This window comes from Oryctolagus cuniculus, chromosome 16, assembly GCF_964237555.1.
Source record: "Oryctolagus cuniculus chromosome 16, mOryCun1.1, whole genome shotgun sequence".
In the NCBI taxonomy this organism is placed as follows: domain Eukaryota; kingdom Metazoa; phylum Chordata; class Mammalia; order Lagomorpha; family Leporidae; genus Oryctolagus; species Oryctolagus cuniculus.
Genome location: NC_091447.1, coordinates 41,728,677 through 41,800,765, shown reverse-complemented (window position 1 = coordinate 41,800,765; position 72,089 = coordinate 41,728,677). Strand labels below are relative to the sequence as shown.

The following is a 72,089-nucleotide window of genomic DNA, read 5'->3' as shown; positions in this document are numbered from 1 at the left end:
CGATTCTTTTTAAATTCCTCTTTTTGGAGGTAAGCCTTTATAAAGGTGGTCAGAGTGCAGAAAGCAGAGACTTGGCTGAGAATGACTGTTTCATAAAAATGTCAGTGATTATTAATTTATAGATTTGTGAGGCAAGTGGGAAAACCTGATAAACCTCATTTCCTTGACCATATTCATTTTTACCCTGGAATATAAATTTTGCTAATTACTATTTAAAATTGCATTTGCTTTTACCCAGTCACAACAGTGTTCATTTTAATTAGTTCAATTTTGTGGAAAGTAAAAATGTGTTCCTATTCATCAAGATATTACTAGAATAATACTACCCAGAGTCCTAGGCATTCCTGAGAAAGAGGTGTCTTTTAACAGGTTAAAGCTGACTTCCCAAATACATATACCCTAAGAGTTCAAAAATATATATCCATGAGCCGGCAGTGTGGCAGAGCAGGTAAAGCCAACACCTGTGACGTAGGCATCTCATATTGGTGCAGTTCTTGTCCCAGCTGCTTCCAATCTAGCTCCCTGCTGATGGGCTGGGAAAAACAGTAGAAGATGGTCCAAGTGTTTGGGCCTCTGCCACCCACATGGGAGATTTGGATGAAACTGCTGGCTCCTGGCTTCTGCTTGCCCAGCCTGGGTCACTGAGACCATCTGAGTCCTGAACCAGCAAATGGAAGATAGCTCTCTCTCTCTGTATCTGTAACCCTGCCTTTCAAATAAATGAATAAATCTTTAAATATATACATTTATAAATACATATATACATCTCCAAGGGAAAGAAATTGTTTATGAACCAGTTATCACTAAAACTACATCCGTTGTGAGGGATGACTACATTAACCAACACTGCACTCTAGATTTGCTCAGCAAAGTCTCCAGGAAAAGCGAATGCTGTTTAACGTGGACTGTGTTGACCCCAAAGGCTGTTCGACAGCAAGCTATGCTTCTTTCCAGTTCCAGATTCTCACAACTTGCTTGAAAATGCTTGGAATACCCTCGGAGGCTCCCCTGTGCATCCAAAGGTCAAGTAACTGACATTTCAATATCAGTAACATAACTCTGGAAGCTAGCAGAACGATAAACACAGTGAGTTGTTTGTCCAGTCTTGACAAGTAATATGGTTCATGCCATCTGAGACATCCCAAGTGTAAACAACATATGTGAGTTCTGTTTTGGGAAAGACACCGTGGCAGTTCATAGCCAGAATTGGGAATGAACATCTTAAACTCCTTAAAAAAAAGAGCTATTAGGCTAAGAAAATCTAAATCCAGAAATTATATACAACCTCAGAACTCATACTGCAAACTATGAGAATGGACAGAATTAAATACCAGTTGTTTGAGACACCTTTTGAGCCACAGATTTTTTTTTTTTTTTGATTTTTTTTTTGACAGGCAGAGTGGACAGTGAGAGAGAGAGACAGAGAGAAAGGTCTTCCTTTGCCGTTGGTTCACCCTCCAATGGCCGCCGCGGCCAGCGCGCTGCGGCCCCGGTGGCAGGAACCAGGAGCCAGGTGCTTTTCCTGGTCTCCCATGGGGTGCAGGGCCCAAGCACCTGGGCCATCCTCCACTGCACTCCCTGGCCACAGCAGAGAGCTGGCCTGGAAGAGGGGCCACCGGGACAGAATCCGGCGCCCCAACCGGGACTAGAACCCGGTGTGCCGGCGCCGCTAGGTGGAGGATTAGCCTAGTGAGCCGCGGCGCCGGCTGCCACAGATTTTTTTTTAAAAAAGATTTATTTGAGAGGCAGAGGGGAGCTGGGCCAATCTGAAGCCAGGAGCCAGGAGCTTCCTCTGGGTCTCCCATGTGGGTACAGGGGCCCAGGTACTTGGGCCGTCTTATGCTGCTTTCCCAGGGAGCTGGATCAGAAGAGGAGCAGCCCGGACTTGAACCAGCAGCAATATGGGATGCCAATGCTACAGCTTTACCCACTACGCCAAAGAGCCTGCCTGAGAGCCACAGATATTTTTGTGCAGGTAAGTGTTGTGATTCAGTTTTTTTTTGTTTGTTTGTTTGTTTGTTTATTTATTTATTTATTTATTTTTTTACAGGCAGAGTGGACAGTGAGAGACAGAGAGAAAGGTCTTCCTTTGCCGTTGGTTCACCCTCCAATGGCCACTGCGGCTGGCGCACCACACTGATCTGATGGCAGGAGCCAGGTACTTATCCTGGTCTCCCATGGCGTGCAGGGCCCAAGCACTTGGGCCATCCTCCACTGCACTCCCGGGCCACAGCAGAGAGCTGGCCTGGAAGAGGGGCAACCGGGACAGAATCTGGCGCCCCGACCGGGACTAGAACCCGGTGTGCCAGCGCAGCAAGGTGGAAGATTAGCCTAGTGAGCCGTGGCGCCGGCTGTGATTCAGTTTTAAGTGGACTTTAACTAATAGTGTAGCAAAAGAATTTTTAATGAAGGATTTGAGAAAGTTTACAGTTAACTTTATTATGAAACTTTCCCCCACATCCTGCTGAACTGTTCATATATCTACCGGGGCAGGTATTTGGTGCAGTGGTTATGATGCTGTTTGGATGTCTGCATTCCATATGTGCCTGGTTTCAAGTCCCAGCTCTGCTTCTGATCCAGAATACCCCAGGGAAGAAGTAGATGCCGGATCACATACTTGGGTCCTGCCTCTCACAGGGGAGATGCAGATGGGTTTCTGGGCTACTGGTTTGATCCCGCCCAGCCCTAGCTCTTGGGGGGCATTTGGGTGTGAACCAGCAGATAGACCATCTCTCTCTCTTCTTTTATTTATTTTTTAATTTTTAAAATTTTTTATTTTTATTTTTTTTACTTATTTGATAGGTAGAGTTATAGACAGAGAGCAAGGTCTTCCTTCTGTTGGTTCACCCCCCAAATGGCTGCTATGGCCAGCGCTGTGCTGATCCAAAGCCAGGAGCCAGGTGCTTCCTCCTGGTCTCCCATGCGGGTTCAGGGCCTAAGCACTTGGGCCATCCTCCACTGCATTCCCAGGCCTCAGCAGAGAGCTGGACTGGAAGAGGAGCAACCGGGACTAGAACCCAGCGCCCTTATGGGATGCCGGCGCCACAGGCCCCAGAACATCTCTCTCGAATATCTATCTCTATTTCTGCCTTCCAAATAATATAATAGATAAATAAATAAAATGTAAAATACATATACTCATTCAAATATATATTTCTTTTTTATATTTTTTTTCAACTTTTATTTAATAAATATAAATTTCCAAAGTACAGCTTATGGATTACAGTGGCTCTCCCCCCCATAACTTCCCTCCCACCCGCAACCATCCTCTCTCCTGCTCCCTCTCCCATTCCATTCACATCGAGATTCACTTTCAATTCTCTTTATATACAGAAGATCAATTTAGTATATATTAAGTAAAGATTTCATCAGTTTGCACCCACACAGAAACATAAAGTGTAAAATACTGTTTGAGTACTAGTTATAGCATTAATTCACATTGTACAACACATTAAGGACAGAGATCCTACATGGGGAGTAAGTGCACAGTGACTCCTGTTGTTGACTTAACAATTTGACACTCTTGTTTATGGCATCAGTAATCTCCCTAGGCTCTAGTCATGAGTTGCCAAGGCTATGGAAGCCTTTTGAGTTTGCCGACTCCGATCTTATTTAGACAGGGCCATAATCAAAGTGGAAGTTCTCTCCTCCCTTCAGAGAAAGGTATCTCCTTTTTGATGGCCCGTTCTTTCCACTGGGATCTCACTGGCAGAGATCTTTCATTTAGGCGGTTTTTTTTTTTTTTTTTTACCAGAGTGTCTTGGCTTTCCATGCCTATAATACTCTCAGGGGCTCTTCAGTCAGATCCGAATGCCTTTGGATGCATTGCTTAGCCCACAAGCTATCAGTATGGATGTTTCCCTCAGAGTCCATGCCCACTTAGTTCCTCTATAATTGTGAAATGTGTATTAGTTTGTATTACAATTGCAGAGTAATGATCCTGTCTGATAGATCCAGCATAGAGCAAAGAAGGAATATAAGAAACAATGCCTTCTGAAACCTGAAATAAAACAGATTCTCAAGGAATCAGGACAGCCCAGTTAACTTGAGAGTTCAGTTTACTTCCATTAGTAGATGAAGCTCAGATTTATTCTCAGATCATGACAGCCATATCCAAACTTCCCTAAATGAGCCAGAAGTGTAATTTCCTTGTGGAATTCTTGCAAGTTTTTCAACACGATGTCACCGGAGACCCACGAAACTCAGCCTATTGCATTGTGAAAGTTCTGCATTGATACCAGTATCTCTCCTTTCTTAGCAATCAGAGGTGCCAATCTTTGTATTCCAAGAGTGAGTTCAAATTGATGTGTAAATGTATGTTTTACAATTTTGGATAACTGCGTGTAAATCTTTTTGGAGAATGAGTTTAGCATCACCAAGATGCTCACATTCTAACTATACTCTGGTGTGCCTTTCATCTACAGATCATAGCAAGGAGAACCAAGAATTGTATTATAAATAGTTTTCTTTTCCTGTAGACTTACTCAACTAAACTTTCTTTCTAGTAGGAAAGTGAACCAGTTTACCTCAAACTCAGAGGTTCTGACTAAAACGTTTGTGAAAGGGAATTAATGAGACAAAATAGATCATCACCTTTCCAGCAGGGTAAGGGCTGACAACCTATAAAGGGGAAAGCAACAAGAAACGCAAATGACAATCAGAAAGAAGGCGTGGCAGAGACATAAAATATGCATGAAAGTATGACCTTGCTAGAAGAAAACATGGGGAGCACTTCAAGGTACTGGAATGGACGATGAGAATTTGGATACAACCCCACAAGTGCAGACAACAAAGCAAAACTAGACAAACAGGAATATGTCAAACTCAGAAGCCTCTGTACAGCAAAGAAAACTATAAATAGAGTGAAGAGACATCCAAAAGAATGAGAGAGAATATTTGCAGGATAGTTATCTGACAATGTATTAACATCCAGAATATATCAGGAACTCAAAAAAAAAAAAAAAAAACAATCCAGTTAAGAAATGGGCCAAAAATCTGAATAGACAATTCTCAAAATAAGCAATACAATGGCCAACAGATACATGAAAAAAATGCTAATATCACTAGCCATCAAGGGAATGGAAATCAAAGCCACAATGAGATATCACCTCATCCCTCTCATATGCTATTATTAAAAGGACAGAAAGTAACAAATGATGGCAAGCATGTTGAGAAAGGGGAATTCTTACCCTCTGTTGATGAGAATGTAAATTAGTACAGCTAATATGGAAAACAGTATGGAGATTTCTTCAGAAACTAGACATAGAAGTGCCATATAATCCAGCAATCTCACTACTAGGTGTATATCCAAAAGACATGAAATCATTGTACCAGAGAGATACCTGCTCTACCATGTTTATTAAAGCACCATTCATAATATCTAAAATATGGAATCAACCATCATTAGATAAATGGATGAAGAAAATGTAGTTTATATACACAATGGAATACTCTTCTGCCATAAAAAAGAATGAAATCCTGTCATTTGCAGCAAAATGGCTGGAACTAGAGGACATAATTTAATCAGACACAAAAGACAACTACTTCATGTTCTCCCTCATAAGTGGGAGCTGGAAGAGATGCACCTCAATAGGAACCCAGACTGTTGACTATCAGAGCCTGGGAAGGAGAGAGGTTGAATTTTCAAAAATGAGGAAGTTAAGTGTAGTTGATGGATTGCAAAACTAAAGAGGGAAGGAAAATGATATAGGGATACAAATCAAAACTAACATGAGATGAACTAGAAACTACGTAGGAGTGACAGTAACGTACGTTTCTACATGGAAATTTTGCATCCTTTCTGCTAATGTAGAATAGATCCAGTCCTCACTACAAACTTTCTATAAAGCTCAAACTTGCTCATATGACTTCAAACATTCATTCAACAGTTTTTTGAACCACTGCTAGCCCCAGACACTGTTATAATTATCAATGATATATCAGTAAACTAAACAGTCTCTGCCCTCACATCATTTATATTTTAGAGAATGACAGACTCTAAACATCAGGCAACATATTAGAATGCATTAGTTGGGGCCAGCGCCGTGGCTCAGTAGGCTAATCCTCCACCTTGCGGTGCCGGCACACCAGGTTCTAGTCCAGGTCAGGGTGCTGGATTCTGTCCTGGTTGCCCCTCTTCCAGGCCAGCTCTCTACTGTGGCCTGGGAGTACAGTGGAGGATGGCCCAAGTGCTTGGGCCCTGCACCCACATGGGAGACCAGGAGAAGCACTTAGCTCCTGGCTTCAGATCAGCGCGGTGTGCTGGCCGTAGCGCACTGGCCGCGGCGGCCATTGGAGGGTGAACCAACGGCAAAAGAAGACCTTTCTCTCTCTCTGTCTCTCTCTCTCTCTCACTGTCCACGCTGCCTGTCAAAAAAAAAAAAAAAAAAAAAGAATGCATTATTTGGGCAACTACTAAGTGCTAGATATTTTAAGGTCATATTTTATGTAATCCTCAAAATAACCCTAAGAGGTACAGATATCATTGTCTCTATTTTATACTTGAACAAACCAAAGTTAAGAGATGGCCACATTGGTGCCAATGTTGTGGTGCAGTAGGTTAAAGCCCCTGCCTGAAGCGCTAGCATCCTATATAGTTCAAGTCCTGGCTGCTCCACTTCCAATCCAACTCCCTGCTGATGCTGCTGGGAAAGCAGTAGAAGATGGCCCAGGTCCTTGGGCCCCTGCACCCACATGGGAAACCCAGAAGAAGTTCCTGGCTCCTGGCTTCAGATCAGCTCAGCTCTGGCTGTTGTGGCCATTTGGGGAAAGAACCAGTGGATGGAAGATCTCTGCATCTACCTCTCTGTTACTCTATCCTTCAAATAAATAAAATAAATCTTAAAAAAAAGATGGGCACATAACTTCTTCAGGGTCACACAGCTAATAAGAATCAGACCTTGTATTTGATTTCATGTTTCCCTGATTTCTGAATAGCACAATTCAGAAGGGCTTTACACACCATAGTGAGAGAGGGAGGGAGAGCGAGAGAGAGAGAGTGAGAGCGAGAGAGAGAGGGAAGGGAGGGTAAGGAGGGAAGAAGGGAATATAATTATATTCTTAGAATTGTATCTATGAACTACATTGAATCTGTTAAAAGCTAAAAAAAAATTGAAAAACAGTCAAGAACATATTCCACTTCACAGATGTTCTGTGTTATAGTGAAGAGTTGGAACTGGGGGAGGTTTGATTCTCCAAATATTAAATAAATTTTCCATCATGAGCTCCATATGTAGAACTATTAGGATAGCAAATGTCAGGATACTTGTTTTCATATTAAACCCTTCACCTGGTAAACTAATGTACTGTATGCAGTCTCCTGCAGTAGCCTCAATTATCTATATGGAGAGCATTTTGCTGGCCTGAAAAACCAATTTTAAAACAGTCCTGAAAATATTCAAGTGGTAAGCATTCTACTGAACATAAAAGACTGCTCAGAGCTTTCTTCCTCTGAATTCTGTTTGGTCCTCACCTGTCAGCCTTCAGAGGCACAGGAACTTTGACCCAGAAAATTCCCTGGCTCTTGGTCCTTGAGGCTCACCCCAAGCGGGCAGCTGTGGACACCATCATTTCAGGAGACTCCAAAATGACTGCTGCTCTCCACACATGGACAAGGCTTTGCTGGCCCAGAAGCGTTAACGAGAATTTAACAAGAGGGTGGGGTAGAATGAGGAAGGGGGAGAGGAGTCCTGACTGCTTACAATTCCCAGAAGCCCTGTGGGGAAATGAAAGAGCAAGTCAGACAATAAGACCTGCGTGGACCTGCAGCCTACAGAGAGCTGTACTCAACACAAGGATTTTCTCTTCTAAAGGAAGAATGGAAGAACTTTTGAAATAGCCACATTCATCAACAAACCATACTCCTAATTAGGGCTTTGCAATCTCTGGAGGAATCTATAGTAACTGTAGCATTCTTTGTATGCTAAAGACTGTTTCTTTCAAGAAGCCATAGAACACAGTGGTTGGACAATATCCTCTGGAACCAGTCTGCCTGATGAGAGCCCTGACCCTGCAGTTTTCTAATCCTGTGTCCATGGCTGGGCTGTGTAACCTGCAATGCCATGGTTTCCTTACATATCAGATGGGAATACTGACAGTATTTCTCTCATAGCGCTGCTGTACTAAATGAGCTAATACATATAAAACGTTTAAAGCAGTGCTTGACCGATAGTAAGTGCCGCTTCCAACTGCCATTACGTTCTGTTTGTCTTAAAGACAGATCTGAAGACTCACCGAGTCATTCCCCATGCTAGTAGCCACAGTAATATTTTTTCACTTGTATTGAATATTTAATGTGAAAATGGGACATGTCCAATCTCTTCTAATTCTTATAACAAACTCACGAAACAGGCAAAATTTTATTTTTTGTAAAAAATCTTATTTATTCATTTTATCTGTTTGAAAAGCAGTCACAGATTGAGATAGAAAGACAAGATTTCCCATAAACCAGTTCACTCCTAAAATGCCCTTAACAGCCAAGAACTAGACTCTGATCCCCACGTGGGTGGCAGGGACCCACCTACAAGACCCACCATTTGCTGACTCCTAGGCTGCTCACTGGCAGAAGCCTGGAGGTGCGGGCAGAACAGGGTCCCAACCCCAGGTCCTCTGCTGTGGATGTGGGTACCCTAAGTAGCATCTTAATGGGTGTACCAAACACCTGCCCCAGACACAGTCTTAAACTTTATTTAAATATAAAGGAACCAAATCTTACAGGAGTTTAAATTACATCTCTGAGGCAACCAACCTGTCTGATTCTCATGGAATCTATTTCCTATTACCATCTCTTCTTTCTTGCCTTCAACCATGGAAGAATGTTGGGCAGGATGTTCTAGCATTTAGATGGGAAGTGAACTGAAAGGAAATTGGTAAAGGAGTAAAGGAAGCAACTCAACATATCTCTAAATTTGCTAATTGGAAGCAAGTGAAGTGCACGCATCAGCAGCAAAATTTTTTTTTTGCCTCTAAAGTTTTTCAAGTGTCTGAGGAACCACACACTGATGGTCCACTCAGATTGTCCTCTATCTTTACTAATATTTATGATGAGAGAAAGCAAGGTGAACTATGAAGTCAGTGGTTCCAAAGCCAGAGTAAGGGGAATTTTAGTCACATTTGGATAAGAAAAATATCAAGACTGAAAGAGTTGGGGCTGGTGCTGCGGCATAGCAGGTAAAGCCGCCGCCTGCAGTGCCGGCATCCCTTATGGGTGCCAGTTCGAGTCCCCGCTGCTCCAGTTCCCATCCAGCTCTTTGCTATGACCTGGGAAAGCAGTAGAAGATGGCCCAAGTCCTTGGGCCCCTGTACCTGTGTGGGAAACCTGGAAGAAGCTCCTGGCTTCAGATCAGCCCAGCTCCAGCCACTGAGGCCATTTGGTGAGTGAAGCAGCGGATGGAAGATCTCTCTCTCTCTCTCTCTCTCTCTCTCTCTCTCTAGCTCATGATCTTTCAAGTAAAAGTAAAAATAAGCACATGAAAATTTTTTTTTCAATACCAATAAGTCTTGATTTATTTATTGTCTTTTCCCGAGAAAATGAGAAGGGATGGGAAGAGTCAGAATATGTGTTACAAAGTGATTATAAAATGGTTAAAGGAAGTACCCAGTACAGCAAACATCAACTTTCAAACAAACACACCCCAGTGAAGGGGTCCCCCAGGCCCAAGGGGGCTTAGTCTCCTGCAGTTCAGGAATGAGGGGAAAGGATCCATGGAAGATCACCTGGCTCGGCCTCTCTTTCCCTGGCTCTCCTCTCTCAACTTCTCTGCACTACCTTTTCCTGTTTAGACTAGTTTTCAATATTCCAGGAGGAGGAGATCAAGTCATGGGGTAATCTAATTAACACCTTGTCACCATGAAATATTTTCAAGATGGAGGGGGTTTCTAGAGCACTCTATGGCAAAAAGATGCCAGCTCTGATTTGCAAAATGAAGTAGTTCAATAGGCTGTGCATTCCAAATAGTTGCTCTCCATGGGGTTAAAAACAACAAAAATATTCCTGCTGTGCACACCTGGAGCTGCTGCCCACTCATCCCTGAGATTGCTCATGCATTTGAGAGTGTAGTGCAGGAATGAGGGCCTCAGATTAAAATATACAAAGCTACAAAACCAGGATTTTACACCAAGAAAAAAAAGTTAAAATGCACAAGAGAATGCCTTTGGTACACAGTTGGTCAGTTGGCATCCTGGAGAAAGTGGGAGTCAAGGTGCGGTTATCCAAGGGAGCATATAAAATCACCTAGGCCCAGAATGGGCCGAGAATGAGCTTAGCCAGTCTGCGGCTGTTCCCCTCACCATTCTTTTTGCTGATCTTCACAACCCATTGCTGGGGACAGTCCCTGGCACCCTATCACAAGATCCAGTTATGAGTAAAGACTTGGAAACCCCTGCCTTACTCCTGAGAGAATCACAAAGAAATTTAAAAAAAAAATAAATCTGTTGATCTTGCTAAGAGGAAGGACAAGGCTCTGTGTTCTAGGACAGACACTCTGGGCTGAGTTAGAGAGCAAGGGGCTTTACAGAATTGGTGACTGTGGGGCTGTTGCTGTGGCCTAGCAGGTTAAGCCTCAGCCTGTGACATCAGCATCCCATGTAGATGCCTGTTAGAGTCCCAGCTGCTCCTGATCCAGCTCCCTGCTAATGCACTTGGGAGAGCAGCGGAAGATGGCCCAACTCCTTGGGCCCCTGCACCCATATGGGAACCCAGAAGAAGCTCCTGGCTCCTGGCTTTGGTCTGGCCCAACTCTAGCCACTGTGTTCATTTGAAAGATCTCTTTGTCCCCCCGCCCCCGCCCCGCCCCGGCTGCAACTCTGCCTTTCAAATAAAATAAATAACTCTTAAAAAATAATGGGTGACTGCATCCTCCATGGTCAGCCCAGACAGGCTAGCCTGGAAATATCTCGTTGTTAAAGGGCTGGAGAGCTGCTCCAAGAGTCACCAAGATAAATGCGGAAGTTTTATTCAAGCCTTTGGGGCAGACTAAAAAAAATGTTTATTAAAATTTCCTATGTACATGCTATGAAAACTTCTACAAGGATGCACAGATGGGCTTCAATTTGGACAATTCTGTTGCTGCATATTAAATGCCTTTGATTTTAATATCCAGTAATGAATAAAACTACTGGTGGGTGTCCTCTTGAGTCATAATGTAATCAGAGGAGAATGACTGAGTCTGGCTCTCATTTCTTTTCACTATTGAATATTTGCTCTCAGCCAGATGTACCTAAGCTGAGAACACAACAATGAATCATTGTGTATGTAGTGAGGGAGACCAGGGGGATTTTTGTCTGAGAGAAGCAAGAACTTATTAGAGTCAAATAAAAATGTTGCTCTGAAATTATTGAATTTTCCAGAAGATATTAGCTCCAGGCATTTATTTTCCTCCAAGTACACCAAAACTTTTCTGTGGTACAACAGTTTATTGAAAACTACCGTCTTCCATCTCTTCCTGCAGGCCTACCCCCACCCTGGAAAGGCAGGGCTTAGCACTGCCCACTTTCCCAGAAGCCTCCTTGCTGACTGTGAATTGCCTGTGCCAACTCCTGAGTTAAATCTTCTCTTTGGGATCCCAAAGACATTGCTGCCTGAAGGGTAGAAGGTGTTTCCATGTGCTTTTCCTCCTGTAACTCTCCCACTTGGCAGACTGCATTGTCTTAGTAGGATTGCTTTGAAGTCAAATTCAGACTCCCGTAAGTTCCTTCCTATCCCCACATAAAGCCACTGTGCAGCTTCAATTCTCCACCCCTTCTTCTGCCCACATTCTCTCGGGTGATTTTGCAGCTCCTCTCTCCAAGCAGTAGAGGCCGTCTCTACACTTTGACTTGACTTTTCTTTTGGCTTGTTTTCATCAATAGCCTGTGAAACAAAATCCAGGTCCATGGCTGGTTCCAAGAGGCATGGACACTTTGGGTTTCTACTTTAATCATGAAAACGAGAGTGAACTATTGCACGGGAATGTGAGAGACCACGTGGAGCAGAGACAGGTGAGCACTGTCTGTCGTACCATTCAAGGCCCCAGGGGGGCTAACACAAATCAGCTAAGCCACCTGGCTGATGTGAAGACACATGATAAGGAACACCTGACCAGCAGATCTACCCAGCCATCCTGATCATTCCTGTAGGGATGAGGGAGTGCAAATGATCATTCCTGCAGGCACTAGATTTTGTGATAGTTTGCAACATGGCAATGTCTAATAGACATAACTACCAGAGTTTATTTCCAGTTCTGAGTTCTGATATGGATCCTGCTGTAATCGCTACCTGAATGTGAACTGAAATCTTGAGCTCCCGACACAGTGACACTCCGCACATCTCCCAACAAAAGCACTTAATGAATGGAATCATTGAATTCACGTAAGTGGACGTTTAGATTGTTTTCTAATTTGAAATCGGGCCAAAGTTTGTCTTTCTTTTTAATCAGCATTCTCTTTTCTAAACTGTGTCTCTTTTGTATTCTTAATTTGATGTTTGCTTCTTTTTCACTTTCATTTAAAAAGGAATGAATAACAAATTTGAGTGTTGAATAACTTTGCTACATTTCTTTGGTAGAAGATTTTGGAAAGTAGGAAGGAACATATGAAAAGAAGGACAAATAATTCCAAATAAAATAAGAATGGAGGGGCTGTGTTGTTGCGTTAGTTGGTAAAGCTACTGCTGCCGGATGTCAGTTTGTGTCCTGGATGCTCCACTTCCAATCCAGATCCCTGCTAATAGCCTGGGAAATGCAGCAGAGGATGGTCCAAGTGCTTGGGCCCCTGCTACCTACGTGGGAGACCTGGAGGAAGCTCCTAGATCCTGCCTTCAGCCCAGCCCAGCCCAGCACTGGCCATTGTGGCCATCTGTGGAGTGAACCAGCGGATGGAAGATTTCTCAGTGTGTGTCTCTCCCTCTCTCTGTAACTCTTTCAAATAAATAATTTTTTTTAAAAGAAAAAGAATGGAAATTGATCATATGCTTCTGTTGATAAAAATCTGAATCACAGAGCAATTCTTAGAGGTGTTATTGCATAACAATAAGGCTTTATACTTCTATGTGGTTTTAAATTGTCAGCACCTGTCCTACATCTTTTTTTTTTTTTTTTTTGGCAGAGTGACTTTTTATTTTTTTTATTTTTTTTAAAACTTTTATTTAATGAATATAAATTTCCAAAGTACAGCTTATGGATTACAATCGCTTCCCCACCATAACTTCCCTCCCACCCGCAACCCTCCCCTTTCCCACACCCTCTCCCCTTCCATTCACATCAAGATTCATTTTCGATTCTCTTTATATACAGAAGATCAGTTTAGCATACATTAAGTAAAGATTTCAACAGTTTGCTCCCACACAGAAACATAAAGTGAAAAATACTGTTTGAGTACTAGTTATAGCATTAAATCTCAATGTACAGCACACTAAGGACAAAGATCCTACATGAGGAGTAAGTGCACAGTGACTCCTGTTGTTGACTTAACAAATTGACACTCTTGTTTATGGCATCAGTAATCACCCTAGGCTCTTGTCATGAGCTGCCAAGGCTATGGAAGCCCCCTGAGTTCACTGACTCTGATCATATTTAGACAAGGCCATGGTCAAAGTGGAAGTTCTCTCCTCCCTTCAGAGAAAGGTACCTCCTTCTTAGATGACCCATTCTTTCCACTGGGATCTCACTCGCGGAGATCTTTCATTTACTTTTTTTTTTTTTTCCCCAGAGTGTCTTGGCTTTCCATGCCTGAAATAGTCTCATGGGCTTTTCAGCCAGATCCGCATGCCTTAAGGGCTGATTCTGAGGCCAGAGTCCTCATCTTATACATTATCTGACCTTTGGATTTTCCTTGAATCTTCACTCCGAAGCTCAGGCAGTAAAAGTAACTGTAAATCTTTTTGATTTGGTGACTCAGTCCTTGTGTTTAGAATTCAGAATATGTTAATGGATTTCAAAAAGTTCATGGAAAATGGACTTAAAAGATAAATTTATTTTGGTGCAAAAATCTGAAATCCATGCACATAAGGTGTCTGCAAAACTTTCATTAAAAATGTGTATTATGAGAAAACTATATGTGGATTTCAAACATTTTTGCATCAAAATAAACTTATCTTTTAGTCTATTTTCCACAAACTTTGTTAGGTACTCCTACAGCTAAGTTTTATCCTCTGTTCTAACACTTCTAGACCTTCAGCTGAAGAAACCACCTTTTTATGATTATCATATGCATCATTCCACAAAATGTACATAAGCACTACAATTTGATATATGAAGTCTTGATATTGAGAGCACTCTACAAAGAAGAGGAATTTAGGACCAGACATATGTCATTATTGTTTTTCAATATTTCTCCTTTGGGAAAAAAATCATCAAATTTTAATTCACCAGTATTAGCCCTATGTGGCAAAACAATGAGTTCTTTTAGATTATGTGCCCTTCTGTAATCTAAAGCAGAGAGCTGTTGTGTTCTATGGGATACTGGAGATGTTGTTCTCTTTGCTTTAGGGATTGGCTGCTTCTTTTCCCTCCCTACAGAGACGGTGAGCGCATCGGCACAATGGGAATGTTCAGGAGAGCACAGTAAAAAAGCAATCGTCTATGCTGCACTCCTAATTACCACACTAGACAACAGCTATTTAAGGACTGGTGCTTGGTTGTGTTCCCTGACTCTGGTGGTGTGGGAACATTTCCCATCATGGCCTGAGTATTGATGCAAAGACACTGTCAAAGCCTTGTTCTTGTCTCATTCTATTTCTGCCTCATTAACTGGTTGATTATTACATCTTCATAAAGTCGAACATTTCAACGATCCATTCTGAAATTAATCATTTCAAAACAAGGAAGGAAGGGTTGGTTATCACACAACATGACTCATCTATTTCAACATTTCAATGACTCCTTTTCACTATTTTGAAGTGTGTAGGGCCCATGAACCCCTGCGTATTTTCCATCTAGCACTACAACTAAATTTTCATTCATCTCTATTTTCAACACACATTCATTTATTGAGCTCTTTCAATATCAAAGGCTCTGGAGAGGGGCTTTGAGCAAAAGAAAGAGAAGCTTGATCTCTTCTTTAAAAGGGCATATGTTGGCTGGCGCCATGGCTCACTAGGCTAATCTTCTGCCTGCGGTGCCAGCACACAGGGTTCTAGTCCTGGTTGGGGTGCTGGATTCTGTCCCAGTTGCTCCTCTTCCAGTCCAGCTCTCTGCTGTGGCCCGGGAGGGCAGTGGAGGATGGCCCAAGTGTTTGGACCCTGCACCCGCATGGGAGATTAGGAGAAGCACCTGGCTCCTGGCTTCGGATCGGCGCAGCGTGCCAGCCGCAACACACTGGCCATAGTGGCCACTTGGGGGGTGAACCAATGGAAAAAGGAAGACCTTTCTCTTGGTCTCTCTCTCTCTCTCTCACTGTCTAACCTGGCCTGTCAAATAAATAAATAAATAAGGGCATATGTCTCCTTCTTTAGAAAAGACAAACTTTTAAAAAATCCCATTAAAGTAATACACAAAAGGAAAAAAAGAGGCTCAAATAGAAGTTTGGAAGATAAGGAGAAAACAAAGGAAATAAAAATATTTTAGGGAAATTCACCAATGCTTGTCTTCAATAACTTGTTAATTCCATATTTATATTTTGTATACTTTGCCATACATTTATTATGCTTCCAATCAAAATATCAATAAAGTAAAAGTATATTGGTAATGTTGCAAAAGGAGAGAGATGAGAGATAATTAACAAAAAATGATTGGATGTTCTCAGGAAGCTAAGGATAGTTAATTTTTAAGAAGATGATTAAATTGATACCTCATTTCAGTGTAAATTAGACCCATGGGGAGAGTAGAAAACACTCAGATATGAATTTATTCTTCCCAGAGAACAAAAATCTGGCCTTCCTATGCATCATAAATTAGCTTTCTTTTATGCTATGGTATAAATACTCTATCCAAATTAACTTTTTTATATCATACAAGTTGACAAACATTAAATATTTGATCAATTAAAATATGTTAGTTTCTTTTAAATGGGAATAAAAACTTTCCTATCCTACATGGTTGATTTTGTTTTTTCTCTAAATTCAAATCTTTACTATCCAAGAAAATTTGATCTGTATAATTCCAATCTATCAATTTTATTTTTAATTAATTAATTCTTTGGGAAAGCAGAGTAACAGAGACAGAGACGGAGATCTTCCATCCATTGGTTCATTCCCCAAATGCTCATAACAGGCAGGGCTGGACCAGGTAAAATCCAGGAAACAGAAACTCCATCCAAGTCCACAAGGTTTTGAACCATCACCTGCTAATAACCTAGGGTGCACATTAGCAGGAAGTTGGATCACAGCAGGGACTCAAACCCAGATACTCTGATTTGGAATGTGGACATTTTAACCATCGCCCAAATGTTTGCCCCCTATTTCTAAAACTCTTGATTCTCTATCAATAATTTTTCCTATACTGTTATTTTATCACCATTTATTACATCGCTTAAATACTTAAATACTTACTGAGTGCCTATTGTGTATCAGAAACTATTTTAAATGCCAAGGATTTAGCAATAAACAAGAGACAAAGCTTTCTGCCTTCATAGAACTTAAATGATGAAAGAGGAAACATAATAAAAGGTAGACATAGAAGTAGATTGATCATCAGATGGTGGTAAGAACTATGTAGACAAAGTAGGACAGAGATAGAAAGTCTGTAAAGGTCTTTTGACCTGGGATGAGTCTTGGCTTGAGGAAAAAAGTGAATAAGATCAATAGACGTAAGGGGGTGGGGGAGGTAGGAAATGAATACAAGGACAGAGAGGAATCATGCTCTGTGGGACCTATGGACTATGGAAAGACTTTGCCTTTTTCTCTGTGTAAGGTGAGAAGCTACTGGAGAATCTGAGTTAAGCTGTGGCATTACCTAGCCTACAACTTAGAAGACAACTCCACTTGCCAAGTTAAGGATGGATTGAAGAAATATAATACAGAAGTAATCAGATTTGTTGACTATTGCAGCAATTCAGGCAAAAGTTGATATTGGTTTGGAACAGATGGTAGCAGTAGACGTGCTGAGAAGTGGTCAGACTCTGAATATAATTTGAAAGTAGAATTATATAACTTGCTGAATGATTGGATATGAGGTAGGAGAGAAAGAAAATTTAAAGCTGACTCCACAGTTTGGAGCCTGAACAACAAGAAAGATGGAGTTTCCGTTTGCTAAAATGAGCAAGGCTTAAGGAGTTCAGGTGATCCTAAGATAGGGGTCCCCCATTCAAATGCCCCTAGTGATCAGGAAGATAACATAAATTAGTGAAGTGGGCTAGTTGTTCTACTTCATTGATATTTTAATTGGAAATAGAATAAATCTACAGAACTATGAATTTGTAACTTAACGTGTTGTTGAAGACGCAATAATGAGTCTTCATAATGTGCATTTTCCTTCCCGGATTTTGCTTGAAAATATTGCTTAACAAGGTTAGTGGTATGCACAGGGATGTCATTTTTAAATTACAACAACAACAACAAAAGTTGTTTTACAGACATGCACTTGCTTAGCTAATTCCCAAGCATGAAAACCCAAATGTTTAAAAGCAGAGGGTGATTATTCTCCCTGTTCCAACTAAATACTTCTGTAGGTGGACTTTAAAATTTACTAAAATTCACTACAGGATTCTTTTAAAAAGCAAGCTCCTCTAATGCATTTACAACCTACATTATTATTAAGTCAACATATATTTAATAACCTCATATTACCACCCTCTTTTTAAAAACACCTCCTAAATAAAGGAAATTATTAAGTACGCTTTGTGACAGCATTTTCACCTGATTAAAATAAATAATGCATTCATTAACACCTGCCTCACTTTAAAGTTACAGTGATAAGAACCCTAACAAAATAATAGAAACCTAGAAACAAGAGGGAGAGGGACAGCATGAGGAGTTTTGAGTGGAGATCAACTAATGAGGTATTCTGGAGCATTTCCTTACTGGTGAGGATCTGGGATGCAAGGCTGATTGGAAGGAAGTGAATTATTTCCCCAGAGAACTATGTCTGTTCTTCTGGTAGCTGCCACCACATAAATATTAATATCTGTTTCAGATAGCATAGCCTCAATGACTGTGTTCACCCCAGGCATGGATATTACAGCAAAAAGGATATAATGCATTATTAATTTATTGATGTTCTTTCTACAAAATAAACTTTTAAATGAATCTACCAAAACTCATTAATTTCTGCTTTGACTATTCTTATATTATTATTAAGGCAAAGTATGCAAACAACACAACCCCGTAAGTTCAGATGGACTACTCATCACTAATTTTTATCCCTTCAACAAGTATTTGCTGAGCACCTGCTATGTGCCAAGAACTGGAAATGAAACCATCCAAAAAAAAAAAAGTCTCTCCTTTGCAGGTTGTCCTATGTTTCTCTAGTCCGCGCTTTACGAAGTTCCACTCATGAAAGTGTATCCAGATCTATCCTCAGCGCTTGCTCTCCTGGCTCGTCCCTGGTTCTCCTTGAAGTGACATGTGCTGCTGTGCTCTGTGCTCTTGCTCTCTGGCATCGCGTGGTCAGTGCCAAGCAGAGGCAGAATTAGGGGGCAGAGGAAGGGTAGTGAGAGAATTCTCTAAAAGTGGTGCCATCTTAAAGAGATACATAATACGATGGAAGCAGTGTATAAAATGGTAACCACATATTTAATATTCCATTAAAACAAGAGCAGTAGGACCAGGGGACAAGAAATGAATTTAGTCAGAAGACAATTCTTTTTTCTTTGATAGATCATCTCTGATCTATGATGTTCCTGACCCAGAGAACCAATCTAGGTAACTGTAGCGTGACCAATAAGGTCATTACTAGGATTATGTTTTGGAAGATTGGGTTGTAAGCATTTCTGTCTACGTTCCAGAAATGTGATTATAAAGATATTTCCTCACTTCTACATATATTATAGATTCATCTAGACACCCTAAAGCATTCCTGACCATTTTGAAAAGTTTTATATTTTATCTAGTAAATCTCTGTACAACAAAGTTTAATGAGTACCATTTAAAACAAATTGCTCAACTGAATCACCTTTGTTTAATGTTTAAACAACTCATGGGATTTTTAAAATTTTGAACTGACACATAATATTTATACATATTTATAGGGTACAGTGTGATGATTTGATACATGCATACAATGTGTAACAATTAAATCAAGATAGCCAGCAATTGTAACTCTTCAAGTGTTTACTATTTCTTTGTGTTGGAAATTTTTGAACACCTTAGATGATCTTTTAGATGGAGAACAAATATTTCTGTACTCAACTATTTTCTACCAAGTATTGTATAGTATAGAGGGTTTGCATTACTACCACCCTGATATATTATCAATGTCTGATTCACCAAATTAAAGATTAAATGAAATCTAAGAATGCCAAAACTGGCAAAAGAAATCATGGCCTGTTTGAATGTTCCAGAATCTTGGAGTTGAGAAAAATATACCCTTATGTATCAAACAAACAGCAAACCAGTGACAGTTCCCACAAGAGAAACATCCCACTCCTACATATTATAGAGTCATTTAGCCTCCTGCTCAGCCCAAGATCACAAGACCTGCAGCTCCAAAAGCACTAGGCATCATCACGTTGAGAGGCTGCACTTTGGTGGCTTTGCGCACATTCAGCCTCTCCTGCAGCCTGCGTGTGACCTATTCATACACCAATAACAGCACATGACCTGGAGTAAAGAACCCCAGATGCTGCTTCTGGGTCTGGCTTCCCATGCTGGCCTTTTTCTTGCATTGAGGTGCACTCTTCTACAAGCAGTGTCTTCCCTCTCTACCCACATCACCACTGCCACTTTCCTCCAGCAGAGGATTCCTCAGCTTCCAAGTCTTTCAGACTTGCTGGTTTTGCACTCCAGGGCTTTCTGTGGTCTCTGCAGGAGTAGCCCAGGGCAAGGACTTCACCTTTCTTGGTAGATGGGAAGAAAGGAAGGTCTAGATTAGAAATGCCCCAATATCTTGAATTTTATTTCAGTCCTGGCATTGACTTGTGTACTAGTTCTTCCCAAATAGTTATTTTGTCATTTTACCTGGAGTGTATCATGTTATAATTCTCAGAGTGCTGTGATGTCCATGTCAAGTGGAATTAACCACCACTTCACCACAGATGGTTGCCGGGAACATAGAAAAGGCAGAAAGAACAAAGAATCCCCATACCTCTCGCTGCTTCTTCGCGCGGTGCTGGCTGTGCACAAGTCGGAAGCTTTCATCTGAACATCAGTGAGTCAGCATATCTGCGCCTCTGTAATCTCTTTCACCCGTAAGCCTCTCCCCTGTAGTCTGACACCAACATCAACATGGCCAAGTACAGTGAGCGCGCTTCCTTGCTTTTCCAACTGTCACAATGGAATTTACCTTCTGAATGGCTTCCTTGGATGGTAGCTTCCAGCTTTTGTAGCTTACAACTCATTTTTTGTTTTGTTTTGAGGTAAAGATTCATAGTTTTCCAAAAAGTGTCTTTTCACAAGAGTATTTAAAGAGAGTAAAAAGGAGTTTTGATCATTTGAAATTAAGTGGTGTAGTTCAGAAAAAAAAAAAAAAAAAGAGAACATGGGTGACGATTATGGGCAAAATGCATAGCATAAGAGTGGAATGCAGACATATCCCAAGCAGGATGTCACTGTTTGAGTACAGTCTCCCAAAATGAAGATTGTTGTGTCCACAGTGTCTGGTTCTGAAATACAGGCCTGAACCCTACAGTGCCTTCTTCGAATGGATTAGGGCCGCTGGGTCTTCTACTTGTTATGTTACCCACCAATAGCACAGTCCTATTATTACTTTTTAAAAAGATTTATTTATTTGTTTGGAAATCAGGGTTACAGCTACACACACACAGAGAGAATCTTTAATCTGCTGTCATAGTCCTCATCAGACCCAGATTTCAGATATAAAAGAGGAACTCAGCTATGTTTTGCAAACAAATGGCTCTGCATTCAGTTACATGTTCTGTATTCTTTAAAAACTTTTGGATTTTTCCCAGGAAAGAGGAGTATCCATTATAGCACCTCATTAGGGAGATATATCTGTTTATACTAGCTTTTTTCAACAAATATAGCAAGTGTATTAAAAATGCAAAATATAATCTTGGCATTTGTCTCTCATTGAAACTTCTAAGCAGCATCATTCATAATGCACAGCATTGGGAACCTTTTGCCTATTTCCTTTTTCTCATCACTTCATTTCTCAAACTCAGAAAATCAGATTGGCCAACTGAAATGTAGGAAAGCCTCCAGGAGTTCATTTTTTGGTCTTTGAGCCATTGGTTTCACGAGCACCAAATAAATGACAGAAACAGAAAAGAAGGGCTTGCAGACCTGATGAATGTCAACACCCGCAGTGTGCCTGTCAGTGCTCCCCTTGTTCCTCAAATAACCTTTAGCAAGCCTTATAGTTACCCACTTCCCAGTGTACTTAGCCCCATTCATTGATTTGAATTGTTGTCTCTTTATAAAATAATTCTTGTTATGTTTTGAACATTTGGAAAATATAAAAAAATTAAATAAAAATATTAGCATCCCTTGAATATCTCCCAGAGACAAATAAATTCTGGCTTAACTCCCCCCCCTTAAATTTTGTTTTTAATTTATTTTGTTTCTAAAACAAAATTTGAGCTGTTTAATACTTCATTACCACCAAATTACCTTAAAATGTAAAGGGTTGATATTTTCGTGATCTGGAACACTGTACTTCCTCTTGAATTTTAAAATTTGACTTTGCTAAGAGGAATTTAATTTTCTCTCATCTGAAATTACAAACAGATCTCTTCTGAGCCTGGGTTAAGCATGAAATTAAGGTAATTAAAGATGAGTAACGCTGAAAGTTCCCCGAGCAAAATCAAAGTTAAAGAAAAAATTAGGCTGTCATGACTACAGCGGCATTACTCACAGGTCCTCTGGGGTTTGTTCTTTTATTTTTTGTTTTCTTGTTTTTAACTTTTTCTCCTGTTTTCTTTGTCAATGCAGTACTAGATCAGAACGAGAGACCAGAGACTGATGCGAAAGGATCCTGGGCAGGGGAATGACTGCCGCGGTCTTTTCCTCACTCCTGTGAATGCTTGCCTGTGTATCTGACAAATGTTCATGGTGTCCCCACAGTGTGCCATTCTGCAGTACTAAAACGCCAGAGCATTGTTCAGAGGCAGGGAGCTGTTCACTTTTACAGTCCCCATGTGATGTCCATGTGATGTCCATGCATCGATGGCTTCAACCAAGAACCACCAGAAGGATATGAATCTGGCTGAGCAGGTGAGGTGTGACAATCTCTGCAGGATGGAGAGGGTACAGCGTGGCACACCCCAGGGTATGTCAGCACAAGAGGTCAGAAAGACAATCAGAGTAGGAGTTGTCATGCTGGCCAGGCAGGGTGTGGTGAAGAGGCTGGCTGCTGCTGACCCGTGGTGGGCTGGCCGTTGGAGCCATGTGCGGACAATTGTGCTGGAACTGTCAAATGCTGGTCAGCTGAAGTTATCGATTAGTGGCTGGCACTCATCAAACTATTTGTTAACCATATGAATGTGTTAGTCAATTAATTAAATTTGACATGTAAATAAAATTGTTCAATAAATGCTATTAGATTACATATAACACTATTAGTACTAAAGCTTAAACTTCTGAATAGGGTATGTGAACTAACCAGGGAAATTGATGAATATGTCAAACTTTGTTCCACATGAAGATGGGATCTAAATTTTGAACCAAACACTATCAAAGTCTTTTTGTCACACATCCCATTGTAACAGATGAGCTATCCCTGATGTCTCATGTATTTTTGTATTTTATGCTATTTTATGTTATGCCATTTAATTTTTGCATTTTTCATTTTCCGATCTCTACATATAGTTGACAGGGACCTCGAAGAAAGGAAACCTGTCTCTCATAAATTTGTATTTTCCACAAATCCAAGCAGTTTCTGACACATACCAGGGTTAGGATAAATATGGTCTATTATATTTCTGCACTTAATACACTGGGCATGTTTATTAGGACAGTTCCCATAAAAGGAATAAATGGCATCTGCCTCTTCTTTAGCTTTGCAAATTATTTCTCATTTATTATTCATTTGGTCACTCCAAGTGTATAGGACCCTTGCTACTTGTCTGGTTCTATGTTAAGAAAATTACGTGTGGGAGGGAAGTTATGGGGGGGAGCTATTGTAATCCATAAGCTGTACTTTGGAAATTTATATTCATTAAATAAAAGTTAAAAAAAATGAAAATTACGTGCAACATAAATGAAATCAGCTGTGTTCCTTTGAGGAGTTCATAAGTCAATAGGTAATAGTAATGTGAGACAGATGCCAATTGTATGAGGGTACATCAAGATTTTGTGGAAAAATTGAATTGAAAGAGAATATGCATTTTCCATGAACTTTTCGGACTATTCCCTTATAAAAACAGAAGAAACATTAACTTTAGCTAACAGTGTTTGTAGCACACATCAAAGAGAGTAAAGTCGTGAATGTTGGGAACAGAGTGCACTTAGGTTAGCATTTTCAACAGCACAGAGGTCTGGAAAAGGAGGGGAGTCGATTTGTATCCATGGTATAAAGAGGATAACAGTAGAAAGTAAATCTGAGGCCGGCGCCGCGGCTCACTAGGCTAATCCTCCGCCTTGCGGCGCCGGCACACCGGGTTCTAGTCCCAGTCGGGGCGCCGGATTCTGTCCCGGTTGCCCCTCTTCCAGGCCAGCTCTCTGCTGTGGCCAGGGAGTGCAGTGGAGGATGGCCCAGGTGCTTGGGCCCTGCACCCCATGGGAGACCAGGAGAAGCACCTGGCTCCTGGCTCCTGCCATCGGATCAGCGCGGTGCAGCGGCCATTGGAGGGTGAACCAACGGCAAAGGAAGACCTTTCTCTCTCTCTCTCTCTCTCTCACTGTCCACTCTGCCTGTCAAAAAATTAAAAAAAAAAAAAAAAAAGAAAGTAAATCAGGGAAACTAGGTTAAAACTAAGTGGGGTTGTGAGCCATATTAATGAATTAAGAGTTAAGTCTGTTAGACAATTGTGTAGTACCACAATGCTATCCACCTTCAAGAATAAATTATGGGGCAGGTGAGTGGTGCAGCATGCAAGTCGCTGCGTGGTACACTTGCACCCCATATTGTAGTGTCTGGTTTGAGTCCCAGCCCTGTCACTTCCAGTTCAGCTTCAGGCTACTGCACATCCTGAGGGGCTAAGTCCTTGGGTCCCTGCCAAGTATGTGGGAAATCCACACTGAGATACCGACTTCCAGGCTTCTGGAACTTTGGGGACTTTCAGGGCCTTTGGGGAGTAAACCTGTGACTACAATCTTCTCTCTCTCTCTCTCTCTCTCTCTCTCCCTCTCTCTGTCTCCCCATCTGCCTCTCCCTCTCCCTTGTCAAAAAGAATATTTACTTCACCAACTTCTAGGAGTGTTGCTAGCAGGAAGCCCTCAGCCCTCAAGTGTCAAATATATATTTTTCACATGAGTTTTCCTTAACATAGAAAAATAATTATGTTTTAAACAGAAATGCACATTAGTTAATTTATTCTATCAGGGATTATTCCTATAGGGTTGAAAAGAATGGTATAGCAGCTGCAAAAAACATGTAGTGTTTATATTTTTCAATAATGTATCATTTTTCTTCATTATTAATATCACATTCATCTCCCCTAGGTTATTTTTAAAACATTATAATTCATTAAACTGTATCTCAGAGCCAAGGAACTACAGACTAGAATCTTGATATTCAGAACTTGATAATCAGGGTAGTAAACTGAGTGAGAAGTAAAAGTAGGAGCAGCCATTAGACGCTGCTTAGAAGGGCCTCATCCCCAAAATGAGTTAAAGCCTTCAAACATTGTAAATGGCAAAGGAAAGGAAAGAAATTGTTATTTCCAAATAGTCTGCTCTTTGCTTTCTCTTGAAAGATCAAAAATTCTAGATTTTTTATAAAAATACTTTCAAAAAGAATACCTGATTTAGTACTATTCTAAATTTTGAGAATTATCTCATCATTTCATGTGAACAAGACTTGAACATTTGTGCAGGTCACAGGGGGCTATTTAACAGATTCTTGAAACTTATTGAGTACTTTAGATTCTGTCTGGACCACAGATGAAGGTAAACATTAAGTAGCTAGCATCTGCAAAGTAGAAAGAGAGTATGCGACACTTCAAGCCAAGACTCCCACAAAAAAACTTTGAAAAATGTTACTGTAGGAAAAAATTATAATATCTCAAGAGAAAAACACCCTATTTATCATTCAATGTATCATCATTTAATATGAAAGACAGCAGAATGCATTCATTAATTGCCTGAATAAATTTGCATTTTAGAGTAATTTAATTTTCACTAACGTCATTTGGATGACTCATGTGAAACATAAAGGAGTTATCTGAGATGATTATTTCAGGAATAAATCACACAGAAATCAAAATACAATACATTTTTATTCCTAAGATAAATTTTGAGCACTTTAAAGTGGAAATCATGCTGCAAAATCATAAAATTCTGACATATTTAAATACTTTCATTTCAATAAGACTCCTTCCTCTATAATCTGAGCTTAACTTGTACCTCTGGAACTCTCATTGTTTGTAAAACCACCCTATTTCATTTAGAATCATTTGTTCATAGACTGACAGTTGCAGAGTTGTGTGACACATAGATTTTGTTAGATGGAGGAAAAAAGCAAAAATCGGTCTAAATTTTACCTGAATAGACAGCAACACCGGTATCAGTCACCTGGACTTCCAATCCCAGACGATGAGTCCACTGGATTTTCAATGACATAGAATAAGTCTCCAGTTTCCCTTCATCCCTCCGTTAACTGGCAGCCCATACTGCAAGGAGTTTAACACAAACGCTGTTGTAACACATGAGGAACACTAGTGTCTCTGCCACCCACCCCCCAGAAAAGTCTAATGCTATCGCTTTGTCTTTTTTCAAAAGACAAGGAATTAAAGGCCTTGCAGAGAGAAGCTGAAAGGTTGGCAATGTCCAACAAAAGTGAAGGTCTTCACCAAAAAGCTGGGCAGGCCAGGCGAGCAGCTCAGCAGAGAGGCAGTCCGGTTGAGGCTGGGGGGTTTTAAGGGGATGGGTCTTGCCTTTCCACCTCTTTTCCTCCTGGATCAAAGGACTTTTTGGATGTAAATACTAAAAATTCCTTTCTGAGTTTCCCCTCTGAAGCTATGGGACAGGGGGAAGGATGGAAGGGGTAGGACGCGGAAGTGCAGATACTGGGCTGCACCTGGAAGATTATTGGGATGACTTTGAGATGCAGATGCTGGACCTGGATGTCAGTGCCTTAGGCCTTTGTCACACACACTTAAGCTCATTTCTGACTTCTTACCTAACACACTCACATGGGGAGCATGGGGGGAGACCCAGAAGAAGCTCCATGGCTACAGCCTGGCCCTACCCTGGCTGTTGTGGCCATTTAGGGAGTGAACCAGTGGACAGAAGACCTCTCGCGCTCTAACTTTGCCTTTCAAACAAATAAATAAATCTTCAAAAAATTACTTTACTTTATAAATATAGCATTAGCAACACTTGGGACTGACAGAAAAAGATACAAAATTCTTCAGCTTGATCATGTTTCAATCAATAAAACACAACTAGCATTATGTGAGATGCCTGTACATTTTTCAGTTGAAAAATATTTTATTAAAAACATCTCTTTTCATATTTTCTTATAAATTAATGGTTTCAACATTGATATTATTTATTATTAATTTGGTATTAATATTTATAACATCTTATGTTTAATGCTATTAATAGTAATTCATTGTGAACCATTACTTTAGAAATTTTGTAACTAGGAAAATGACTGTATCTGAGTGTTCAGCAAACTTCATGCTATTGCATGTCATTTTGACATTAAGAAATTAATAGCCAGGCAAGATTCTCTACACATTCAAAGAAAAACTGTCACTTTAGGCAGCTTGATCAAAATACTAAACAAAATCATGTTTATAAATTAGAGCCGTTTGTGCTTCTAGGAACATAGACTCAATGTTCTCAAATAGGACTTTACTATTATTTATAAATGATTCTAAAATAACACATTAGAAGATTCTTGATGGTCTATGGAGCCAATCTGAAGAAATATTAAAGCCAATTTCTTCTTAGAAATTAAATGTGTTACAATTTTTTTTTTTTTTTTTTTTGACAGGCAGAGTGAGAGAGAGAGACAGAGAGAAAGGTCTTCCTTTACCATTGGTTCACCCTCCAATGGCCGCTGCGGCCAGTGTGCTGCGGCCGGCCCACCGCGCTGATTTGAAGCCAGGAGCCAGGTGCTTCTGGTCTCCCATGTGGGTGCAGGGCCCAAGCACTTGGGCCATCCTCCACTGCACTGCCGGGCCACAGCAGAGAACTGGACTGGAAGAGGGGCAACCGAGACAGAATCCGGCGCCCCAACCGGGACTGGAACCTGGTGTGCCAGCGCCACAGGCGGAGGATTAGCCTATGAGCCATGGCGCTGGCCACAACTGCTTTTGAGAATCCTTTACTCTGACATAAGCCCTTTGAGGAAAGAAGCTACATTGTTTACATTACTTTTTGTCCTTACTTTGTCATTACTTTGATGTGGTAGACAAAGTGACCAAAAATCTATTTAGCATGCTGTAAGATAGTAGCATGTAGAGGAAAGAAAACTAAAAATTCATACACAGGATCAAAAAAAATGCTTGGTCAATATGTCCTTTATGGACTTTTAGATTGATAGCTCTCAAGTCTAAGTAATAGGTACCTGATAAAATAAATACATACCTTGTTACATATAATAGCAAGTTGATTTGTTCTGAGGATAATACCGCTGGGGCTGAGAAGAACTCAGACTCCCCAGGTTCTGACTCTGAAATCTGCATTAAATAGAAAAGTTCATGGAGAAAAACAAAACTTCAATAAAAGGGAGGAGGTGAGGATGGGAGAGAACAAATAGAAAACATTAAAAGAGAGAAACAAACAACAAAATAAAACGGCTCAGACCATTCCCCTGGAGCCATCTATAATGCCTGGGTACACTTCAAAATTTAAATTACTTGTCTCTTAATTATCTTGGCTGCAACTTATCACCTGGTCATATGTGTCAAGCAGAACACAGACTAAACTAGAACAAAATAGTGATCGATGGAATTAATTTCATGATGTTCTATCGATTGTGTAGAAAACTAGGAAGATTTAGGGTTTATCACATTGCTGAAAAGTGTTTGGTTTTTTTCCAGCAGATGTAGCCATTAGTTATGAGCATAGCATTCAGCTAAAGGTCATTAAGAAGCTGATGTAATCAGTTACACCACTCTGCCCCTACTTTTTAACAGAACTCCACTTAATGACAGAGAACTCAGAAGAAAAGCAAACTTGGGGAAAAAAAGAATGCAAAGTCGTTGGCACATGTTAAGTTTACAGTGTCCATTATACACCTATGTGTAGACCTTGAATGAATTATACTGAAAGAAATCACACTTACAAAAATAAAAGGTAGGGTTAAAGATATAAATTTGGGGTTTATGCATGTATGTGATACTTAAAACCACTGGGGAAGAATGAGATCACTTTGGGAGCAAATATAGAAAACAAGACAGTTGAGGGCTGAATCCTGTCTTAGGAATCAGGAACAGAAGGAAGACTGAACAAGTGATAAGAAGCAGCAATTAAAGTGAGAAAATACAAGAGTGATGACCTGCGACATCAGCACAAAGGTGTTTCAGAGAGAGCAGAGGATCAATAGCATCAGGTGACAGTGAGAGGCCAACTTTGTTACAGATCCCAACTCTTACGTCAGACGCTTTTTTCCTTGTTGCAAATTTTCTCTTTGGGTCTCAATTATTGAAATTATTCATGTTTTTCTTACTGAAATATTATCTGGTCCATGTAAATTAGTTTTTGCAAATACATACTAGAAGATTCCTCCTACCTGTATCCAACTACTGATTACAGCCTTGCTTGGAAAATCAAGGTGTCCATCAGATGAGGCAATACAAATAGTAGGATACATGGTGGCCTTAGATTAGAATAGCAGAGCTGAGTGGGTACCACTGGCACATATTCTCCATGTGCATCTCACAGAGCACTGACTGAGGCTGAGATTTCAACTTGCATAGCCTTGATTTTAAAAGTATCCTCTTGCATAGAGGAATATTTTCCTGTTTGACCAGGGGCCCAATTTTTATGGAAAGTATATCAGAGAGTTAAAAAAAGATGGGACCACTACAGACAGGTAAGTAATCTGAATCATGAGGGCAAGATACTACCACTTGATCGCTCTCACCAGTGGGAGGAGGCATCTTAACGACCATTGAATACGGAAGGAAAGTAGGAGTTACAGAGAGAGGGCATTGGTTCAGGTCTCGTAGAGACTTCTTACCTCAGTCAGGACAGGGTTAGGGCAAAGGTTGATAATACATGGCCTTGACTCATTGTTGGTATTGCTGCTGGGTTTCACAAGGCAACTGTCTAAAAATATCAAGAACATATTAGGGAGTGATCCAAAGTTAGACATAATTTATGAATGTTGAAATGTGTAATGATACTCCATATGATCCTCCATGATGAAATGAGTCATCAAATAAAATTAAAGTTGCAGCTACAAAGATCAGAATTAACTCATTCTTCATTCTTTTTGAAGCAATAACCTTAGAACTTTATAATTCACAGAGACACCGACGTCCAGGTATACATTTCAATGAATCTCAGTTTATGACACGTTTTGATGAAAGGGAAAATGATGTACCTGCGTGGCAGTGCATCTCTGTATGTTTCCTTTCAATAGGAAAGGTTTGGCAAGCTTGGAAAAGAAGATTCAGAGGTCCTCATCACTTCTGTACATCGTGACATTTGACTGTCAGATATTATTTCTAAACTATTAACTTTTATGGAAGCTATTTCAACAATGATGTTGATGGTTAATAATGTTGGCTTCAAAAACATAGTTGGATAAAGGACACAATCTTCCCAGCAGTTTTTTAAATTCTGCAATATTTCTAGTTTTTTCTTTTCTTTCTCCAGAGGAAAAGTTGGGGCAATAATTTGGCACAGTTAGGCCGGCGCTGCGGCTCACTAGGCTAATCCTCCGCCTAGTGGCGCCGGCACACCAGGTTCTAGTCCCGGTCGGGGCGCCGAATTCTGTCCCGGTTGCCCCTCTTCCAGGCCAGCTCTCTGCTGTGGCCAGGGAGTACAGTGGAGGATGGCCCAAGTGCTTGGGCCCTGCACCCCATGGGAGACCAGGAGAAGCACCTGGCTCCTGCCATCGGATCAGCATGGTACGCCGGCCGCAGTGCACCGGCTGCAGTGGTCATTGGAGGGTGAACCAACGGCAAAGGAAGACCTGTCTCTCTGTCTCTCTCTCTCTCTCACTGTCCACTCTGCCTGTCAAAAAAAAAAAATTTGGCACAGTTTTATTTCCTTTCATTTAGAACCATTTTTTTTTTTTTTTGACATTAAACACCTTTAAGATTTGGCCCGTGAAGGCACTGTAAGAGGATTTTTAAACTTTGAGTCAGACTGGTCCCCTCAGGTAGCTTCAGTACTATGTACAGTGGTAGATGACACAGAGCCAGCACATAGTAGGTACTCAGGAGCCAGTTGCTGACTGAGTTATAGTAGCTACAGCAGGTTGGTTATCTCAGTAGAGAGTTGGTTATTAGCATTAAAGGTATTAGGCAGGAAAGGCCACAATAAAAATAAAATATGTCTCTTATTGTATCGATTTCTACAGCTGTTTTCAAGTTTGGGCTTATAATCTTCCTGTGAACAGGTGCCAAAATTCTTAAGACAAGCCAGTTATTAATTCCCTGAGAAAATTCAATTTTATCCTTTAAAAAAGGCAAAATTTTCTCTAAATCTTGTTAGTAGAGATATTTTTCACTTAACATATCAATATAAACTCAGAAAGTTTTCAAGGTATTAGCCAGGGATACTTTTAAGGTTACTTATGGATTTTACAAGCCATAAAAAGAAGTTGTTGCACTCGAACATTTTAAATTCATTTTTCAAATATCAGTCCATTAAGACATTTCATTTCTCTCATCTGATTTTTCCCTAAGGCAAGATAATGTATATTTGTTTATGTAAAGGATCGATAGAAAAATGGTTCTCATAAGGAAAATCATTAAATTCTCCTCCCTGGAGGTAGATAGAGCCATGCTCAATAAGGCATGAAGTAGTTTTATTTCTTCTTAATAACTGCAGACAAATGATTTTTTTTTTATTTTTCATTGCTCCTGTGTCTCCAGGTTTAAGTGAAAATGCTCACATTCCTACTATTTCTCAAAGCATAAATGGAACCTCGTTTCTCTTCTTCGTCACAGAGAAGCCCTGGGATAGTGGCTCAGGAGTTAATTCCTCTGTCCACGAAAATAAAGCAAATTCAGACTTCAAGGTGGAGCACACCCAGGTGGCAAAGCAAAAACAACAAACACTTCCACAATATCGTGGCACCTTCAAAGTCATTGCAAAGCAGCGTTAAGACGGAAACTAGCAGGGACTAAGTGAGTGGTCTCTGTTTAACCTGGGTATCATTTTTCTGTTATCAATCTTTAACAGTAACTCAAAATTTGAAAAAATGCCCCATAGCACTCATAAGGAATCGTTAAATATATAAAATTATTTTTGCCATTAATCTTCTTGATGATATGTTGGGAACATCTCTGTAAGACTGGCACTGGGATTACTCACAGCATAGGGAAGTGATGTTTCTAAACTGGAAGCTGGATGTCAGAGGTACATTCAGATTTTGTTATTCTGAATGCCAGCCTCTGTGTATCATTTAGTGTTGCCCATTTACAAGGAAAGAATTTAGAATTCTTGTCTTTTTTTTTTTTTTTTTTTTTTGACAGGCAGAGGGCAGAGTGGACAGTGAGAGAGAGAGACAGAGAGAAAGGTCTTCCTTTGCCGTTGGTTCACCCTCCAATGGCCGCCGCGGCCAGCGCGCTGCGGCCGGCGCACCGCGCTGATCCGATGGCAGGAGTCAGGAGCCAGGTGCTTTTCCTGGTCTCCCATGGGGTGCAGGGCCCAAGCACCTGGGCCATCCTCCACTGCACTCCCTGGCCACAGCAGAGGGCTGGCCTGGAAGAGGGGCAACCGGGACAGAATCCGGCGCCCCCACCGGGACTAGAACCTGGTGTGCCGGCGCCACTAGGCGGAGGATTAGCCTAGTGAGCCGCGGCGCCGGCTTGAATTCTTGTCTTTGCCCTCAAGAGAGAGACATTTGGAAAACAAAGGCTCATAGATTACCTATAACAGAAAGCAAAATTTTGGTTAATCTTCATTTATTTTCCTGGAGAAGTTTAGACAAGTTATCATGAAAATTATTTGAAATAACAAAATCTGTTGGCAATGATGAACTCTAACAAGAAAATATTAAACTGCTGCATAAGTTCTCCAAAATTAACGCTCTTTATACTGCTTCCTTAAGTGGAACTATTTCTTTCAGAAGAATTATACGTTCCTAGTCCTCAACACTAAAGCCATGAAGAACTTATCACATAAAGATGAATGAGTATCTTAATTTTGTTCTAAGCAGGCCATGACCAACCTTGCTCATGAAAAGTCTCTAAGGAGCCATAAGTGGAAAGCATCAGAACCATCTGACAGAGAGAAGGAAGTGTGCACGTGGTTGAGTGGCCAGTGGTTCCTGGAACACATCAGAGGACCCATTCTTCTTCCTTCTGTGCTACTTGTTAATGCCACAGGTGGCCACATGACTTAACTCTGGCCAACAGGATCTAGAAACAGAAGCCATCGGTGCCAGTTTCAGTCCTGGTCCACAGAAACTTCTCCAAGCCCTTTTCCCTTTTGCAGTTTAATGCAACAAGCCCAGGGGCTTTTTTCTGTCTTCTGCCTCCACAGGCAATATAGGGAAAATCCCATCATTTTTCTGAGTATTTTCATGTAATATACAGGCATGATCCAGTAGTTACTGTGGATAATCCATTGCTGTAATTAAAACTTTACTGTTCTTTCAAAGATTCTCCATTGATCGTTGCACTCTGAAGCCAGGTGTCTGCACTGGCATAAAGAACTCTTTCTGTTTCCCTTCCTTCTGCTTAAAACTGCTTGCAGGTACTTAGGTTTTGAGGAAAACAGGTCTCCAAATAGTATAATGAGGGAATGTAATCTCTAATAGCTAATCACCTAAAGGTATAAAATGAATGTAACTTAACAGTGAAAATTTCTAGCTTTAGAGAGTAAATCAGACTCAATATTTTTCTCTGTAAATGGTTATAATCACACCTGAACTGCTTATTAGAAAATATTGAACAGAGGCAAATAGTAATTGTAAATCCTGGGCCTTAAATCCTAATTCCATCCACAATGTTAGTGTTTGACTTAGAAAAAATGCATTTCCTTATTAAATTATAATTCAGAGTGAGAATGTGTTACCCCAGGCAACCATATGAGATAGCATAAAAATGCAATTTATTCTACTACGTAAAAAATATCTAAAAATGTTCCAAATCACAGAAGTGGTGTAAGCAATGAACTGAAACATATTTTAAATCCATTAAGTTCCAAAACATGTGCACTCTATTTCTACAAACTAGCACTCAAAAAAGTCAATGCCATTTTTACAATCTAAATTTCTAAGAAAGTGTTTTGTAAAACTGACAATTGTTGAAATTGGGTGAGAAATGACTGGAGATTCATTATGAGTATATTCTATCAATTTTTACATAAGTTTATGTAAGTTTTAAGTGTCCATTAGGACACTGACTGATACCCCTGTCTGATAGTTCTCAAAGTTTAGTGTTTCAAAGTCAGCTGGCAGACTTATTAAAGCCCTGAGTTCGGGGCACACCTCTGTAACTTCTGGTTTGATAGGTCTGGGCTGAGACCTGAGAACGCAACCCTGAACAAGTTCCTGGTGATGCTCTGGAATTACCCTTTACAAACCACTCCATTATTATTTTTTGAAAGATTTATATATTTATTTGAAAGGCAGGGTTATAGAGAGAGTGGGAGAGAGACCTTCCATTGGCTGCTTCATTCCCTAAACTATTGCAATGGCTAGGGGTGGACCAGATCAAAGCCGGGAGCTTCTTCTGGGTCTCCCAAGTAGGTTCAAGGGCCCAAGCACTTGGGCCATCCTCTGCTGCTTTCTTAGATACATTATCAGTGATCAGAAGTGGAACAGCCAGGACTGGAACCAGCAACCAGTTACAACGCCACTTACCCACCACTGGTCTAGGAGAGGAATCAGGCAGCTATTGCCATTCTAAAATCTCTGGGAAGAGTTGTATTACTTGAATGGAGGGATAGGACAGAACCCTTCCCTTAAGGCTAGGAGGGAAAGTTACAAATTATCCTAGATGTTAAGAGGAACATTCAGTCTCTGGTTTCAGGATTACTTCTTAGACTTAGTTCTTTTCTTAGTTCTTAGTTCTTTTCTTCCTTAAATGAACTTTATCTTAGCTGGAAATTTTTCATATAAAAATTCTTCCTTGGAAGCATAAACAGTAACATGTTAAATTAACAGTGTTAAACTTCTCCAAATGGCAAGTAGAATAAGGAATGTGAAAGGAGAAAAACATCCAGGTGAAAAATACACTTTCTATATAGATCTCTTTAATCTGTTCCATTAAGGGTGAGAAGATGCCAAAATTGATTGAGTGCCTACTATTTGCTAGTCTTCTAAAAACATTAACTCCCTAAAAATCAGAGTGGTGGGCAAGAAGGGAAAAGAACCTGGAGAAACTAAATGGCTTCTCCAATATCAAGCAGCTCGTGATAAAGATTGTATCTGGAACTCAGCTCTAGTCCCAATGGCTGTAACTTCACATGCAGCCAAACTGATTCCGTAACAGAATATGAAGAGGGACAAGGATGTTACACCTCCTGCATGATGGAAGACCCCCTAGTTACCAGGAGTTTCGCCACCTGAGAGCTCTTGGTCCACAGTTACCGCCCCTGGCTGAACAAAACCATGTTGTTGGGCTGCATTGAGTCCATGAAGCGTTTGCTGAGGTAGGATAAAGTCCTGAACTCCTTGGCAGATCACAACCCAACTATACTTTCCCTCCACCCTACTCCCTTCCCGTCCCTTCTATGACCCTGATCCCGAGAATATTCTCTAATAAATTGCTTGCTAAGCTCCACCTCAGACTGTTTCTCAGAAAACGTAACCTGTGTCAAAGATAGCCCTTTTGGCTTCGTAAAATTAATGGGAAAATAACAAATGACTCATAAAATCGTAAATGCCCTAATATTGGAAGATGGTTTATAATTTGGATGCTCAGCTCTCCATTAAAAAATTTGAACAATGATTTAATAAAAGGTCAACAGCTTCTTGAATTCCCCGTGTTTGTTTGAGACTGTAGCAGTTCCACCATCCAGTCTGGGAGACAGCAAGTTTAGCAAGTCCAGAGTACAGACCAAAAGGGCTCTATTTGATCGGGGAGAGTATCTCTTCCCCACCAACACTAAAGAAGGTCTTGGCATCGGTGGGGAAAAGCCCCAACAGTGAGGGGCCACTCATCTGCTTCTTCATCTTCAAAGTGTGCTCATAGGGGACTGCACCAAGTACTTTCATAAAATTCCGTGATATATATTTGAAGAGACAAAGTTAACTTTCCCTTATTCCTTTAATGGCATTTGGGTACTTTAAGGTTGTGTGAGACTTCTAGCAAGCACTCTTGGGGTAGGCAGAAACCCAATGAGGAGGCTTGTGGAGCTGCAAGCCACCTCCCTGAAGTTAGGGCATATCGTCGGGGGGGGGGGGGTCCATCTTTCTCATCAGTAAACTGGAGTTGCCTACCTCCCTGGTTTGTGTGGGGTCTGATGGAAGAGCGGACTCCAGGCGTTTAGCACACCGGTCACACTCTGGACTGCTGCATTAGTGCAGGGATGTTACTGGTATCAGTCTTGTTCAAGAACAAAACCAGTGTTTTCTTTCTCTGCAATGTTTCAGATTTTAGTCCTTGAAAAGAGAAGGTGGAATTCAAATCAGCGGGTTTTTAGGCAGTGAACTATAAAAAATATGCATCTGTAATGGTGACCCAGGGCTTATTGATTTGGAGTCTTTATTGATATCAAGAAGGATTAATAAAAAAAAGCTTTTCTATACATTTAAGGAAAGTTCCCTGACAAGAAAATAAGTATAACTTTTAGGAAAGGTTGCGTATAGTGAAAATAGGTATTTAATCATAATTTTTAGTGGCAAGCTTCTAAAATTAAATAATACAGAGTTAGTAATAATGTTAAAACCCATAATATTCTGCAATTATTATAATAATACCTTACCTTTCACAAATGTGATACAAATTTCAAAGCACTTAAATCTACATTAGTTCACTATAACTGCAAGTATAGGTCTTACCCTAGCCTCATTTCCAGCTGGCCCATAAATTGATTTATTTATGCTACTTAGACCTTTGGATTAAATAACCACTCCAACTGTCTTAAATTTGCCTAAATAAATAGGTTGTTCCTGATATAATTAGTTTAACAATATGGGATTTAACATGAAGAGTGTGTATTTTCCTAGGAAATATAAAAATTTCCTTTTCATAGAGCAGACAAATAAGTTTTGGCCTCTCTCTCTCTCTCCCCTCTTAGTATTTTGTAATGCATGCTACAATTTCTCATCAGAAAAAAGTTCTTAATCATATTTGTACTCAGAGATTCAGGATTTTTGAATACAGGATATGAACTGGCCATGATATTGCTAAATCCATCTGCTAGGCTAAGAATTCTCTAACCAGGACTGTATGTACAGGAACCCAGAGGGGAGAGTCTACTGTGCCAGCTCACCATACTGTGGCTGCCCCTACCAGGGCATAGATAATGGTATAGACTCTCCTCTGAGAATCAAGGGCATCTCTGTCCAACCTGTAACATGAGCTCAGCTCTTCTCCTCTAAGCCAAGAAGGGTCAGCTCTCTTACCCTCCATCTGTGTTGCTCAGTGTGTATTCCTGAAGCAGACGCAGCAAACCTTTGGCACAGATATGTTTCCTGCGGAATCAGCATCCTAGGCTGGGCATGAGGGAGGCACTGACATGGGAATGAGGGGCTCTAGCTCGCCTGTTTCCTGTGGATCAGAGCTCTTTGACCTGTACCAGTGAGCAGGTGCTTTAAATCCAGCCTATCAGAAAGTATTCATGCTATACTTGGGATTAAAACTGGAAATGGATTCTTTCCACTACATGGAAAATGGGTCAATGTCACTAGACATTCCTAACGGAAGGAGTGTCTCAGAGTGTCTCTGTCTAATAGCTTTGCATTCAGGTTAAAGACTAGGAAATGATACATCATAATTTAAGTTTTTAAATAATCACTGAACATAACTTTGGAATATGGCCAACATGAATAGTAAGTTTATTAGTCAATTATACTTCTCATTTTTTAAAATAAAATAATTGTTAATATTTTGTCATCTAAATGACACAGATTACTTCATAATGTTCATGATTTTAACTCTAGTCCTATCCCAGTAGCAGAATTCCTACAAATACTCTTCCTAAGTTATGCATGCAGACAAAAACACACGTGTACTACACACGCCCACAGTTATCATGATAGCATTTCTTCCAGCCATAAGTTTGTCATATGGAGAAAAACATTCGTTTTGCATAAAGGTGGAATATGTAGGTAATTATCTTGAGGTGTTCTTGGTCCCTAGCATAATTATTTTAAATCAATTTTAAAAAATAACTATTTGCTTCTAAACAGTTCAGATCAAATCATTAGCAATTTTTTCTACTCTCTCCTATTTAAGCTTACTTGATAATAGAATGCCATATGATTGTGTTGATTTGTAAGAAATTTAGAAACATCCCAGTTAAGTGAGAATTCTATTGTGGAGAGCTTTCTACAATATCAGAAGCAGTAGAGTGATACAATATATCTTCCTAGGATCTACACAAATTTGTCACAAACTAGGAAAGGGGTGCAGAGAGACATAAAACAAGTCACCATCATCACACAGCAACCTGCAGAGGGGCAAGAGTGGGCCTCCAGCTCCGCTGTTCTGTTTTCCACAGCACTGCTGTGCTCTGCCCCTCTGTTTCTGATAAAGTGCCAGACACTTCCTGTCCAAACCCCAGGTGGGTGCAGTCCCATGTTCCTGCAGTAACAACAGAAAGAAGAAACAGGTTGACTCCACTGAAAGTCAACAGGATGACTTAATTAATAATCTTCTCTCTCCTACTGAAACTTGTCTTTCAGAAATCTACGTATGTCACACTCTAGGTGAGATTCCAAGCACTAACGTCCTTCACAATGAAATAAAAAAATTAAATGAGATACAAAGAATTCTTGTGAAAGCTTGCTACCTATTACAGCAAGCTTGGAGTGGTGGTTTTGGGTCAAATTGCCTCATATTTAAGTAGGCAACTTAGGCATTTGTTCTCACCAAAATACTGTGTGCACACAGGATCTTTTTACAATACATTTTTTAAAGAACTGCCCTGGGGCAGTGCTGTGGCCTAGGGGGTAAAGCCGCCATCCGCAGTGCCAGCATCCCATGTGGGCGCCAGTTCGAATCCTGGCTGCTCCACTTCTGTTCCAGCTCTCTGCTATGGCCTGGGAAAGCAGTACAAGATGGTCCAAGTGGTTGGGCCCATGTGGGAGACCTGGAAGAAGCTCCTGGCTCCTGGCTTCGGATCAGCTCAACTCCAGCCATTATGGCCATTTAGGGAGTGAGCCAGCAAGTGGAAGACCTCTCTCTCTCTCTTTCCCTCACTCTGCCTCTCTGTAATTCTGCCTTTCAAATAAATAAACAAATCTTAAAAAAAAAAGAACTGTCTGAATCCAAGTTTATAGGATAAAATACTGGCTGGAGTTGATAGAATTTCATCTGGAGACTGATCATCATTTTGATAAATGGAAACTTTTTTGAAAACAGTTTTATCATGATATAATTTATATACCTTATAATCTACATATTTAAAGTGTACATTTCAAATTTTTTAGTATATTCATAGAATTCTGCAATCATCACCATTATAAAAATTGTATACCCCTAGAAATTCCTGTAACCCTTTAACTCCCACCTCACAATTCCTTCACAACCTCTTCTATCCCCTAGAGTGCCCAATCACTATCCTGCTTTCTGTCTCTGAATGTATCATATGAATAGAGTCATACATGGGTTTGGGTGCCTGTCTTCTCTTCTTAGCATAGTGTTTTCAAGGTTCATCCAGTTGGTAGCATCTATCAATACTTCATTGCTTTTTGTGACTGAATGATATTCCAGTGTATGGATATTCTACATTTTGTTTATCCATTAACTGATAGTCATTTGGATGGTTACCACCTGTTGCTGGTTAATGAACAGCAGCCACAATGAACAACGGTGTATAAATTTTAACATGGGATTATGCTTTTATTTCTCTCGGGCATACTTACGATTGGAACTACTGGTTGAATAGTAACCCTTGTTTAACTTTTTTGAGGAGTTGGCAAACATTTTCCAAAGTGTCCATATTATCTTACAGCATGTAGAGATTTAATTTACCAGAATTTGACACAATCATTTATTGTTTGCTGCCTCTGTTATGAGTTGGCACTTGCTCTAACATATCTTAATACTGTTTCTTTGTTTACCTCCTCAATTACCCAAATTCCAGTAGAAACCAGCAGAGAAGAGGGGACAGTCCTAAGGATCCCAAATTAATACCAGATAGTTTCATATGTATCCCTAGGAAAATTCTGGAAGTTCTCACTCATTCAGAGTCAGTTTACTCTTTACTTAGGCAAGGCTTATTTTCTTGATATCCTAGAGATCAAAAGAAGAAAATTAGAAAATTGTGAGCGTTTCCAGACACTGGCTTGCTGATGGCAGCCTCTAAATAGCTGAATGGCTCCTAATGAAAAAAGAAAACCAACGCAAAGCCATGAAAGAAGACCTAAGACCCCTAAACACTGCTAACTGTTTAGTTTCAGGGTGGATAGCTTTCTAATGGCTCTGAGATACCACTGAATGGTATCATGGCACAATAATTGATCCTTAGACTTACAGTGTGCACTAATCAAACACAGATACAATGATGCCACTAAGAAATGTGTGGATCTTTTCAGTAATGGTCTGAGAGGTTTTCCATCCAAATGATGCATTTTTTTTTAAAAAAAAAAAGCTCACCTATTAAAAATCAGGCCCCCGGGACTGGATGGGACTTTATTCATGTGATGTCATGGGAAAATCTGACTCTGGATTTCAGAGAATTGCTTGTGAGTTGTGGGTGCGTGAGCTTACACACCGGACAGTCACTGTAGTTCTCATCTTTATCACACATCAAGCATTCGATCTATGGATTTATTCAGAGCTTCTTTTAGACATTTTATTTCCTTCTACCTGTTATACACATGGAAGATCATATGATGTGCTGAGGCATATTCTAATGTCCCTAAAAAAAAATAAAAGGGCAATGTACTTTTTTGAGAGTTCTTTTGAATTCATACATCCTCATTTACAAAAAGTCATCCAGGAAGCATTAAATAGTAAGAGTCAAGCTAATTAATGGACTCTGGAGATAGAGAAGTAAATGAAGTCTATTTCTTCCCATTAAGAGTAGCCAAACCATTTGTCATGGATCTAGCATTATGGTAGTGGTAATGTTAACAGTTACCGATCATTCCCTTTGTAGCAGGAATCATGCTAGGTGCTTGGCAGGCTTGGGTATTTATTTCTCACTAACTCTCTGAGGCAGACACCTATTATTCTCGGACACACAGAGGTTAAGCAACTTATCAAAGAGGAAAGCAGGGTGGAGGGCTCTGTTCCTGACTGCAAAGGAAGAAATAGACATGGTAGAACCATGAAGAAGCTATCTTTTGCACACATTTAGGGATTCCTGCTCCTGAGCACCTCTGGAGCACCACACAGAAGCACATGAGGAGCTCCCCTCCTGTCTTGTAGAAATCCCACAGCAGGCAACAACAAACATTTTAGCTGTTCTAAGCAGAAGAGTTTAATTTAGGGAATAATGTATTTACAAAATTGTTACAAGAATTTTAGGAGCAGGTGCTGGCCTGGACCTCCAGGAATGGCTCCCAGAACCACATCATAGCACTGGCCTGCCAAGGCAACTGTGGCTTCTGGCAACCCAGACAGCTCCTGGTTCAAGGTCACACATGCCTTAGCCTTGATCTGGCACCAGCAGCCCATCACTGGCACTTCAGGTAATTTCTACCAAATCTGCTCCTGAAAAATGAGTGTCTCTCACCCCAGGCCCTGCCTCACTCCTTGGTCAATTCAGTTCTGACTATAGTTGTTCTTGGAGATTATCTGACAGGCAAGACCTAAATCACATCTAGAATCCCAGCTTCCAACACTGCTAGGGTTTTTTTCTTTTACCCTCTGCTTACTAGAAGAAGGTTGAAGCAGATGTTTAAAAGGCTAACCCAGCCTATCTGCTATAACCAAGAAACATTCCTTGGCAAATGCCACAGCCTTTCCTTCCAGTGTTTTAAAAGTCCCTGTGGCTTGCTCTACCCTTTTGAAGGATCTTCCCACACACAAAAAATTCATTTATTTTTAAACATGCATCTCATTTTGACTCAGTTTTCTGTTTTGCTTTATTTCTCACATAAATAAATAAGAAACTTTTTTTTTAAAAAAAAGTTAATCTATTAATCTTCTAATAACTTTAAAGTAACAAAATTTTTTGAAAGGGTAAGAATCTGCAAGTGTTCTTTGCTGATTCTCACAAGTGGTTTTTTTTTCTATAAAGTTATATTTTTATTTGAATCTATCCAGGGGCCCAAATTTTCATGATGTTCCAGGTTTCAGTAGAAAAAACTGAGAGCAAGGACTGAGGGTACTTTAAGAAATTTGTTGAAAATGGCATGAAAAAGGTTTATTTTGGTGCAAAAAAATCTTGAAATACATACCAAAAGTCTTCCAAAAAGTTTGTGGAAATGCATATTATGGGAAAGTATGCATGACTTTCAAAAATTTTTGCACCAAAATGAACTTGTCTGTAAGGCCATTTTCCCAAGAACTATCTGAAGTGCCCTGTGGAGGTTTCCCAGGCTCCTTGCCTGCAGAGAGGGTCACTCCCTCAGTGCAGATGTCCCAGGTCTCGGGACCTCCGCTGCCATGCCCGAGACTCTGGGTAATGAAGTCCCTGATGACTGCCCTCACTCAGAAATCACTGCATGGCATTAGGACCCTTTACTGCCCAACCCATATTCTTGTCCTTTTACAATTTCACTCCCAGACCTAAACCACAAACACATACCTCTGCCAAGTAGAAAAATGCCTGACCCTACAAAGGCAGATGTGTGACCTGGAGAAGCCCATCCTGATGGAGTTACTGATGGGTATCACGATTCTGCACTCCAATAAAGAAAAGATCCCCAAAGTGAAGTTAATCCTTGATGAACTATGACAATTTATCTTGGACATTGACATGTTTAATGAGGTATCTTCAAAAGTATAATTCAAAAATAAAGCTGAAAAAAACACCAAGAACAAGACATATTCTCTAGGAAATATTCTTGACAGAAGGCTTATGCACAGTTCCTAAAATTTGGAAAGGAAAGGCAGAAAATCTAAAAATGGTGATAGCTAATACACCTTTAAGCAACATCCACTTTACTTTTTTTTAAAGACTTATTTGTTTGAAAGGCAGAGTTACAGAGACAAAAAGAGAGAGAGAGGGAGAGGGAGAGGGAGAGGGAGAGGGAGAGAGAGAGAGAGAGAGAGAGAGAGAGAGAATAAGCTCTTCCATTCTTGTCACTCCCCCTCTTCGCGGAGGAACGACACAGGACCCTGCGTTGTTCTTTTGTCTGCTCGGCCCTCCCCGGGTTTGCTGCTGTTCTTCCCGGGTTGGCTACCGACCCTTCCACCTCCGTGGAAGGGCGGTTCCCCCTAGCCACTTTCCCCACTTCCGCGGAGGAGCGGCACACACCGGCCGGCTCTCTCGGGGGCTGCTCAGATGTTCCTCAGGTGTTCCTGGTACATGTTGTCTCTCTCTTCCTTTATAGTCCTCTTCCACCAATCCCAACTCTGCTACCCACACACCGAGTACGCTGCTCTCCTCCAATCAGGAGCAGGTCCTGCTGTTTATTGGTTGAACTGGAGGCAGCTGTGTAGAAGCTGTTTCCTCCTCTCCCAGCGCCATATTGTGGGAGAGCAGATGCATAGAATAAGTCTTAATTCGAGTAACAGTCTAATCTGAGTTGCTCCCCACACATTCTGGTTCACTCCTTAAATGGCCTCAACGCCTGGGGCTGGGCCAGGCCAAAGCCAGGAGCCAGGAGCTTCTTTCAAGTCTCCCACGTGGGTGCAGGAGCCATCCTCCGCTTCCTTCCCAGGCACATTAGCAGGGAGCTGGATTGGAAGTGGAGCAGCCAGGGCATGAAAGTGCACCCATGTGGGATGCTGGTGCTGCAGGCTGGGCTTAACCAGATGCACCACAGTGCTGGCCCTTTTACTTCCTTTTTTAAGTTAATATTTTCCCCATGGTTTTGTATTTATGCGCTTTAGAGACCATATCATGTCAGGCCCCTCCCATGGATCTCCACTGTTATGTAGAAAGATAAGCAGTCAGCAAATATACTTTCTATCATCTATTTCCTGTTTTCTAGCTGTTTAGCTATTTTCTACTTCCACAGTTGTGAGTGCTGCTAAAAAAATTTGGTGCCTACGAAACAGATGAAGATTATATGCTAGCCAAATTCTTGTGTAAATGAACATATCATTTGGCATTTAGGAACCTCATCTGTCCCCACTGCAAATGAAGTTTAAATGCATAAATACAGTCATGCACTTATGTATTGCGAATCTGCCTCTGTGTGTGTGTGTGTGTGTGTGTGTGTATTTTTAATTTAGCCAATCTCATCCAGTAACAATAGCAACAGAAAATATTTGGAAGCTCAATGATAGCAAGGAGCCTGACTGGTAGACACAACGAGTTCATATCACCTGGCTTATGTGACCATGAAAAAGCTCCATACACCTGCTGGAGCCAAACTGCTTTCGTGTATAAGAAAAAAGTTAAATTAAATGCTTAGATTTAGACTCTATGTATCTATAGCTGACTATAACAGGATGCTTTTAACTCAAATATATGATTTGAAGTGACTCTTAGAGGAATCTACCTGAGATGCAGGTGTGTCTACAGTGTGTTCCCTGAACTGCTTAGTGTTGTATATTTTCAGTCTTCAATATAGCTTTTGAAGTTCAATAGGCTACAAATATTGTCAATAAATTAAATAGTTTGAAATCTACAAAAGAAGGCATAATTTTGAGAATACTAAGAAATGTGAAATTCTTTCTCAATTTCATTTATTGCATTTTCTGAGGTATCTAAAATAGCTGCTAAAAATTATAAGGGTGCCTCTCTTCATTTGGGTTTTTGAGAAACAAAGTACTGCCCTGGAGCGCCACATCTCTAAGTTATAATTCCCTACATACGATCCCAGCTCTTCTAACAGCTAGTTTTTAGTGTGCTCAATAAACTCTACTTCTTGAAAAATTTTGCAAATGTGTTTTAAATCTTTTCCACATTATGCTATCTTGATAAATTCAAGCAAAATATTCCTGACATAAGTTTAATCATTTCAGCCATTTCCTGTTTGTAATTCTCCTAGAATCTAATCTTTTTTTAAGATGATTCAGTGACTTTTTTCCTTCACATAATCATGGTTTTAGTGGCAAACAACATGCATTGTATACTGCACAATATCATTTATTTTTAAGGAACATTTACATAATGGCCACCATATGGATATTGAAAACATGATGGGTAATGGAAGCCTGTTATGCTACTTAAAATATATTATGAACATAACTGAAGAAAATTTTGAGCCAATTTCTTACAGTTGTTTATCTTGAAGAAAAGAAAAAAGGACTTTGTTTTATAATAAACAGATGTCCATATCAACCATAGAATTTAAATTATTTTGCTACTTCTCTTTCAGATAGCCTAGCTTATTTATTATAACTTTATAAATTATTTTTACAGAAAGATGTTTTAATGCATAAATCCTCTGAGCAAATGATAAAATGCTCTCAGTTGTAGATGTTAATATACTTCACTGATTTCTATAGCATCACTTGCTCCACAATTCTCATACGGTCTGTACTCCCTTCATCTTCATGCCTACTTGAACTCCCAATAATTCTGGATACTTTTCTATTCCACAAGGAATATCTTCAGACACTGGAGAATTAGTAAATTAAAAAACCAAAATCTTTACTTTCATGGAGCTATAATTCTAATGAGTGAACGTAGATGATTCAAAGGTAAACTAGCAAAATGTTATATTTTTAAAAGTGACAAGTACTTAAGCAAAAATTTTTTTGTTATTTTTTAACTTTTATTTAGTAATTATAAATTTCCAAAGTACAAATTATAAATTTCCATAATTTCTCTTCCACCCGTACCCCTCCCATCTCCTGCTCCCTCTCCCATTTCATTCACATCAAGATTCATTTTCAATTATCTTTATATACAGAAGATCAATTTAGTATATATTAAGTAAAGATTTCATCAGTTTGCACCCACACAGAAACACAAAGTGTAAAATACTGTTTCAGTATTAGTTATAGCGTTACTTCACATTGGACAACATAGTAAGGACAGATCCCACATGAGAAGTAAGTACACAGTGACTCCTGTTGTTGACTTAACAATTTGACACTCTTGTTTATGGTGTCAGTAATCTACCTAGGCTCCAGTCACGAGTTGCCAAGGCTGTGGAAGCCTTTTGAGTTCGCCAACTCCAATCTTATTCTGACAGGGTCATAGTCAAAGTGGAAGTTCGCTCCTCCCTTCAGAGAAAGGTACCTCCTTCTTTGATGGCCCCGTTCTTTCTACTGGGATCTCACTCGCAGAGATCTTTCATTTAGGTCTTCTCCCCGCCCCCCCACCGGGTGTCTTGGCTTTCCATGCCTAAAATACTCTCTTGGGCTCTTTAGCCATATCCAAATGTTTAAGCAAAAATTAATATGAAATAGATGTAAAGGTAACTATTAAGGACTAATGCTTGTGCTCTCCCAAAATTCATGATGAGGGAGAGGACACTTAGCTTAGCAGCCAAGACACCCATGTCCCCACTAGAGTGCTTCGGTTTGATTGCAGCTCCTCACTCCAGCTTCACATCGAAGTGGGCCCTGAGGAAGCAGAGGTAGAGACTGAAGTAACTCAGCTTTGGGCTTCTGCCAACTTCAGGGGAGACTTGAAATTGCACTCCAGTCTCCTGGCTCTGGCCTCTGAGCCATCCTTGCTGTTGCAGACATTTGGAGAGTGAACCAGCAGATGGGATCTCTCTCTCTCTCTCTCTCTCTCTGTCACTCTTGCTCTTCCTCTCTCTCTCTCTCTCTCTTTCTCTCCCTCCCTCTCTCTCTCTGCCTCTCAAAAATGTTTTGGATTTTAATATAAAAGAATCATATGTTGGATGAGGATGGGACCCACATGAGGGTATTAAATGTGTCTTTACAGGAAGAGGAACCAACATGAGCTAACCTCGCTCTTGCTCCCCGCCCCCAAGATTATAGGGGGTGATAAGGGAAGTCATGTGGCATGTGAGCACATGGCAAGAAGAAAGCCAACCCCTCATCAGATCTTGATCTTGGACCTCCATTCTCAGAGTTGTGAGGCATTAATTCCTACTGTTTAAACCACCCAGTGTATGGTATTTTGTTCTGATGGCCTGAGCTAAGACAATTCCAAATTTGAGGTTTTAGACAGCGTAGCCAGGGAAGTAACCATGTGAAGAAAGTGAGGAAGTCAGCCATGTGCAGATATTGGAGGGAGATCTTTCCAGTCTCAGGAAACATTAAATGCAGAGACTTTGAGGCAAAAATAGAGTGGAAAGGAGAACATAACTGGGAACACATTGGGATATGAGGACACAGAGAAAAATCATGAACAACTTTGTAACTCATGGTGGGCATTTTGATGTTTAATTTTAAATTTTTTAAATTTCTTGGGCCAGCGCCATGCCTTACTTGGTTAATCCTCTGCCTGCAGTGCCGGCATCCCATATAGGTGCCAGGTTCTAGTCCTAGTTGCTCCTCTTCCAGACCAGCTCTTTGCTGTAGGCTGGGAAGGCACTGGAGGATGGCCCAAATGTGTGGGCCCCTGCACCCACATGGGAGACCAGGAAGAAGCACCTGGCTCCTGGCTTCAGATCGGTGTAGCTCTGGCCGTAGCAGCCACTTGCAGGGTGAACCAACGGAAAGAAGACTTTTCTTGCTGTCTCCCTCTCTCACAGTCTAACTCTATCTGTCAAATAAATTAAAAAATTTTTGTTTTTTTAATTTATATAAAGGGAACAAATTTCAAGTCTTTTAAAAACACAGCTTTAAGAGCATAATGATACTTTCCACACTACCCTCCCTCCCTCACTCCCTTCCTCACTCACTCCCACCCTCTTCTTCCTTCCTTTTCTATTTTTCTTTTAATTTTTACAATGACACACTTTCAGTTTACTTTATAATCACAAACTTAACCCTCCACTAAATAAAGAATTCAACATGTAGTAGATTAAAAAAAAAAAAACACTGTTCCTCAAGAATGTAGATGAGGACTATAAGTAACAATCAAATCTCAATATGTCAATTTCATTCATGCTTTTTTCCCAAACTGTATATTAGTTACCACAAATCAAGGAAAGCACATGTTAACTTTTTTTTTTTTTTTTTTGAGTGGGATAGGAAGCTAGTGGAAGACTAAGCAGAGCAAGGAGAGAGAATGTGGTTTAGGTTCAGCCATGCTAGAATCTTGCTGCTATGTTAGAATAGATTGCCATGAGCCAAGATGACAAGCAGGGAGACCAGTTTAGAGTGTCTTATCTGCCCAGGTGTGAAATACTGGTGTAAGTGAAGCAGATGGCATGTGAGACTGTAAATGATGGTGGTGTTTTGAGAATGTTTGGAAAGTACGGATGACAAGAGCTGCTATCACACCAGATCTGGGTTCCGCCAAAGAAATAGGTATTAAGAACAACACCAAGGTTTCTGGCTTGTACTACTGAAAGAATGAAGTTGTCTTTAACTAAGGGGAAGAATGCAAAGGGAGCTGGCTTTGTGGCAAGAATGTTTGGAAGTCTATTCTAGGCCTGTGTTTTAAAAAAGAAGTGACCAAATACTTTCGTTCAATCAAAATGAAAACTGAGAAATGACGATTGATGCCAGCAATATCGAGACGTTGTAACTGTGCTAATAGTATCATGTACTGGAGTACTGGGTTTAAGTCCTGGCTCTGATCCCAGCTCCAGCTTTCTGCTAATGTGCATCTTGGGCAGATGCAGGTGATGACTGGACTGAATTCTCAGCTACTGACTTTGGCCTGGCCCAGCCCAGCCCAGGATGGTGCAGGTATTTCAGCAAGATATATTCTCTCTCTCACACACACACACACACACACATCTACCTATATCTCTTTCTCTCAAAATTAAAAATAAATAGAAATTTTTAAGTAAATAAAGCATGAGAGAACAGAAATTAGAAGCACTGAACAGTGGCCGTCTCTGTGGCTCAGCAGGTAAAGCTGCCGCCTGCAGTGCCAGCATCCCATATGGGTGCCAGTTCAAGTCCCAGCTGCTCCTCTTCCAATCCATCTCTCTGCTATGGCCTGGGAGGGCAGCAGAAGATGGCTCAAGTCCTTGGGCCCCTGCACCTGCATGGGAGACCCAGAAGAGGCTCCTGGCTCCTGGCTTCGGATCGGCGCAGCTTCAGCCTTTGCTGCCAACTGGGGAGTGAACCAGCGGATGGAAGACCTTGCTCTCTCTCTGCCTCTCCTTCTCTCTCTGTATAACTCCAACTTTCAAATAAAACAAATAAATCTTAAAAAAAAAAGAAGAAGCACTGAACATATATTCCTCTTCCAAGGAGTTTTTCTGTAAATAGAAGCAGAAAATGAGTTAAAGTATGAATAGGAAAAGTGATTTAAAATAATTTTAAAATATTAATTTTTTTGAAAGTATTACAGAGAGAGAGGGGTGGGAAATCTTTCATTCACTGGTTCATTCCCCAAGTGGTTATTACAGCCAGGACTAGACAAGGATGAAGCTGGGAGCTTCATCCATGTCTCCCACATGGGTGGCAGTGGCAGCAGAGGCCCGAGTATTTGGGTCATTTTCTGCTGCTTTTCCAGGTGCATTAGCAGGGAGCTGGATGGGAAGGGGAGCAGCCGGGACCTGAACCCCAAATCTGCATTCATGGCATGCCAGAGTCACAGGCAGCACCTTAAACCATTGTGCCCCCAATGCCGGCCCCTAAAAGAATTTTTAAGAGAGGAAAAAGGAATGGTATATTTTTAAACACGTATAAATAACCCAACAGGATGAGAAACTGGCAGTGCTCCAGGAATAGGTGAGGGGGTAGGCGCTGGTGCACATATGAAGAGCTATCTCAGGTAGAATGAAAGGTAAGACTATTTCAACGCAAAAAAAAAAAAACAAACCTTTGAAGTTGTGTATACAAAGGAACTTTCAAAAAGCTCATGAAAATGCATATTATAAAAAAACTAATCAATTTCAGAAATTTTGTACTAAAATAAGTTTACCTTTTAATTCCATTTTTCCATAAACTTTTTCAAGTAGCCTCATCTATAGAGGCTGAAATCGTATGGGATTGGGAAAGTCCCCTCCGTGGCAGCTAAACAGAACGTTGATTTATAGGGTCAGGTACTGATACTTGAGTGGATATGGCAATGGAAGCTTTTAGGTTCTGTCTGCTGGTTGCTTCACTTTTTTAATTTCAAAAAGAAATAGTGCCAGTTTATGAGGGTGAGTAAGATCTAGGATGAAAGAAAAAAGATATAAATTCATGGTCTGGAGAACAGTAGTGAGAATGGGGTAGTTATGATATAACTGGACTCTAAGATCTACCAGTTTAGTGTGAGTAAAGCTATATGGTATTAACAACACCGATTGCATAATTAAAGAAACTTTTTAGTTGTATTTTCATTTTATTTGAAAGACACAAAACGGGGGACAGGGGCCTTCCAATCCCTGGATCTCTTCCAAAATGCTTGTAAGAACTTAGGGCATGGCTGGCGCCGTGGCTCAATAGGCTAATCCTCCACCTGCGGCACCGGCACACCGGGTTCTAGTCCCGGTCAGGTCCCGGTTGCTGCTCTTCCAGTCCAGCTCTCTGCTATGGCCCGGGAGTGCAGTGGAGGATGGCCCAAGTCCTTGGGCCCTGCACCTGCATGGAAGACCAGGAGAAACACCTGGCTCCTGGCTACGGATCAGCGCGGTGCGCCAGCCGCAGCGCGCCGGCCACAGCGGCCATTGCGGGGTGAACCAATGGAAAAAGGAAGACCTTTCTCTCTGTCTCTCTCTCTCACTGTCCACTCTGCCTGTCAAAAAAAATTTTTAAATAAAAAAATAAAAAAAAGGACCTAGGGCAGGCCTAGGCCAGGAGCCTAGAACTCATTCTGGGTCTCCTATGTGGGCAGCAGGGATCCAAGGACTTGAGCCTGCTACCTCTCAGGGTGTGCACTAGTAGGAAGTTGGATCAGAAGCAGAGTAGCCAGGATTCCAACCAAGCACTCCCGTATGTGATGCTGCATCCCCAGCAATGACTTAACCACTATACCAAACTCCTGCCCTTAAAATATTTTTAAGAAAGCAAGTGTCACAACTCAACTTCCGGCCACCACTGGTCCAGGTTTTTCTCCACTATAACCATACATTTAGATTAGAATATACATTGCAAGTATTCCAAGAAATGAAGCCTTATTTTGTTTGTGGTCAGCTTTATATATTTATTTGTATATTCCATGAAGTAAAGTAATATTTAACAGCACAAAGTATAGAATGTCAACATTTTGAGGTAATGTGGACCATTTCTCTGATTTTTCAGATTAAGATGCTATTTTCCAGAATGATTAAATAACTCTTCCAAAATATTCAATGGCTAGTTCCAGCAAAATTAGGACATAGTTTTTCCTAACCTCTAACTCACTTTTCATCTCCAAGCATTTGTTTAATGCCAGCAATAACAAAGCCAGCTGCCACCATGTACATATATGTTTATATATATATATATATGAGTTTAGTTGTATCTAAATAATTGTGCTTCATAAACCACTGTGAAATACATTCCCACTATAAAAAACAAGAAAACTAAGGCCTAAAGAAGTTTAAAAGTTCACACAAAGTTGTGTAGCTACTAAGCAGCAATCACAAATGCATGTAAGTTGAATAGTAATGTACTGTTCTGTTACTGTTCAATACATTCAAAGGAAACAATAATTTTAAAGGTTTATGCACCTAACTAGAGCTTCAACCTGTATGAAACAGAAACTGATAGTCTACAATGAGAAAAAGAAAATCCATAACTATAATTGGAAAGTGTAATCTCTCTCTCAATAATCTATGGAACCAACAGACAGGAAGTCAGTAAATATATAGGAAATTTGAAGAACACTGTCCACCTACTTGACCTAACTGGCATTCATAGAATGCCCCACCCAAGAGCAGCAGAAGATATTTTATTTTCAAAGGCACAAAAAACAATTACCACCAGACACCAAATTCTGGGTCATAAAACAAGTCTTGATAAATTTGAAATTTTCAAGTCTCCTCACTCTCAACAATGGATACAACACCTACACAGGAAATGAAGAAGAAAACAGCAGATTTGAACAACACTGTAGACCAAATGGAGCTAACAAATGTCTACACACCATCCCATCCAACAGCAGCAGAGTGCACGTTCTTCTCACGTGTGTCTGCAAGTCACAAGCAAAGATCATACGTCAGGCCACAGAATGAGTCTTAACAAATTCAAGATGACTGAAATGATATCAGGTGTCATTTCTGACCCCAATACTGTAGAAGCAAAGATCAACAACAGAAGGAGAACTGGAAAAAAAAAATCCACAGACACATGGAAATTAAACAACATACACCTGAACAAACAACGCATCAAAACAACAAAAAGGAAATAGAAAAATACCTTAAAACAAACAAAAATGGAAACATAACCTAACAAAACTCACAACTATATGGCAAATTGAAGACAGGAGCTATTTGGTGGACTTTTGCTTTTGCAGTTTTTTAATTTTTACTAAAAAAAATATGTGTTGCTGGTGACAATGCCTGATAGTATGACCACTATGACGGGAAATGTGGTATACTATCAAAATTATAAATCCTCAATCCTTACCTTAAGATTCCCACTTCTAGAAATATATGTTAAAGATGCCACTGAAAAACTGTAAAATTATATGCACAAAGGTATTTATTATAGCATTGTTTTTGAACAAGGGATTATTAGTTAAACAAGGGATTATCAGTTAAGCAGAAGTGAAAAAGAACAATTCACAATAGTGTATATAGTATTCTGTCTTAGTATTCTGGAGAATACACACACACATATTGTTTGTATTTTCAAAAGAAAACAATTGAAAAATCAAAGCAAAACCTAATAAAAATAATTACCTCTATGTGGATAGAAGAAACATACATCCATAGGGTAAGGAAACCATATAGAGATGACAAAATGAAGACTAGATTTTGATAAAAACATATTTGGTTTTATAGTTTGACTTTCAAGCCATGTAAATATTGTCCGTTAAAAAATTAAAGTTTGCGGGGCCAGTGCCAAGGCGCACTGGGTTAATCCTCCACCTGCAGCACTGGCATCCCATATGGGCGCCGGTTCTAGTCCCTGTTGCTCCTCTTTCAGTCCAGCTCTCTGCTGTGGCCTGGGATAGAGGGAAGGATGGCCCAAGTGCTTGGGCCCTGCACCCGCATGGGAGACCCAGAAGAGGCTCCTGGCTCCTGGCTCCTGGCTTCAGATCGGCACAGCTCCGGCTGTTGTGGCCATTTGGAGAGTGAACCAACAGAAGGAGTGAACTTTTCTCTCTGTCTCTCTCTCTCTCTCTCTCTCTCTCTCTCTCTCTGTAACTCTACCTGTCAAATAAATTTAAAAAAAAAAATTAAAGTTTGCAGTAAGCATTTAGCCTAGCAGTTAAGATGCCTGCAATCTACATCAAGGTGCCCAGGTTTGATTCTGGCTCCCAACTCCAGTTCCCCACTAATGCAGACCTTGAGAGGGAATTGATGATGCTCAAGCAATTGGCAGCTGGATTCCTGGACTGTGATCCTGGCTCCTGGCTCCTGGCTCCAGTCCCTGCCCACCCCTAGTCGTCTCAGGCACATGGGGAGTGAGCCAGTGGATAGGAGTTCTCTCCCTCCCTCCCTTCCACCTTTGCTCCCTCACAAACACAAATTTTTTAAAGTTTTAAAAATGAGGAAAAAAAGCATATAAATCAAACTCTATATAAGTTCTTACATAACCATACAGAGTGGGATTATTTTGTTTAAAATATCTGTATTTATTCGAGACAAACAGAGAGAGAGAGCGAGCATGTGCTCCTGTTTGTTGGTTCACTGCACAAATGCTTGCAGCAACTGGGGTTGAGTCACAATAAAGCCAGGAGCTGGGAACTTAATCCAGGTTTCCCACATGAGTGGCAGGAACCCAGTTACTTGAGCCATCATCGCTGCTTTCCAGGATGTATATGAACAAGTAACTGGAGTCAGGAACAAGCTGGACTCCCGATGTGGGATGCAGACATCTTAACCATTTTAACCACTAGGCTAACTGCCTAGCCCAGAGCAGAATTATCTCAAGTGCCTCTAAAACCTAGCATTTTTTTTGACTAAATTCTTAGTTGTTTGTTTTTGCCAAAGGGCAAAATGAATTGCAAAATGATCTCAAACTACATCCAGCCAGTTGTAATAATAGTTTTATTATTCTGAAACTATTAAAGGTTTATCATGGGTGAAGCTGCAGCCTGCAGTGCTGGCATCCCATATGGTTCGAGACCCAGCTGCTCCACTTCCGATCCAGCTCTCTGCTATGGCCTGAGAAAGCAAGAGAAGATGGCCCAAGTCCTTGGGCCCCTGCACTCACATGGGAGTCCCGCAGGAAGCTCCTGGCTTCGGATCAGCTCAGCTCCAGCCACTGCGGAGCTTTCTCTCTCTGCCTCTACTCTCTGTAGCTCTGCCTTTCAAATAAATAAATAACTCTTTAAAAAAAAAGATAGAGGAGAGGGACTGTTACAGATTTTTAAAAAAATAAGAGACTAAAGGATATAATGTAGTAAATGCAATATACCAAATTTATAATGTTGATTTAAAAGAATTAGCTCTAAATCGACTTCTTAAAAATTAGATAGGTTGAGTTTTAGATAACATTAATAACTTCTCCAAGTTATGTTTTATTACAAAGTCTTTACTTATCAAGGACACATGCCAAAGTATTTTTGGAATATATTACATTGTTTTCAGTTTATGTTGACATGTCCCATACCGAAACAGATATGCAGAGTCTGTCAAACTAAAGCACAGATGAGAAAGAGAAACCAAAATCAGCAAAGTGTTGGTAATTGATGAAATTGGGTAATTTTATTAATGGTTGATTACCCCATTCTCTCTCTACTATTGTTATGTTTAACATTTTCTATGGTAAAATGCATTTTTAAAAGAAGAAATATAGCAGCAGAAACATCATTATTTGTAAATCCTTGTGCTCATGTATATTTATTCATAGGGTAATTGTTTAGAAATGTAATTGCATTTTTCAAGTTTTGACAGAAGTGTCTAATTTGTGTTCTGGAAAACAGGTCTGAGTTTATACTCACTGCAACAATACATGAGAAAGCCAATTTCCATTCTCTTGACAATCTGAGTTTTCTCAATTCTTCGTAAATTTGTCATTCCAAAAGTAGCAACATCTGTGTGTTTGGTTCATTTGTTAGGTTACTAATAAGGCTGAAAAATATATGCACACTCAAATTTTCCACTTGTATATTTTTAAAGGTATTTTCTCTCAGGTCTCTTGTAGACCCTATGAGATTTTTATAAAAACAGTTTGGTTATTTTTATTCATGAGCTTACATTATTTATATTTTGTGACAAATTCACTTGGTTTTACTTTAATCGATTCCAAGTTTTCAGTTTTTTGTGGGCTCTGTTACAGTCTTATTTCTTGTTTACATAGCTGACACACTGTCCTTTTTAATCCCTACCTGAGCAATTCTGGAAGGTATTCAAACAGTTTTCATTCCCACATCTCTTTACCTTTTGTTGAAGTAAAAACAAACTTTTCACACTGGAAATGCCCCTCTTCCCGGTCATGACTTTTCAGCCACCTTTTTGCTGTTGTTCATCTTGTCCTAGTTCTACTGCACTTGCCATAAGTAAGGAAGAGCCCGACCCGCACACTTACTGCTATACTGTTTTGGACTCTGCATTGTAATGCTCTTTTTTTAAAGTTGACAGCAAAGTATCATTCAAAGGCACTTGGATTTTTTAAATTTGATTTTACTTTCCTCTTTTAAAATACAGACAGTGTTTTTTTTTTTCTTACAAAGGAGTTTCAAGGTGATTGTGACTAGCCCTAAAATTAATAACAAACATCAGCTTTATCCCTACCCAGAGACAAGTGTTACATTAATAGGGATATATTCTGTGAGGATGTTTCCTGAGAAATATTTTTATCAAGCATCTGCACTATGGTGAGTATGGCTTTTATATTATTTATCTCAAAATATTTGGTTCAATTGATCAAGTTACTGTTTACATAATGGACAGAAATAGTCTGGCTGATGCTCAGATTTCAGCTTTTGGTTTCCATATGAATATTCTGCTTTCTAAGCTGATTACTAACTTGTTGACTCAATTCTTAATCAGAATCTCACTTTCAAAGAATAAGTGTTGTTGGACAGCACAACTATCATCCCTTTAGGCAGCTTCAGCAATTGTTCTCAAAGCTCCCAAAAGATGAAGCAGCTCAGATTACAGAAGAACTTAAGATTTAAAAGTCAGTTTCTCAGTCAAAAATAAATTGAATAAAGCAAAAAAGTCTTTGAGAGTGTCTCCATTTGACAAAGTAGAAGTATTTCATTTTCTCTCTCATTTGGGAAACACATTTAGAGTAAACATCATTCTTTAGACTGTCCACCCAGAAGAACAGGTATTAGGAAGGGCACCGAGATAAATAGATATTGGAGCTGGCTCTCTTTATGCTTCATGAAGCTTTTATTTCCCACAGGCATATCAACAATGTGAACTAAATGGTATCATTCCACAATTCACTGCTCAGTGCTTAAGTCAGGGGGTGACAGTCCTGAGTTTAGTCACCTTGAATCATAGGTTGGAGAAATATATAAAGAGGAGTTGGGAGCTGATAAATAGATGCAACTCTTCTATCTCTTAGATAGATGAACTCAAAAACAAGTTAGGCTAATCTGAGACTTCACTCGGGAACACTGTGAGTTCTATGTTGAAGCTACCATTGAGTAATGTCTTGCCTGAAATAAATCTGCAGTCAAAGCAAGATTTTAGAGAAAAATATGAAATGTAAGAAAGGTAAAAATTACATGTAGGTACAGTGAATCATTCTCAGAAAGAAAAACTTGCACTCTGGAAGAAGATTAAAAGGAAAAGTACAAGAAGGCTTTTCTCTAAAAGAAATTATTCTGGCCAGCGCCGCAGCTCACTAGGCTAATCCTCCGCCTTGTGGCGCCGGCACACCAGGTTCTAGTCCCGGTCGGGGCATCAGATTCTCTCCCGGTTGCCCCTCTTCCAGGCCAGCTCTCTGCTGTGGCCAGGGAGTGCAGTGGAGGATGGCCCAAGTCCTTGGGCCCTGCACCCCATGGGAGACCAGGAGAAGCACCTGGCTCCTGCCATCGGATCAGCGGGATGTGCTGGCCGCAGCGTGCTGGCGTGGCGGCCATTGGAGGGTGAACCAACAGCAAAAGGAAGACCTTTCTCTCTGTCTCTCTCTCTCACTGTCCACTCTGCCTGTCAAAAAAAAAAAAAAAAAAAAAAGAAAGAAAGAAAAAAGAAAAAAGAAGAAAAAAGAAATTATTCTGAGTGCCTTGACCACATACATGGAAAAACATTCAGATCTTTGGACAATATTTGAAAGTTCTTAATTTAGGAACTAAATTTTTCCATAGAAATTGGCCCTGACCTTAAAATTGCCCAATAAGAACATCTGAACATTCACTCTTGATGCTTTGAGTTCAGAAGTTAATATATTGTGTAAATATGAGGAAAGGAATGAATCAAATGTTTCTTTCCTCCAATATTAGTGCAACATTATGATAGCATCTATAATTCTCATGAAATGATGATTGGAAATCCCCATATATTCTTTGTAATAAAGAATCTTCCACATGTGAAGAGTCAAGAAATTACTATGGGTTTTCAAAGTATATAAGTATTGGTATTTTTCATCCCAAAATTGAGTTACTAAACTCAAATGTATAGAATCCTGCCAACATGTGTTCAGGTTTTCAGAATGGGATGCAACTGAGTAGGTCATACATAGGGAAGGAACTATGGTGAATGGAATAGGGAGGAGAAATATTTCAGATAGTATCTGTATGACGTCAAGGACTCCATTCAAACATTTCAGTTTTAGAAAAGTCAGAGGAGTTGAGATTAAGTTTATTTTTGTTTCTATGCTATGGAAATTTCCCATGTCTCTCTAAACCTCAATTTCTCCTTTTGCAAAATGGGTTAGCACTACTTATCTCACAAGGTTTTTAGAAGACTGGGTGAAATAATGTAATTTAAAATGCATTTTAAGTGGTGAAGCACTGGCCGGCGCCATGGCTCAGTAGGCTAATCCTCCGCCTGCGGCACTGGCACTCCGGGTTCTAGTCCAGGTTGCTCCTCTTCCAGTCCAGCTCTCTGCTGTTGCCCAGGAAGGCAGTGGAGGATGGCACAAGTGCTTGGGCCCTAAACCCACATGGGAGACCAGGAGGAAGTACCTGGCTCCTGGCTTCGGATCTGCGCAGCACGCCGGCCGTAGCGGCCATTTGGGGAGTGAACCAACGGAAGGAAGACCTTTCTCTCTCTCACTGTCTAACTCTGCCTGTCAAAAAAAAAAAAAAAAAAAAAAAAGTCATGGTGCTGAATTATTTTGCCGAGCACTCTAACCCCTTCTGGTACCTGCCTGTTTAAGGCAACACCCTTTACTAGTCTTTACCAAAGTGTTTCCCAATTAGTCTGAGCCTTCCCTACAGCTCACACTGGAATCATTTGCTGGGGTCCTATCCATCTTTCCAGTTCCCATGTAGAGTCCCTCCTCCTAACAATCTGCCTTGAGCCCTCCTCTGCTCACTGAATGTAGGTAGGTGATCCTCTGCTTTGCTGCTCTTTGCCACAGCAAGAGATGGAGGTTTCAAGGTGCCTATTTCACAATGCTAAAGCAGGGAAAAGTTATTAATTGCTTTAATTTTCATTTCTAGAAATCTTTCTTTCTCTTTTGCTTCCTAACAATTATCAATTCTATATTCCTTAATGTTATCTTTGTTCTAGTTGTTTAAGTGCTTTGGTCTCATACTATATCCTCTAAATTAGTGAAAGTTTCACAACTGGTATGTGACAACGTGAGTTGTCATGTTTTTCAGGCCTAAAATAATATTTCACTCCAAAGATGAGCATAACTTATAAAAAAAGTAATCTTGGGGCCCACATTGTGGCATAGTGGGTTAAGCCACTGCCTGCAACACCAGCATCCCATAAGGACACTGGTTCAAGTCCTGGCTGTTCTGCTTCTGATTCAGCTCCCTACTAATGTGCTCAAAAAAGCAGTGGGAGATTTGGAAGAAGCTCTTGGCTTCTGGTTTCAGCCTGGCCCAGCCCTAGCCATTATGACCATAAACCAGCAGATGGAAGATTCCTCTCTCTCTCTCTCTCTTTCTCTCTAACTCTTTCAAATAAATAAATATTTATTTAACAAAGAAGAATCTCATGTGTGTGTGTATGCATGTCAGCTATGTTAGCAAGACAAAAAAAACTGTGTTTTTCTAAATTATGAAACTAAATCAGTCTGAATCAGTGATTCCAAGACTTTTATATTAAAAGGTGACATATAAGATTAATTCATTTAAAGACAAATATGTAAACATACAAAGCATCATAAATATTTTACTTTCCATTATTTCTTTTATGAAAGAAAAGTAAAAAAATAAACCATAAAGGTAAATTCCACATCCTGCTCTTTGTAGTTATCATACAGATCGTCTGACAAACATCTACAGACTCATCTTGCTATGTCTATAACACAATCACATACACGCTTTTTCACAAATAGCATCACACTCATTTGGTAATTTACTGGTTTAACCCAATAGCATAGTATAGATATAGTTCCATAGATAACCCACAAAGCATGTATGTAGTACAGTGTGGCATATCCATTTATTGGGTATATTTAGGACTTTTAGAAGAGTGATATAATGCTCTGAAATAAGAGGTCATCAAATCTGCAGGGTAATTCCAGACCTTTCCATGGCAGGAAATGAGTGTGTTGTGCCTTCTGGAAAGGCCATGCAGCGTGAGCCAAGCCAATGTGCTGTCAGCATGGTTGCTCATGCGTTACCCCGGAGACCCAGAGATGAAAATAGATACATGATTACACCAGCAAACTCTAAGTTTGATCCATCGGGCTCCTTAACCATTCCTGATTTGACCCACAGCATACCTTGCTTTTCATTAGCACTCCATTTATACCACATGGTCTTTAAATTTACTTCAGCCTTGGTTTTGCACACACAACAGATACAAATCCAGCTCAATGGGAGTGGATAGCATAAGGTATTTTGAAGACTCCTTCAGAGTTAGCGCTAATGAAGTTAGGACTAATCAAACTAAGCATCCAATAAAGGCAACAGTGGGTCACAGGAGAAGGAAAACTCAAACACACACAAAGACAGGCCAGAATCAAGATGAGACCAAAGCCAATACAAATGAAAAATGCTTAAGAATATCACAGGTAAAGACTCACCACAACCAATAGGAAGCACTTTCTGGAAAGAATTTGAAGAGGCACACTGCTGTGTTTGAAGTTTGAAGCTCTGGGTCTGTCAACAGCAAAATCATATGAAATCCACATGTTCTGGTCCCGTGTGAGAAAAGCAGGTGTGTCACTCACGGCCCAGCCACTGGACCCCATGTTCACCCTCACCCCAGCTGCTTTTGGCACTAAAGCTTTTTAAACCCATCTCAATCCTCCAGCACATCACAAACTCCATAATACGACACGTTTCCTTGCCCCTGACCCAATCCATCTCTCTGATCACCTCTTTCATACCAGTCCAGTGGGCCCTCTCAAATTTTTATCCCAGAATGAGCTAACCCCTCTGTATCTTTGATCTCCTTGTATGCTTCATCTACCTTCTGCTGTATTTGCAACCCAGCTCTCTTCTTAAAAGAGCCTAAATTACTTCAAGGGATAATTTCACATTATCTTCTCATATCCCACATAGTCCCAGTTAGGAAGAAGGATTGATAGTCTGCATTAATACTTTTAGTTATTTAGTTATTTTCTGCATTAATACTTTTAGTTATTTTAGAAAATAAGAGGAAAGAGGGAAAAGAAGACTTCTCCTTTGAGGCTTACACTATTCAATCATATCTAACTCTCCACCTCTTAAAGGCTATCATATCCTAAATTCAGGAACACTTTCTACAGGTCACAAGGGACCTACAAACTCCTCCCCACTATTCCCAAGACACCATTTCTGTGTGTCATCCATGTCCCCTTGGGTGACTTGATCAATGTTTTTACTTCTTACTTTCTCAAGTCTCTGAATCACTAATGAGTACAATTATACTGCCTTGGACTTTTTTTGTGTGTGTTCCAAACAATAATTATAAAGTACTTTTTCAAGGTCATGGAAAAATGAAATTAAAAGATAAGTTTATCTCAATGCAAAACATTTGGAAATGTATGCATAGTTTTTGCATCATATGCATTTTCCATGAATTGTTGAAGACTTTCATGTCCACATTCTTTGACCGCGAGCTCTTCTCTTCTCTAAGCTTTGTACTTATAATTACTTCTGTTGTGGCAATATTTGAGTTCATTATGGCCTCCAGTCTAATGCTCTCTCTACTACCTCACAATTTATCTCTACTTTTCTCCTTCATATCCCTTTTTGACATCATGTAGACTTCATGTTCCATTGTTTCAATAACACCCCCCTCAATGTTATAAATTCCATGGGCTTTCTGCTTTGTTCATTACTCCCCTTAAGGAAACCCCAAAACTGAAAGTCTATGACTTTGCTTTCTTGATGCCCGCCACTAAGCCGCTGAATGCAGCCGGAGAAAACTCACACAATAAGCCAGATTGGCTCCTTTGTGAACTGCAATCACCTGCCGCAAATGGTGCCTCAGCGTCGCTTAATCATCTCATCAACCTTCTCTGGCTTCTTCACTTCTCAGCTCACCTCAATGACTACGTCAAAGTTTCCCACTCTCTTCAAACCACTCTCCTCATCTCTCCAACTCAGCAAATCGCCTTTTCATAAAGACGTACAAACTTGACAAAGAAAATAGAAATCATCAGCTGGGATTCACCTCATGTTCTTGATGTCAAGAACTTGATACAAGCAAGTATCTACATTTTCAATTATCCAGACTTTTGTTTCCCCTGAGAAAAATAAAAGGCTGTCTCTTTCCATGACTAATTTTAAATTCTCCACTATCTGTTCTTTGGGTTCAACGCTTTCCTGAATAGCTAAAAACCACATACCATTGATAAGCTTTCTCCAATCCTGCACACTCAACATCTCTCCTCCTCCATCGGACTTTCCTATTGAGTTTTACACAGTCCCAGTTTCTGTCACTACATCTAAAAATCCCCATATTTCTTTAATCCCCTCCAACTACTGCCCCAAACTCTTCTTTCCTGCACAGCCAGATTTTTCAGTTTGCCTGAAGTTTTTTGTGTCTCATTCATTCTTTTCTCAGCCTAATCTGATCTGGCTTCACAAATTCCCCAAAAGACTCATGGTAGAGTGGTTGATGTCTATAATAACGCTTCACACAACTAACATTCCCAGCCCACATCTTACTTGATTCTTCAGCAAAATCTGACACTGTTGACCACTCTCCCCTTAGTGAAATACTGTGACCTCTTGATAGAAGAGAAGGACAAGGAATAAGATTCAAGAAATCTCAAAATCTAATGACCCCAGAGACAAAGATGAACTTTTGAATATAGTTGCGTAAGCCTATGCTTGCTGTATTTTTACCCACTTAAACTCTTATCCTTGTAGCATCATCTGCATTCACAGCTTCAGTATCAATGGCACAAGACAAGCAAAAATGTCTCTGTAGCCCATACGTTTCCCTTGAGCTCGGAGTACCAAATTCAACAATTTACATTTCTCTGGCAGACTTTAAACACATTTCAAACAGCTTCCCCAAACTAAAAACAAACATAATGTTCTCCCAAACCTGGTCGTTTTCCAGTACTCTAAAGCCCGGGTTGTGGTACTGCCATTCATGCAGTTGTTTAAACAAGAAGCTGACATGTTTTCAACGACTCCTCATTTTCTCTCCACCCTACATTCCAAATTCTCATCAATGGCCTTCCAGTGGATTGCTGTGCATGTACCGTAGGTCCTAATCCATTCCCCATACTAAAGATAGAGTAATCTTGCTAAATTACAAAATTGATAATATTGCTCTCCTACTTAAATCCTTCAACATCTCCCCCTTTACTCTTTTTTTTTTTAAGATTTTGTTTATTTATTTGAGAGGTAGAGTTACAGACAGTGAGAGAAAGACACAGAGAGAAAGGACTTCCTTCCGTTGGTTCACTCCCCAATGGACGCAACGGCCGGAGCTGCGCCAATCTGAAGCCAGGAGCCAGGAGCTTCTTCCAGGTCTCCCATGCGGGTGCAGGGGCCCAAGCACTTGGGCCATCCTCTACTGCTTTCCCAGACCATAGCAGAGAGCTGTATTGAAAGAAGAGCAGCCAGGACTAGAACCAGTGCCCATATGGAATGCCGGCACCACAGGCGGAGGATTAACCTACTGCGCCACAGCGCCATCCCCCTCTCCCCTTCTCTTAAAATCAAGATAATAATATAAAACAGGACCTAGGAGGCCATATGTGTCCTGGTTCTCATTTACATTTTTAGTCTTAGATCACACTCCTTTGAACATAGAGTTTCTCCATCTTAATCCTCATCTGCCCTCTCCTCTCCTCACTGATGTCTATTGATATGGTCTGAATGTTGGCATCTCCCTGAAATTCATATGTTGGAATCTAATACTCAATCTGTTAATTTTAAGAAGTGTGGGGGGATGTGGGCAGGCATTTAACACAGCAGTCAAGATGCCACTTGGGATCCCCACATCCCATATCAGAGTGCCTGGGTTTGAGTCCTAGCTACACTCTTGATTCCAGCTTCCTGAGAATGTACACCCTGGGAGGCAGTCAGTGATGACTCAAGTGGTTGAGTCCCTGCCACCCAAATGGGGTGCCTGGATTGAATTCCCCAGCTCCTGGCTTCAGCCTGGTCCAGCGCTGGCCATTGTGGGCATTTGAGGAGTAAACCAGCAGTCGAAGATTTCTCTATCTCTTGGCTCCCCCTTTTTAAAATAAATAGTTTTTAATTTAAGTATGACGTTTTGGAAGTAAATGAGATCAGTGCCCTTATCAAGAAAGGTTTCAGTGAGTTTCCTAGACCCCACCTACCATGGGAAGACACAGCAAGAAGTCACCATCTTTGAAGTAGAGATCAAGCTCTCACCAGACACCAAATCTGCTGGTGCCTTGATCTTGAACTTTTCTGCTTCCAGGGCTATTAACAATAAATTCCTAATGTTTGTAGATTACCAGACCAAGATATGTTGCTATAGCAGCTTAAATGGGCTGAAGCACCTGTGAATCTCTCTGTGTCAGGTTCTCATGGAAGCTTTTCCTGACCTTCTCAGCAGGGATAGAATTCCCTCTATTCTCTTTCTGTTTTGGCCCCCTTCACAGTTTTACTTGCATGTTTGTTTGCAAGTATGTAAGTAATGTCAGTTACTAAAAGCAAAGACAGATCTGTTTTCTGCTCATTATTTTACCGCTAGGCCTAGAACAGTGTTTAAGTAAATAGCTAGTGGTCTGTAAATATTGGTTAAATTGGGGAATCACCTGAAGAGAATAGAGAGTATTCTAGCTCTAGCACATCATCATTTTCTCACAGAGAATTACCATAGGGGTCACAGAGCTCCCACAGTCAGTCCTCAGTTCTAAGATTCCATGCCCTGAGATTATGTCCACCTCTCAACCCAAGGAGCATACATTTCCCCAGGGTGCATCTGAGAAATGTAATCTGCAGGTCCACACAGCAGACTCCTGGAATGACAGTCGCTGTAAATAACACTCTGACCTCAGAAGCAACCCTTAAGGCTTCTTGTTCTGGTTGAAAGGCCTGTGAGAGCATTTCAGGCATGGAAAGCCAAGACTCTGTGGCAAAAAATATCCTACATGGAAGATCTCTGTGAGACCCCAGTGGAAAGGAGGGGCCATCAAAGAAGGATGTACTTTTCTCTGCGGGGAGGAGAGAACTTCCACTTTGCTTATGGCTGTGTCCAAATACTGATAGAGTCTGTGGTCACAAAAGGCTTCCATAGCCTTGGCAGCCCATGGCAAGAGCCTTGGGTGATCACTGACATCATCAATAAGAGTGTTAATTGTTAAAGGAACAACAGAAGTCACTGTGCACTTACTCCCCATGTAGGACCTCATCCTTAGTGAGTTGTACTCTGAGAATCGACTGCAAATGATGTTCTCAAAGTGTACTGTATATGTTTGTTGTATGTGTGTGTGGGTGCAAACTGTTAAAATCAGTGCTTAACATGGAGTTGGTCCTCTGTAGATAAAATCAAACTAAAAATGAACCATAATGAAGAAGGGGATGAGAGAGGGAGAGGGAGGTGGGATGGGAGTCGGGGTAGAAGTATGAGCATGGAAAAAAGAATCATTATGTTCCTAAAGTTGTACCTAAGAAAAATGCATTCATTAAATAAATAAAAAAAGAAATGCAATCTGCAGAGAAGATAAGTAAAGAAAGATCAATAGAAGAAAAACCCCTGATTCTTCTGTTAAAAATAAGAGTTAACTTTATTGTGTACCTGATACAATGCCATGTACTCAAAGAGGAATCTCATGCATGCTAAGACACACTAGACACTATGGGCCTAAATGGGGCTATAGACAGGTCATTCCTCCATCCTGGGCCACAATGTAATGAAAATCCATGCATGGCATAGGTTCACCTATTCTAGGAAACAATAAGCTTGACACAACCCAACGCTGTTTGTTCTCATGATGCAGTGTGGGACTCTCAGCTTTAATTGTTTACCTAACATATTTGCAAACTCATATTGTGTGAATCTGAACTTTGCCAATCATCATTCCTGCTTCATTCGATTATTGGTGGGTATGGTCTGCTTTAGTCTGTTTAACACATTATGTTGGATGACATTTCAAAAGAGTAAATGTGCATTTTCTCTAAGCACACACAATAGATTACAGACCCACTAGTTTTCTAGGTGCAAATGTTGACTCTGGCAACTTAACCATGACCCTTTCTGAATTTAATTTTACAGTCCATGTGCGCTTTGGTAAAGCAATAAGTCCCAAGTAGCCATGGAAAAAAAAGTAAAAGGTTAAAACTCTAGTCTGGAAACCAATGATTTCTAGCAAAAATTTCATATTGAAGATCTTTAGGGTTCTTTTTTTAATAAGTTAAAGCCTAAGTAGCAGTGGGTATGCAATGATAAATTGATAACCCTGGGCTGCTGCAAATAAAGGTGGGATGTGACAGTGATACTGGTTGCAGCCTTGGTTTCAAAACTTCTCTGTTGTGGAAGATCCTTTATCATTTCAAATTCTAGCTACCAGCTAATCTTTGTAGGAAAGAAAAGCCCCCTAACCAATGTAAGTTGGTACAATCTCTCTGGGAAGTTTAGCATCTTTAAAGTATATCTTCTTTAAGGAGGCACATTTCTCTGAAGGGAGGAAGGCACATCCACTGTGATATGGCCTTGACTAAACAAGTTCAGAGTTGGTGAACTCAAGGGGCTTCCATAGCCTCGACAGCTCATGGCAAGAGCCTCGGATGATTACTGATGTCATAAATAGGAGTGTCAATTGTTAAATCAACAACGGAAGTCACTGGACATATCTCCCCACGTAGGATCTCTGTCCTTAATGTGTTTTACTATAAGAGTTAACGACAACACTACTAGTCGAACAGTATTCTATATCTTGTGCGGTTGTGTGGGTGCAGTCTGTTGAAATCTTTGCTTAGTATATACTAAGTTGATCTTCTGTATATAAAGATAATTGAAAATGAAATGATGAAGAGTAGGATGGAAGAGGGAATGGGAGATGGGAGGGTTGTGGGAGGGAAGGAGGCTGGGGGGGGGGGAAGCCACAACAATGGGAAAGTTGCACTTGGTAAATTCATATTTATTAAATAAAAAAAGAAAAGAAAAAATAAAGTGTATCTTCTTTAAAACGTTTTTTCTTGAACTCAGAATTTTAATTTCTGGGAATTTATGCTACAGATTCCTAAGAGGAATACAGAGGTCTAAGTAGAGAGATTGTGATTAAATCATTATTTACAACAACAGAGAAAACAGAGACTAAAGTCATTATGAAAATCTCAATGGTAAAGCAAAGTAGAATGCCAGAATCACTTATATAAAAACCACTGATGTGAAGAATAATTAACCCAGGCAAATATTATGTGATACTAAATAAAATAATCCTGTCTTGAAATTATACCAAGTTAATAACATATATAATGTAATATATAATGTATAAACACATAAGATAAAAAAGAAAACCCCAAAATATTAAATGTTTATCTATGAGTAGTGAAGCCATGGGTGATATTGATTTTCTTCAATATACTCTATATTTTTTTATTTATTTATTTTTTGACAAGAAGAGTGGACAGTGACAGAGAGAGAGACAGAGAGAAAGGTCTTCCTTTTTCCGTTGGTTCACCCTCCAATGGCCGCCGCAGCTGGCGCGCTGCGGCTGGCACATCACGCTGATCTGAAGTCAGGAGCCAGGTGCTTCTCCTGGTCTCCCATGCGGGTACAGGGCCCAAGGACTTGGACCATCCTCCACTGCACTCCCAGGCCACAGCAGAGAGCTGGACTGGAAGAGGGGCAACCGGGACAGAATCCAGCGCCCCGACCGGGACTAGAACCCGGTGTGCCAGCGCCGCAGGTGGAGGATTAGCCTATTAAGCCTTGGCGCCGGCCTATACTCTATATTTTTAAAATATAATACTGTTCCTTCAGCAAGCAGCATTAATGTTAAATAGTATTACATTTTAAATGAACAAGAAAAATTAACTTCAGAAACAATCTTTACATCACCCCAGCAAGCCTAAGAAGCAACTGCAAAATGATATAGGAAATTAGAGAGGACGCTCAGGCTGTGGAAATGGGGCTATATTGCTACAGGACAATAAGGGCCCTGAATCTAGCAAAGGACTCTGTTCATTCAGTAGATTTGCTTATGGAAAACTTAACAAGAGCCAGATACTGTGCTAGCATAGCAAACAAAACAGACAGGTGCCTATCTACAGAAGTACAATTCCATTGTCTGATAGGGGCTGGTGAGGCAGCTGAGTAGAGAAACTAGATAAATTAGAAAGAAGACAGGAATGAGAACAACATATTCCTTGGTCTTATCTGGCTATGATTTCATGAATTCTTACTGAGGAATGACTGGAAGCTACTATCAGAATTCCACTGATTATTATTTGTAGCTACGCTGCCTGCTAAATGCATACAACTTGTATACAGTCCATTGCTTGGTGATCATGCAGCCAATCTCATTTAGCTATCTTGATGAAATTCATAATAGAAGAACCCTTGGATCTTATTATAGATGGAATTCAAGCACCTGATTTCCATCATCACTGTAGTTGTAATTCTGGTGTCTAAAATGAGCAAACCAGATAAACTGCCCTTCTGTGTTACTGAATGGCAGTTTCCTTCTGGGTGTGCCAAATATAGTAGCAACATAACAAAAGAATTTTAAAATCTATCTGCTGTTCTTTTTCTTTTTATTCTGCTTACTGTTTAAATACTGGATGAAGCGATGGCCGTGCTCGCTAGAGGAAATTGAGCTTGACAACCTTTTGAAAATCCCTTGAATAGGCTATTTCTAACTAAACTTTGGAAACTGAAAATATATGTATCCTCTGAAACACAAGAAATATTAAACTTAATCACCTAGAAAAACTGTTTCCTATAAAAATTAAATTGCTAAGAGAGTAGTTCTTAAGTGTTTTCACCACACACAAAAAGGTAACAGTAAGGTAATAGATACGTTAAATACCTTGACTATGGCAATGATTTCACAACATATATCAAATCACCACATTGCAAGTTTTAAGTATACAAACATTTTATTTGTCAATTGTATCTCAATAAAGCTTTAGTAAAAAGAAAAAAAGTAGGTACTTCCTACAGAGCATGCAAAGTTATCATTAATGAAAATTGCTACCACCTATTGAGTGCTCTCTCCTAACAAAATATAAACACTTACATAACTGGCAGGATAATTATTTAATAAACACACCACAGCAGTGCTGCCAGCAATACAGAAAAAAGCAATTTATTTCACTGAGAGCAACCCTGTACTGAGAGCAAAGAGGGTCGCAATTGCCCAACATCAGATGAAATGTGTGCAAACGAGTGCAGCCTATTGGCTCTGGTATTAAGGACAGAGAGGAGACTGAAGAGACTTCATGGAACTGGGGGGAATCTGAGACACAAGTAGGGAAAATGCATTCTGGGTTGTTCATATTCCACAGTCTCCTGTCGCACTTCCAGTATTTTCTCTGCCAGGGTTGGTGTTCCCTACGAAGGTACAACCTAACTGGGTGACTCTGCCCCAGAGCTTCCAGGCTAGCTCGCCCCGAACTCTGGAGGTATGTTGGAGGGCTTCAAAAGAGTTCACAGAATGTTTTGCACAAACATGAGTTTATCTTTTAACTCTGTTTTCCAAAAACTTTTTTTTGAAAGGCAGAGAAACGCTGCCATCCTCTAGGTCACTCCCCAAATGCCAGCAACAGTCAGGGCTGGAACACGAGGAAGCCAGAGAACCAGGGACTCAATTTAAGTCTCATAGTTGGGTGGCAGGAATGCAAGTGCTTGAGCCATCACTACTGCCTCCCAGGATATGAATTAGCAGGAAACTGGTGTTGGAAGTGGGGTTGAGACTTGAACCACCAGACATATATGGGGTACAGTAATATCAAGTGGGGTCTTTTTTATTTTTTTTGTAAGATTTATTTATTTATTTGTAAGTCAGAGTTACACAGATAGAGGAGAGGCAGAGAGAGAGAGAGAGAGAAGAATCTTCTATCCGCTGGTTCACTCCCCAGTTGGCCGCAATGGCTGGAGCTGTGTCGATCCGAAGCCAGCAGCCAGGAGCTTCTTCCGGGTCTCCCAAGTGAGTACAGTGTCCCAAAGACCTGGGCCATCCTCTACTGCTTTTCCAGGCCATACCAGAGAGCTGGATTAGAAGTGGAGTAGTTGGGATTCAAACCGGCGCCCATATGGGATGCTGGTACTGCAGGCAGTGGCTTTACCTGCTACGTCACAGCGCTGGCCCCCCAAGTGGGGTCTTAAGTGTTGCACCAAATGCCTAGCCATTCCACAAACTTTTGACAGTATCCCCCATATGACTGCTGACCAGCGGATTATTTAGTCTGCTGGTTCTAGGCATGTTAAGTATTTGTACTTGTTTTTGCAATAGAAATAGACATGTACACACACACCTTTTTTTTTTTTTTGTATGATAATGCTACCAGAATACAACAGAGTCCATATTAGCTTCAGTGGGTAGGTAAACTAACTTTCAAAACTTGCAGAAATACTGTGCAGCAGGAGACAGTATATTCTACATGCTGGGGGAGGAGAGTGATTATCATGGGATGGAGATGAGGGAGAGTCCAGGTTTTTCACAATTACCAGCTGCTCAAGACAGCAATGGCTTCAGTAGATTTTAGCTCCCCCTCTTTTCAGGGATGGAAGGGGGCTGCAAACACTGCCTACAAACATTTTGCCTACATCTTCCAACTATTGCAAGGGGTGAGGGTTCTGATGCAATTTTACAGCCTTTACTAGGTCAGCAATAAATTGTTCTATTAACCTCTAAATTCTAGTATCTTTTTATGGGATGGATGTAATAATTAGGTCCCTCTTTTTGCTAATGATAACATTAACCAACAAGCTGAAACTTGAGAGAGAAACTTCTCACTGGAAAATCTTAAGAATTACATGGCTCATTTGCTGTAAGTTGTAAAACACATCTTCTGAGAAATGTGTGTGATACTTTGAATATGACTCACTCTACCACCATAGATGAAGTTATCATTTGTTAATGCCTTTGTTTCCAAAGAGGGGAGAGATTTTTAATGAGACAGCAAGTGTTAGAAAGTCAGCCATCCAGGCATTTGGTGTGGTGGTTAAGTCACCACTTGGGATGTCTGTATCCCACATCAGAGATCCTGGTTTGAATCTTTGATCCTCCACTTCTGGTTCAGCTTTCTGCTAATGCACACCCTGGGAGGCAGCAAATGATGGGTCCCTGCCACCCATGTGGGAGACTTGAATTGAGTCCCAGGCTCCTGGCTTTGGCCTGGCCCAGCCCTAGCTGTTGAGGCATTTGGGAAGTAAACCAGCAAATGCAAGATAGTCTCTCTTGTACGCATGCTCTCACTCTCATTCTCACTCTCTCCCCCTTTCAAGTATATCAAATGAATAAATAAAATTATTTATCTCTGGGAAAGAGAATTTTACTGCAAATACCTGTTTTGGATAATATTTTGTTACAGTAGGAAGTGTGGTGCTATAAGCAATAGATTATTTGATAGGATATGAAAGGCGACTAAAAACAGCTTTTTCCTCCAGGAAAAAGTGTCAAAACTTCCTGTCACTAGTCATTCCTAACAGTGAGATGTTCTCTATATCCCACTATATCTATTTGTATTCGCTTCCCACTACACAGGCTTTGTTTTCATTATAATTCAAAGAAATGCTAAAAGTATACTTTTTGGGCTGTCAGAGGTTTCAAGCTATAACGTCACTACTAAGGCAACAGGTGGTAAGACTTACGCAGTCTCTCTCCTAGCACGTTTTGAGGGCAGGTGCCCCCAAGCGTCTAGAAGAGAGCGATGCTCTTGTTGAAGTCCAAGCTGGCGCACGCTCCAGTCTCCCTGGTTTGCCCACAGGAAGGCTATTTCGCTGCATTCCCCCACCGAGCAGCCAGAGAGGTGCAAACGCTCCCCAGCGCTCTGCAGTAGCTGCAGTGTGGCGCTGTCAGGGCTCCCAGCCCAGGTGGCTCACATGCGCATCCGCGTCATGGACAGCACCAAGCGCGCTGGCGACTCTTCCGTGCAAACTGTAGCTTGCTGCACTTCCTGTTGACAACCCCGCTAATTTCCCAACGCGAGAGACCTGGTGGTCACGGCTCCGCCCTGAAAGCGGGAGCTGTCGGTATGCAAAGGCCTCGGGTGGCTGGAAGAAGTCTCTGCCCACAGGGGAACCACCAGGCCTCTCCGGCAGGCTGAGGTGCATCGCCGGGCCAGCCTGTTCCAGATCTGCAGTGTGGAAAGCAGTTATGACCTTCGTGAGGTATGCAATCAGTTTTGTGAGAAGGAAAAATGCGTGCGTTTTTAAATTACCAAAGGAAAGACAAGCATTAAAACCTCCTTGCCGCGTGTTTTACATGTGTCACTTACCATAACACACTCTATATATGTAACATACATGTAAAGTATGAAGCAAAATAAAACCATAACCCCGCCCCTCAACCCATTTGCTTGGATGCTACGGATCATGATGCCCCATCCAAAGCGCTTGTGCAACCTCCAGAAGTCGCTGTTGCTTTCCCAGCCTCACCCGCGGGTAACTACCATCCTGAATTATGGTGCTTCTCATCCTTGCTTTAGTAATGTACTTACATAGACCACTGAACATTGTATACCGCACGTCCCCCATGATGTTTTGAAGCGTGCATATATGGTGGGATGGCTAGATCAAGCTAGTGAACGTGACACTGCCTGTGTTTGCCATTCCCAAGGCAAACAGCAATCAGGTCCATGAACCCTCACTCAAAGCCCTCAGGAGCAGATGGGTTTCAGATTCAAAGTTTTTTCATTTCAGAAAGATTACATAATGGACATAGCTCATACACAAGTAGTATGATCACTCCTGACATAATCTAGAGAGAATGCTATAGTCAAACTCAGTCCTACAGTTCTGTGCAAAATGAGTAAATATGCACATCTGGTGTAAAGAAACGCTATGAATAGCTTCATGTCTGTTTTTGCCACCAAGTGAAGTTGGCTATGAAAATGGGCTTTCATATTTTATGGC

General features: G+C 40.5%; 1 long non-coding RNA gene across 1 annotated transcript; it reads right to left on the bottom strand.

Annotated features, from left to right (window-relative positions):
• Window positions 1-25,668: 25,668 nt before the first annotated feature.
• LOC127492627 (uncharacterized) lies at window positions 25,669-29,412 on the bottom strand. The gene is made up of 3 exons (XR_007922247.2): window positions 29,322-29,412; window positions 27,725-27,816; window positions 25,669-25,797 (listed from the first exon to the last, which is right to left on the bottom strand). It is a non-coding gene; the product is annotated as an uncharacterized lncRNA (long non-coding RNA).
• Between the last annotated feature and the right edge of the window lie 42,677 nt (window positions 29,413-72,089).